Source organism: Zingiber officinale, chromosome 8A (assembly GCF_018446385.1).
Source record: "Zingiber officinale cultivar Zhangliang chromosome 8A, Zo_v1.1, whole genome shotgun sequence".
Classification (NCBI taxonomy): Eukaryota; Viridiplantae; Streptophyta; class Magnoliopsida; order Zingiberales; family Zingiberaceae; genus Zingiber; species Zingiber officinale.
The window spans coordinates 39,645,879-39,717,967 of NC_056000.1; the positions used below are offsets into that span (position 1 = coordinate 39,645,879).

Here is a 72,089-nt window from a genome sequence, read left to right on the forward strand (position 1 = left end):
AGGAGAAGATGTCATCCCTACACATGAAGGTATAATTATTTGAATTAAAAATTAAAATCATATTATATGTTTTAAGTATAGGGAACATGGGCACTACAAGAGCAAGTGTCCTAAATTAGTCAAGAAGAAGGGTCAAGTGGCACCTAAGGGCAAAGAGAAGCTCAAAGAGACCGTCCCCACAACTAAGAAGAGCAAGAAGCACATAGTGTACTTTTTGTGCAATCAAAAAGGACATTATCAGAGTTAATGTCTGAAGGGGAAGAAAGCGGTCAAAGCTAAGGGAGGAAGCACAAGTCAAGGGGGAGCTTCAAAGGTAAAACCCAAGGTATCATTTATTGAGCATATCCCCTTAAATTATGGTAAAAGGCATGCTAGTTCAAGTTTTTATCATTTTAATGTCATTTACCATAAAAATAGGAAGCATGATAGAATTAAGAAAAATTATGTAGCCTATCATGCTAAAACCACTCAACCTAAGGTTAGTAGGGTAGAAAATAATTTAGGCAAAAACTCTAAGGATTCTAGGTATTTGCCTAAGAAAAAGAAAAATCAAGGTGTTAGTGAAAAATCTAAGGTTGAGGTGTTATGGAGAGAAAATCAAGTCTTGAGGTCAAAACTTGATAAATTGGAAAGGACCCTTAGAAGAATCACAAATGAAACGCAAGGGTCCAAGAATCAAAACCTAGGGCTAGGAGTACAAAAGTCATCCAATGGCCGTAAAGGTTTGGGATACAAATCTAAGACCAAGAAGGATGTGCCTTCTTATCATAGGTTCCATATAGCTATGGAACCAACCCTAGGTCTAGAGGTCAAATCAAAGATATAAGGGAAGTTATCCCTAGGAGTATCTTTGCAATGACGAATGTGACTAAGACTTCTAAGAAGTCTAATAAAGTCACCAAGAAGGTCACAAGGGAAGCAATCCCTAGAGTTGACCTAGAGGAAATGACCAAGGCTTCTAAGAAGCCTAACAAGGTCACTAGGAAGGTATCTAGGGAAGTTATCCCTAGTGAGTACCTAGAACATCCAAGGACCACCAATAGGTTTTGGGTTCCTAGGAGCATTTTTTCTACCCCTTAGATGGGTTAGAGAGTGTCAACTCAAATTGGAATGATAGTTAATCTAACATTGATGAAGTTGACACTCGGAGAGCATTTTCAACATTTTTATTAACCTTTGAAAATGAAATGGATTATTTGTTTACTTTTTGGAAGAGTAAAATGTGGCAAAACTTGAGGAATTGGAATTCAATTTAAATTGGCACAATTGGGGAAAACGTAAGAAATACCAAGTTGGGACTTGAGTATTTTCTTAGAAAGTTAAGGGTCAATCAAAGCCTTAATTTAATGTGTTTACTCTTTGTAAGAGTAAAATGTTCCAAAAATTCAAGAAATATGCTTAATTTTAAATTGGCACAATTAATCAAGTACAAAAGAAATGTCAATTTCGATTTTGGCATTTTCTTAAGAAGATATGGGCAAATCTAGGATTACTTTTAAGTTTAGCTAAGGATTTAAGGATACTTAGATAGCTAATCTAGGTACTTCTTTTAAGCTAAATTGCCATGCCTTGTTTGTCCATAATATGTCATGACATCATATTTAGCATTCATGCTTGATTATGAAAAACATAAAAATATCATATCATGTCATACGTACATCATGTAGTTATAGCAAGTTTTCTTTTGAAAATTATTCATTTTGATGTATGTCATAACTCATCATGCATTATTATTAATTCCTTGCAATTAAGGATAAATGACATTTACTAACAAATAACATCCTAGATGGATGTTCATAATTCAAAATGCCTAGATGTAGTTATAGCAAGTTTTCTTTTGAAAATTATTCATTTTGATGTATGTCATAACTCATCATGCATTATTGTTAATTCCTTGCAATTAAGGACAAATGGCATTTACTAATAAATAACATCCTAGATGGATGTTCATAATTTAAAATGCCTAGATAGATATGCATGATCCCTAGTTTAGGGAAAAACCAAACTCTACATCTCACAAAGAACCATAAGGTGAATTGTATGTGTTTTTAGTACACATTAGATACAAGTGATATGTTAGGATGATAAACGAAACTCAAGATGTTGATTTAGTGCATCTTTTGAGTTTTAGGTTCATCAAAACACATAGCTATGTGTTTTCCAATCATTGGAAAAGCTAATGTACAAGTCATGTGCAATTGAGCCCAAAGAACATGGTTGGAAGTTGGTTTTGAAAATACTTTTAAAATGCTTTTGGAAAACCTTGGTGAAGGCTATCTTTTGATAGTAATCATCATTGAATAGTTAGGCACAAACTTGGAAGAAACATTGAAGTTTTTGTAAATTTCTAATTTTGTGTCAATCTTTGAAAATAAGATGTATTTTCTTAGAAAACTATTTTTCCATGATAGTATATGTCCTAAATAGTGTCTACAAGAGTTTTCATGATTTTTAGAATTTTATAGAATTTTTAGGGCATTTCTAAAATTCAACTGAAATTTGATTTCAAAGTTTCAGGAACTCAATCGATCAGCCGATCGATTGAGCTGCATTTCTTCACGAGTAGAGCCTCACTGAGTCGATCAACCGATCGATGCAATCTACCTGGATCGATCAGTGGACCGATTCAGAGGCAATTTCCGCGAACAGAAGATCATCGCGGAATCGATCAGGCGATCGATTGAATTGGTTTCAATCGATTGAGACTCAACCCAATCGATTGGGAATGCTTATTTTGGCTGGAAAAGCTTGATTTTAGCTTTTTTTTTTAAACCAATTTTAGTCTAGGTAACCATTCCTAACCTCTTGAAATACATTTGTATACATTTAGGAAAAGTTTTCATAATGAAAACACAGATGGATTGGTTAAGGGAGACTACGTAGATGTTTAGGTTGAGGTTTGGTTTCACTATTGAAGTTTTGAACCTCAAAACATCTAAATTTGGATTTCCTAACGATTTAGGGATTCCAAGTCATTGTTGGTGCAATACAAGAAGTTACGAGCATGTCTTTAGGGGGAGTCATTCGCTAAGGACATGGAAATTATTTTTCGAAACCATGGAAGGTGGTATATCCTTCTCTTGAAAAATGCTCAAGGATTAGCATTAGATACAATGAAGGGTATGAGATCTTCATTGTGGTTGTGAAGAGATTTACTGCTCAAAGGTGGGCATTAAAGATTAATGAAGGGGATGAGACCTTCATTATTGGATTGGTTAATGCTCAAGGGTGAGCATTAGAGATAATGAAGGGTATGGGATCTTCATTATGGTGTTGTGAACAATTAGTGAAGTTGTGCACAACGGTGAGTAACTCTTCAGACGGAGAGTTCTTTTTTATGTGTGTCAATAGGGGGAGAATGTAGGGTTTAAGTTAGGCTTTCATTACCTAAAAAGGGAATTTGCCCTCTAGGAAAGGAGGAGAATGAAGGAAACCCTCATTCATACTTTGGAAGGAAAGAAAGTTGAGGCTATGGGATTAGCCTAACTTAAAGGTATTGTCAAACATCAAAAAGGGGGAGATTGTTGGTGTAATATTCCCTAGGTCAAGATTGACCTGGTTGACTACGCTTGAGATGACTCAAGCTTGAGTCTTGATGTTTGGGTTTCGATGTTTGACAATACATGGAGATTGCAGGTGCAATTGTTCATTTGGGGAGATTGTTGGTACAATTCTCCTCTGGTCAAGGTTGACCAGTTAGGTGTGAAGAAGAGTCAAGTAGGTCAAGGTTGACCGGATACTTGACTGGGAAGTCCTGGTGAGTGAAGTCAGGCAGATGGGAAGTCATGGTGAGTGAAGTCAGGAAGTTGGGAGATCCTAGTGAGTGAAGTCAGGTGAAAGACCTAATGAGTGAAGCTAGCACTACAACAAAAACCCTCATAGACATCAGTGGAACAACAATGGTTTTAAGCAAAAAATCGATGTCTTTGAGTATTTTACACCGGTTTTTCCAAAAACTGGTGTCTATGAGCGTAGATTTTCGCTAATAGACATCGGTTTTTTTAGCCGATGTCTATGAGCACCCATTTTTCGTTAATAGACACCGATTTTAACAGCGATTTTTAAAACTGGTGTCTATGATAATTTTCTTGTTCTATCTACGAAATCGGATAGTAAAAAATTGTTATTAAAAGTGGTGTTAATGAACCAAAATAAAATAATTTAATTTTCCCACCAAAACTTAGCTAAAATTTTCAACACTTCAACTCTTCCCTCTAACCTAAACCAATATGAGGTCGTCCATGGGAGGCAGAGAGAGAGAGTCGTCTTTGGGCGACTCACCTTCTCCGCCTCTATCTTCTCCTCACCTCCCATCACCGACCCAATCCCGACCTCCTTCGTTCTCCCAAATCGAAGCAGACAGAAACAGAGATCGGAGATCTGTGCTTCCGATTCACCGCTCAATCCGCCAAGATGCAGATAGGTTTCGAGAAGGCGTCATCGCTCGATCTCTTGTCGGTCGTCATCGCCTCCCTCTCCGACGGATATGGGCTCGATTCCGGCACCGAGGATGCGTTCGTGGAGAATCGGCTGTTGTTCGCTGTCCTGAGCATCGTCATCGCCGTGCTCGTCGGTTGCGTGGCAATCTTCTTCGTCTGGCGATCGAGCGAAAGGAAGCCCGCCGAGCTGCCGAAGCCGCTAGTGGTGAAGACCCAGATGGATACAGAGGAGGACCAAGGGAAGAAGAAGGTCACCGTCTTCTTCGGGACGCAGACCAGGACGGCTAAGGGGTTCGCAAAGGTTAGGGTTTTATCCGAGTAGTTCATTTTTTGAATTTTTCTCCCATGATCTTAGATTTTCCCCCCTTCTAGGCGCTGGCTGAGGAGGCAAAAGCACGGTACCCTAATGCCATATTTAAAGTCGTGGATATCGTAAGATCATCTTCCTTCTATTTCAGATAATTGGAAATACTACTGATTAATTGACTGATCTATAGTTAGTTTCCTCAATTATAGGACGAATATGCTACTGAGGATGATGAGTACGAGGAGAACCTGAAAAAGGAGAGCTTGGCTTTGTTCTTCTTGGCTACGTAAGTTGAAAGCCAGGAATTTTTTATTTTTATAAACGATCAGTTTCCTCAAAGTTCAAGTTGATCCCTTTGTTTTCTTTAGGTATGGAGATGGCGAGCCTACTGATAATGCTGCCCGGTTCTACAAATGGTTTACAGAGGTTCTGGAAGCATGCACATTTAGTTAATCTATTCTACCAATAATCCTTTTGCCTTGATCGATTGCTGATTATTAGTTTTTATAGGGGAAAGAGAGAGGAACCTGGTTGGAAAATCTTTAATTTGGTGTGTTTAGTTTGGGCAATCAGCAATATGAACATTTTAATAAGGTTTGGCATGATGAAATTGTCAGTATTCTTTTTATGGGAATTGCTTGGCTGATATATTTATGTATTGTGTCCTTGCAAAGGTTGTTGTGGTGGTCGATGAACTGCTTCATGAGCAAGGTATATAGTCAATTTATTTAGTTTGTGATTTGACTAAGTCACATATGCTCCTAAAGCTGATTTTAAATCCTATCTTCAGTTGCAAGCTCAAAGTTCATGCATTTCATTTTTCTAGAGAATTTAACTTGTTTTGTAGACTAATTGTTACTCTAAAAACTTGTAAAGTCAACATGGTATGAGGAGTTACTAAGAAACAGTTGAGTAGTCATGTTATCTGTGAATTTCATACATACAACTGTAATGTAGTAGTCATGTGCAAGTTTGTAGATGTGTTTAATGAATTTAAGCATCATTCTTACTTGGATATTCTTCTATCTTTTTTTTTCCTCTGCATAGGCGCCAAGCACATTGTCCAAGTGGGGTTGGGAGATGATGATCAGGTATTGAGGATGACTTCTCTGCATGGTATGTAGTATCAGCAAACTTTTATGCATGCCATCCAAATTTCAATGTCGGCTACTGCTATTTTTCAGTTTTCTATTTTTTTTCTCTTTTGCCCATCATTATCTCATTACTCCTTTGTGGAATATGAAATATCAACTGTACTTTCAGGAGAGAGCTTCTTTGGCCGGAGTTGGATAAGTTACTTCAGGATGAAAATGAGACAGGTGCATCTACTCCTTATACAACTGCCATTCCTGAATACCGGGTTGTATTTATCAAGCCTGAAGAAGTTCCATATCTGGACAAAAGTTTGAGTTTTGCAAATGGCCATGCTATTCATGACATACAACATCCATGCAGGTAGAGATGCTCTTTACAAAGACAATTTAAAAACAGTACTGGTTAGGATTTTTCCAATCCATGAAAAGCATATCTAACACAACTTGTGTATCTTCAAGGGCTAATGTGGTTGTAAGATGAGAGCTTCATACTTCAGCTTCGGACCGGTCCTGCATCCATTTGGAGTTTGACATAGATGGCACTGGAGAACATTATATATCACTCTCACTTGCATATTTTGAGAACATGCAGGATGCATACACTAATTATATTTCTTTGTGTAGTTTTCACTGGATTTTGACTATCATCAATGTTGAGATGGTGATTATATTTCTTTGTGTAGTTATCACTGGATTTTGACTATCATCAAAATTGCATCTTTACCATTTCCAACTTTCAAAATTGCATCTTTACTAATATATTATTTATGTGTTTTTACAGTTTACAAATCTCAAGTACTCCAGAGTTGAAATTGATGAAGTGCGGTTCGAGTGGGCTAAATGCATGCTAGATTACATTTGAAGTGCGGTTCTACCTTGATGTGTTGTTAAAAGAATGTTCTACCTTGATTCTGATATCTATTAGCTTTTGATATAAAAAGAATGTTTGTGTATTTTATGGATACTGTTGTAAGAAGATTATTTATGTAATTTGTGAATATTTGTGTATTTTATGGATACTGTTGAATGAAGAATATTTGTGTAATTTGTGAATATTTGTATTTTTTTTTTTTGTTACTGTCGGTTTTTCATTATTTCAGAAATCAAATTTGTGTTGTTAAAAAATACAGATATTACATCGGTTTTCCACCGCTGCAAAATCGATGTTATTAACTAATATTACATCGGTCATATACCGCTGCCAAAACTGGTGTTATTAACATATAATATTACATCAGTTTTACACCGTTGATGAAACGGTGTCGTTAAGTGATACTACACCAGTTTTAACCCGATGTCTAAAATGGCAGACCTTTTACATCGGCTTCATAGACATCGATCGAAAATGTAATAGACACCAGTGGAAAACCGATGTCTATAAGGGTTTTTGTTGTAGTGTAGGTAAAGGAGAAGACCTAGTGAGTGAAGCTAGGCAAAAGAGAAGTCCTGGTGAGTGAAGTCAGACAGAAGGAAAATCCTGGTGAGTGAAGCTAGGCAGTATGAAAATCCTAGTGAGTGAAGCTAGGTAAAGGCCCTGGTGAGTGAAGCTGGGCGGATTGAAGGACCTGATGAGTGAAGCCAGGTACGTGGAAATCCAGATGGATCAAGGGTGATTGGACATCTGGTGGAAGGAAGTCCAAGTGAGTCATGAAGGACCGGACACTTGGCACGAGACAGTATATCTATGTGGGTCAAGGAGAATCATACTTAGTGATCAGAAGTCCAACGAGAAGTTGGCAAAGAGAAAGTCTAGATAAGTCAAAAGTTGACCAAACTCTTAGCGATCGTAAGTCCAATAGGGAGTTGGCATGGAACTAGGAAGTTCGAATATAGTAAACTTCCAAAGGCCATAACTTTTGACTAGGATATCGGAATGAGGTGATCTCGGATGCAAAATGAAGCTAATTTCAAGCTCTACACAGTTTTCTGCTTGCCAATCATTTGGGGGGTTCAATTAATTGGTTGACATGATTTTATGCAGAAAAGGTCTAGATCGATTAGGTAATCGATCAAAACTTCCCCAATTGATTGGTCAATCAATTGAGAGAGTTTCTGAGTGAACAGTGAGCTTCTAAATCGATCAGTTAATCGATTGAAACCTCCAATCGATCGGTCAATCGATTGGGAGGCTGGAAAATCGCATGATAGTCCTGGAAATCGCGTGAGACATGTTGAATCGATTGGGCAATCGATTCAAGCAATTTCCAAGAGCACAGAGGCGCTCTGGATCAATCAACCAATCGATCCAAAGCCTCCCCAATTGATTGAGAGCAATTCAATCAATTGGGATCCGAGTGTTTTCTTCAGCACCACTTCACCCAATCCTTCTCGACACTTCATTGCGACATTTCCAGAGCTCACCGCCAGTTCTTGAAGCTTCTTGGAGCAAGGTGGTTTTGCACTTCCAAGGTCAAGAGGCATTCCAAACAAGAAGAAGAAGCTAGCTAGGGTTCATTGTATAAAATCTTGTAAGATTTATTTGTATTTGCTTCTTCTTTTCTTCTTGTTGTTGTGTGAGTTTGTACAAGGCTTCTTTGCCTTTGGTAGTTACCGTAAAAGGAGTGTTTTTACTAGTGGAGTGTGTGTCGTGTGTGGATCCTTGGATTAGTCACCTTTTCTTGAGGTGGATACCAAGTAAATCCTAGTGTTAGCATTGTATTTGTGTTTCTTGTTCTTTCCGCTGTGTATCATCACCAAGAAGCAAGCAACGATGAGCGCGACGAGCTATTCAACCCCCGCCCCTCTAGTTACATATCAACCCTAACAGTTTCAAATCCACGATAATGGTGGATCGAAACTAGTGTCATCAGATATATTTCGTGTAACAAGGATCTATTCTATAACTTCAAAGAAGTTAAAGATGGAGAAAAACTATTCATAAAGAACTCATCAACCTCAAACATTATGTGCCAAGAAAAAGTGGTGTTGAAGATGACCTCGGGGAAGGAGTTGACTCTCAACAATGTGTTGTATGTTCTAGAGATTTGTAAGAATCAAATATCTTGATTACTTTTAAGCAAGCATAGCTTCCATAGTATTTTTGAGTTGGATAGAGTTGTTTTATCCAAAAATAGAATGTTTTTTAGGAAAAGGTTATGTAACCAAAGGGCTATTCAAACTCATTGTAATGACAATTATACCTAAGGTTAATAAAACTGTAAACTCATCCATTTATATATTTGAGTCTTCGTGTTTGTGGCATGGTAGACTAGGATATGTTAACTATGATATATTGCGTAGATTAATTAATACGCAAAGTATACCAACATTCCAATTGACCCGAAACATAAGTGTGGAATTTATGTTAAAGCAAAAATGACAATGTTATCCTTTCAACATATTGAAAGAAGTGGTAAATCACTCTGCCTAATTCGCACTGACGTGTGCTACCTAAAAGGTACACCGACATATGGTGGAAATAAATACTTCATCATTTTTGTAAATAATAATACAAAATATTGTTATGTTTATCTTCTTTAAAGTAAAGATGAAACTATAAATAAATTTATTCTTTATAAAAAGGAGGTTAAAAACCAAGTTAATAAAAAGATTAAGGTGGTTTAAGGTAACCGAGACAGTGAATATGTATCATTATTCACTTAGTTGTGTGTTGAACATGGAATCAGACATGAATCAATAGCTCCTTATACTCCTTAGTAAAATAGAGTTGCTGAGCTAAAGAATCGCACTCTAAAAGGGATGATGGATGTTGTTCTATTGAACTCTAAACTACCATAGTTCATGTGGGGGAAGCTATGCTAATAGCTAATTACTTTTTAAATAAGGTGACTTGAAAGAAAATAGATAAAAGTTCTTATGAGTTATGGAATAGAAGATAACTATCCTATGAATATAGGAGGTGTCTTGCCAAAGTTTTAGTGTCTGATTTTGAAAATAATTAAGATTGGACCAAAAACTATTGATTTCATATTTATTGAATATACACATAACAACATTGTATATCGATTTTTAGTGCATGAGTTATAAATACTGGATATACACAAGAACTCAATAATAGAGTCAAGTAATATATCATTTTTCGAGTATGTGTTTTCGTATAAGACCTAAGAGAAAGTAAGTTCTTCAAAATGAGCATTAGAAATACAAGAGGAAGAAGAAGATAATGGACCAATTGAAGTTGAGCTCAGACGAAGTAAAAGAGCTCAGGTGGAAAAATCCTATGGAACAAATTTTATCACTTTCATATTGGTAAATGAGTCCCAAAGCTACTCAGAAGTAGTAAGCTCTTCTGATGGACCTCACTGATAAGAGATAATTTCATCTAAGATAGATTCTATCTTGCAAAATCACACTTAAGAACTAGTGGATCTTTTTCCAGAAAGTAAATTATTAGGTTGCAAGTGGACATTTAGGAAGAAAATAAAATCAGATGACATAATTGACAAATACAAAGTTAGACTAATAATTAAAGGTTTCCAACAACGAGAAGACCTTGAATAATTTGATATGTATTAGAGAATAACTTCCATTAGAGTAGTATTTGCTATTACCGTCTTATGGAATCTAAAATACATTAGATAGATGTAAAGACAATCTTTTTAAATGGGGATTTAGAAGAAAAAATCTACATAAAACAACTTGAAGGGTTTTATGTACTAGGACAAAAAATAAGGTTTGTAGATTGATGAAGTCATTACACGGCTTGAAACAAGTACCAAAGCAATGACATGAAAATTTTGATAATGTCATGGATTCAAAATCAATGAATATGATAAATGTGTCTACATGGGAGACACAAAGAATGACTATGTCATCTTGTACCTATATGTAGATGACATACTTATTATTGAGAGTAATAATAAGATTATCAAATCCAGTAAATATATGTTGAACTTAAGATTTAACATAAAAGACATGGGTCTAACTAATGTGATTCTAGGAATCAAACTTCTTAGATCAACAGAACTCAAGATTTAACATGAAAGACAGGAGTCTATTTTATATTATTATGTTTTCTATGTTAATTTTGTGATGCAGAAGTCAAAAAGTCTGGAAAAGCTGATCTAGGTGTCTGGAAGGGATCTAGGGGCCCTAAGCTGATATAGGCGCCTAGAAGGGATCTAGGTGCCCTGATCACTTCAGATCATGGCAGGATGAGGTGACAACCTCTGATTAGTCGACCCATGTTAGCATCCAAGCACTTGGAAGGGATCTAGGCTCATAGGATAAACTTGACTAGGATAGAGCTTCGCCTAGAAGTTGCCACAGCAGCGAACGAGGTGCCTAGAAGGGATACAAGTGCCTGGAAATGGATAAACTGTGATGATAGAGGATCGGATAGGTTTTGATTGAAGCGCCTGGAAGGGATCCAAGAACCTAGATAAGGTTATAAAAGGTCTCAATTAGCAGCTCGACATCAACTTTTCACACATCCAAATGGCTCTTGTGCTGTCCGAAATTATGCTACAATGCCAAAACGATACTCCGACAACAACCTCCAAATTTATACTCTTTCCGGGTTGTTAGTATAATTGTTCATTTTTTAAGCCTCATTTCCTTATTTATAATCAAATTTCTTGAACTTATCGAACTCTTGAAAAAGTTGAATAACTACGGAGATGTTCCTGGATGACCAAAATCAGTGCTGATAATTTGCATATATTTTGATAGTTAATCAGCAATTGGTCGGGCACAAAATCATCTATATAATGGTAAGTATAGATATATATTTCGTAGATATAATACCATTAGATAACTACTCTCAATCGGAGTTATCACTGTTGACTATGTGAAGTCAAAGGATAACCTAGTGGATCCGTTAACCAAAGGGTTAAACAGAGAGTTAGTTGTAAGTTTATCGTGAGGGATGGACTTGATGCCAATGAGAAATATTAGTGCAAAGGAAGCCCAACCAATGTATACTATAGATACCAAAAATTAGGTTCAAAGGGGCAACCTAATTGCACCGATAAAGTTATTCATTATAGGGGATAACCCAATAGATCAATGAAGAATGAAGGCTAAGCATACAACTTTAATGATCTAATGGAGTAATGTTGAATACTCTTGTGAGATCACCTATATGAGAATGAAGTAAGGCCGCTTCGAAAAGAATTAGAAGCACAATTCTTAAAATTTCTCACAGAACCAGACATATCTATGACCAAGAACAAATACACTCATGAGAACTGAATTATATTAGTAAGAGTCTTGTGTGAGGTATGTCAATGCTTACATAGACGGCAAAACAATTTAAGGGCATCATGTCTACTTCAACCAATAAGCAAACAAATCTTCACAATGAAAAGTTCAAAGGGTAAAACTTATATGTTCTATACTAGACTCAACCGCTGAATGTTATTACATATTCTATTTCCATTCATGTGGAGGTTTGTTCTAAATGTGAATGAAAAACAAGAGGTGGACAAAGGAGACTTCATTGTGAATGAGTTTTTAGTCCCACATTGGAAGTTTAATGACCTTAGTGTTGATTTATATTGTTGCACATGCATATATGATTTGAACAAATGCATGAGAAGATACTCTCTTTCACTAATGGGTGTGTAGGAGGGGTGCAAATCCAAGGTCTAAATTACACTGAACTAAATTGACTCGTGTGTGAGTACGACCTGCGCACGTCGAATGTAGAATCGGTTGGGGTAAAATTTGTTTAAGTAGAACAACTAATATTTTACCATATAGATTCTTTTTGCATGCTACTCAAGAGTGTAACAGAAGCATTAAATGTTGTTAATGGTTATTTCGTAGCCTCCTAGATAGTAATGGTCGACCTTTGATGGCCAACGACTATCATTAACCCTTGGGCATTGAATGACCTTTACTCAACGTTCAATGCAGATATGGGATGGTGCTCCTATATAAGGTGACCATGGTCTTGAGCAGAGGAGAGACGTAAAAAAAACAAGAAAATTCATCCACTTCGTTCCCCATTCTTCCTCTCTGCCATGCACTCGCTCGGCAGATTTGCTCATGATAGTAGTCAGGTACAATCTCAATTCGTTGTAATCCACCAATGCTTGGTGGCGATCATGGTCTGTTGTTATATCCTGGGAAACGTACGACCCTTAGAAAATCTCGAAGCACAGCCGAATGTGAGGCGAATCTGTTTCAAGAAAACTACATTGAGCATAGGTCTCAGCGACTCTTCCTTTCCCGACTTGGCGACTCTTCCTTTCTAGACTCAGTGACTCTTCCTTTCTAGATTCGACTTGATGACTCTTCCTTTCCAAACTTGACTTGGTGACTCTTCCTTTTTAAACTCGGCAACTCTTCCTTTCTTGACTCGGCGAGTCTGCTTCCTCACTAAGAGGAGCATTCAACTTCTTCCCACCCGACTGAAGAAACCATTCGATGGCTTCCTTTCCTGACTCAGCTGCACTCTGCATCCACTCGAACGACTTGCATCTCAACTTGATTTGCCACTCGGACTCAGTTGGAACTCGAACTCAACGACACAAAACAACTATCTTCTAGACAACCTAACAGTTCAGCCTAGTTTTCAAGACCGACAACCTGAGATTATCTGTTTAGTTTATCTCGATAGATAAATTGAAATTAATTTTATGTAATTTTAATTCAATTAAAATTTTTCAATCTCACAGATTGTCCAATCTCATCACATAAAGCCTAGCTTGGCTAAATCTCATCACATAAAGCCTAGTTGAGAATTTTGTTAAACCCTAAACCACGATAGATATATAATGTCGTAATTTTTGTGTTTTTGATATGTGCCTGAACTTATCGGAGAGGATTTGGACTCGACCTCACAATATGAGACGCTAAGAGCACTGTCATGTGTGTCTTTTTTTGAAGGGGCTTTCAACAAATATGACCCAACATATCATATCATGCACATTAATCCTTATCAAGGATAATAGAGTGTCGATTATTTTTCTTATCGTCCAAAACATATATCAAAATAATGTCTCATCCTAAATTTAATATCTAAATTATCTTTTTCTATTCAACTAATCAATTATTATTATTATTATTATTATTATTATTATTATAATAGTAGCTTTGGAACTACAGCAATTTAAACGATAATTATTATAACAGTGCTCATCAATTATAGCAAATTTAGCTAAATTAAATTGGAATAATTTTTATTAATTTTGAATTACTTTTAATTAATATTAATATAATTTCAACTAATGAAAACTAATTTAAATTAAAATTATTTTATATTATTTTGATCAAAAATTACTTATATATAGTGCCAAAAGATGACTGTGTTTGTCCCTACGTCCCCACTAACTTATTCCAGGTGGGTCAATATGGAGATGATAAATTATGAATTATTATTAATTTTTAAAATAATAATTTATGTATAAAAAATATTTAATTCAAATTCTAAATTTCATGATAATAATATTTTATGTGTTAATTATTAGACTCATCCAAAGGACTATAAAGATAATGATATAAGTCAACTTCACCTTATTAGTATACCGTCGGAGGCAATCATTTAAATCAGACACGACTCAACTCACAAATCGGCTCCAACTCGCTGGCCACTAATCGCGATGGAAATTCGTGGCTTTAGCCGTGCCAACGTGTTTTAATTGGAAGTTGGCACTTGACAATATTGTATTTTTTTTCTATTTTAGAATAAATCTCAGCATTACTTTTGTATAAAAAATTGCCGAAATTGGGCACATGAAAAATATTCACCATTAAATTGCTCGCCAAAAATGCTGATGAAATAATATTTTACTAAAATTATGCCAAAATTAACACCCTTTTATCAAATTAAAACACAATTAGTTAAATAAAAAAGGAAGAGTATATTTTGTACCGCGGTACTCAAAGCGGGGCCCACTCGATTCAACGGTTTCGATCGGATCTTGATAACATTGATCGATCCTGTCCGTTGATGGGGTCTTCCGCGGTGAACTTAGCGAAGAAGTTAACCCCGCTGGGCGGACTATAAAATTCTGCCTCCCTCGCCTGGCTTCTCCATCGGTCTCCGTTCCCTCTTCTTTTTCTTCTCCTCTCAGTTCAGGTTTCAGGCCCGAGGCGACTCCGATCTCCGAGCGAGGGATGGCGAACTCACCGGTGGAAGTCGCCGTGAAGCCGATCGGCAACGGAGCCGGGCCGAGGAAGACGCGCATGCACCGCCTCATCGAGGAGGAGGGCATTGTGCTGATGCCGGGGATCTACGACGCGCTCTCCGCGGCCGTCCTCCAGAGCCTGGGATACAAGGCCGGATTCGTCTCCGGATACGCCGTCTCCGCCTCCCGCCTCGGCATGCCCGACATCGGCCTACTCACGTATGCATCCATCGCCAGCTCCACTACTATTTCCCCCAAATCCACTCTTCTTCCACTTTTTTTCGTCGATTCGTTGTTGTCTGAGACTTTATTGGATTTTAGGCCGCCGGAGATGGCAAATGCAGCTCGAGCGATCTGCGCGGCAGCGCCTAATGTCGCATTTATCGTTGACGCTGGTAATGAATTTTTCGCCCCATGCGGATATTAGTTCTTCTCATGACGGAATTTCTTCAATTTTCTTCCGATTTATGGTCATCCGTCCTAGTTGAAGTAAATAAATTTGAACTTGTAGCTCAATTTGAACGACTTTTTTGCCGAGTGACTACAGCTACAATTTTCCGCGCTATTTAATGCCAGAGTCCAGTGTCGATGCTAGTTGTAGACAGAGTAACGTACTTAAGTTGGCAAATATTCAACAATATGAACGCCTTGAATAAGTTCAAATCTTAACTGTAATCATCCTTAACTTCAAAATTATATGCGTATTTTTGTTTTTGACCGATCAACCTTATCGTGGGTGTTCCAAAAATTTTGGTCTTGTGCAATTTTCCAATTTTTTGTTCTTTAAGTTGATATATCTTAAATGTCTTACTAGCCAAATAACTACTTGGTCAATGCAAATAGGGCCTGTAAAAAAATTCTACCGTGTTCCAACACGTAGGTAGGCGATTCATTTCTTGAGGTTTCTGTCCACCACTAATTTGTTCCCATTCCTAGAATTCCTAAATGAATTGTTGCTGTAGAAGCAGATAGATCCACTGATTTCTTAATTTCATTTTTGAAGTTTAGTTTTAATAAAAATAAATAAATAAACTGTGTAGAGTTTTACTGGAGGGACATCATCATTGACTTCTGATCTAGTTGAATATTCCACTTACTGATGTCCGCCACCAATTTGTTCTCATTCCTAAAATTCCGTAATGAATTGTTATTGTAGATGCAGAGATAGATCCACTGATTTCTTAATTTCATTTTTGAAGTTTAGTTTTAATCAAAAATAAATAAACTGAGTAGAGTTTTACTTGAGTGACATGATCATTTACTTCTGATCTAGTTTAATATCCCATTTGCTGCTGAATAACTTGAAGGATTCTCAATGAGATGTTCATTTCTTTACAATATGGCAACTCGAAGAAAGTTGTAAGGCATGTGCTTCACATTACACCCATTATTGTAGCAAAACGGTGATTGCGCTCACCTATTATGAAGCATGTCATGTTGCATGATGATTAATTTGGTCCGCATGAATATATTTTATTTTATTTTTCATTTTCCTAGATAAATTATTTGAACATGCTCTGGTCTTTTTAATTGACAGATTCTAGTTTAAAGCTTGTTCTCCTTGGCCATATTTCTATCCAAGCATTACTGAAAAATGATAACATGTTAGATATTTATTTTATAAAAGATTGCTAGTTATGTTCCGCTTGCAAAATTCACTTGTTTTTTTATAAAATTTTAATTTCGTCTCGACATTCTAGATACTGGAGGTGGCAATGCTCTTAATGTCCAAAGGACTGTGAGGGATATAATTAACACTGGCGCTGCTGGTTTATTCCTAGAGGTATATTTTGGGCAATGCAATGTACAATTGCTTGTTCCCTTCACTGCTTGTCTTCTAATATTTAGAATTAATTTTTTTTTCTTCTTCTCACATTGACTCCAGGATCAAGTATGGCCCAAGAAGTGTGGTAAGAAAAATAACAAATTTTGATCTTTTAACATTTTTTCATAAAAGAATTATTTGATGGTTCTTTTCCACTCTCTATCCACAAGGCCATATGCAGGGCAAACAGGTAGCATAAATTGGCTGTGGCACTGTTCTGGTTTTGAAACATGAACCAGTTGCACTAAACTTGGCTTTGTTTGACTCCTTTAGGTGATACCTGCTGAGGAACATGCTGCTAAAATCGCTGCTGCAAGAGAAGCCATTGGTGATTCTGACTTTTTTCTCATTGCTCGTACTGATGCTCGTGGAACTGCAGGTGGCCTAGCCGAAGCAATTGCACGCGCTAATCTCTACATGGAGGTATTAGATTCTCATCAATGCTCATGTGAATTCATGTAAAGATCACTAAATAGGAACCAATTTGCAGGCAGGAGCTGATGCCTGCTTTGTTGAGGCACCAAGGAGTGACGACGAGATGAGAGAAGTGTGCAAGAAAACCAGCGGTTTCAGAGCTGCCAACATGCTTGAAGGTGGATACACACCCTTGCACACACCCCAGGAGCTCAAGGAAATGGGTTTCCACCTCATTGTGCACTCCACCACGGCTGTCTATGCTTCTGCCCGCGCACTTATTGACGTCCTGAAAGCACTCAAGGATGAAGGATCAAGCAGAGGTCATTTCCACAAGCTCACCACATTCGAGGAGTTCAACGGTTTGATTGGTCTCAAAGAACTCAATGAGATTGGCGCTCGCTTTGAGAAGTTCACAGTGCCCAAAAACTAAGAGCGCTCGATGCTGTGTATGTCCTGAGCATCTAGATCTTAAACTGCTGTTGAGGTCAAGTATTGTGTTGAGCTTCTCATGTTAGGGTGTGCACTTGTTTACTTATCTTGTGGCTGTGTTCATTCTATTTTGTAATAAGGATGATTGCATAATATCGAGTATAGCTTAATCTATTTCCATAAGATTACTGTCTTATTCACTTGAATGATTATAAGAACTCAGGCCATGTGTAAAATAGATACTAAGGCACTACCCAAGGAGAATAAAGGGGCATTACAACCTAAAAATACAAAGAAAACATGGAGAAATGCAACTGTTTGAGAACAAAGAAAGAGAGAGACATGAATCTGGAAAGGGAGTGTGCGCACTTTGCAATATCATTCTGAATTAGCATTGAGAAACAACAAACTATGTGAATGAAGGGTGATCTGGTTGAGATCAAGCCATAGGCCCATGAAGGGCGGAGAGCTCGGACAAATCATCAACACTTATGGAACTACGAATCGACGACGAGGAAGAGGTTGACTAACGGACTAGAATTAGGATGACCTCTCAAAAGATGAGTTAGAAGGAGGCTGAGATAATTTCAACGAGACCCTCTGACCTCTGACACTTAAGTCAGACTTTAAAGACTTAGAGGATGGAGTAGCAAATAGATGAGATAGCAAAAAATCATGTCCCGTATGTTGGAGTGTATACTAAAATTCTAGATTTTGTAAATTTTTTTTTTAAATAAAAGAATCACATTGATAAATATGAGCATTTATTTGTTAAATGTAATTGTTCAATTAATTTATATAGTAGATAACATGGAGTGTGGTGTCACACTCAGAAGATCATGTTGTCAGTTCTCTATAAATTATAAACAGTTGCTCACGACTAAGATGGAAAGGAACAAACCATCAGAATAGTTATAGTGTAATTGAATATTAGTTTATCTTGACTAATAAATTATACTGATACACTTTAAGTGTATTGAGTAGGACCATTTAGGTAAGTTCTTTTTATACTACTTAGTAAAAGAACTAGACCTTAGTTATTATAGAAGTGTGTGCTCTTAATCCTAATATAATAACAAACACATATATTTAATGTTTATTTCTTTAACTTATCAAAGGGTGAGGTTTAGCTCGATAAATCAATATGCCCAATAAGTTGGGAAATGATATTACTTATAGTGTGTATTGTTGATTATAGAAGGAATCTGTGTCCTAGTTATCTAGATTGAGAATGTCCCCAAGAGGAGCTCATACGGATTGTCATGTTAAACCCTGCAGGTGGATTTAGTCCGACATGACAATAAAGTTGAGTGGTACTACTCTTGGAGCTAGATATTAATTAAGTGAGTTGTCAGTAACTTACTTAATTAGTGGACATTTGTAATCTTAAACACAGGGAGACTAACACACTCATGATAAGAAGGAGCCCATAATGTAATTTGGGATTGGTGCGGTAGTACGATAATAACTCTCTAGTGGAATGAGTTATTATCGATGAACTTGAGTTGTGTGTTCGGGGCGAACACGGGATACTCAAGCTCATCGGACGGTCAAAACCAATTTCTCCTCTAGGTCTCTGTCGTTGCCTCATTAGAGTCTCAAGTCCATCCAAAGAAAGGCTCATCTTGGTGTCCAAGAAGGGGGCTGGTCCATTGCTTGGTGACCAAGCAATGGCCGGCCACATCTCCTCTTAAAGGGCCGGCCCTATTGCTTGGTGACCAAGCTAGTAGGGGTCGACCACAATATTCAAACAAGGAAGGTTGTTTTTGAATTTTTAAAATCTTCTCTTTGTAAAAAACTATAAGTTTTAAAAAAGATATTTTAATTTTAAAAACTTTCCTTATTTAAATTTAGCCACATGTTTTAATAGAGAGTTTTAAAAGTTTTAAAACTTTCCTTTTTTAACCATCCTCATGGTTTTAAAAAAAAAGGAAGATAAGTTTTAAAATTAAAATTTTCTATCATCATGTTAAAAAAGGAAATTTTATAAGAGAAGTTTTAAATTTTAAAACAAGGTTTTAATTTTTAAAACTTTCCTTTTTTTAACTCGTACTTTAGGAAAGAGAGCTTGTAAAATTTTACAAGAGTTTTTCTTATAAAATTTTATAAAAAATATATTTCCTTTATCCCCTTGATGAGGTGGCCGACTACCTTGCTTGGTGCCCAAGCAAGTGGCCGGCCATATTAAAAATAATAAAATCATCACAAATTCAAAATTGGTGATTGATTCAATTAAGAGGAAAGAAAAGAAAAAATTAAAAGGGAAAAGGAAAAACTCTTGGATGATTTTATTTTTTGTAAAAAGTTTTTCCTTATTTGCCTTGGGCAAGTAATATAAAAGAAGGGGTGAGGGGGTTTCATGAGACACAACTCTTATTCTTTTGCTTGGTGATCTCTTGGTGGTCAACCCCTCTCTCCCTTCTCTTTTCCCTCTTTCTCTCTTCTCCTTGGTGGTGGTGGTGGCCGGATTTTAGAAGAAGAAGAGGAAGCTTTTGGGTGGTGTTCATCTTGGAGGATCGTCGTCCACACGACGTCCAAGGCGAGGCGAGGAATACGGCAGAAGATCTTGAGGTCATTAGCTTACAAAGAGAAGGTATAACTAGTATTTTTCTTCCGCATCATACTATAGTTATTTTTCTTTGTATGAATTCTAAATACAAGAGGCAATTAGATCTAGTTTATCGAATTTATTTTTCGAGTTTGTGTTTTCTTCTTTTTTGAATTTGTGATTCGATTGTTATTTTTGGTTAACCTAGAGTTATTTAAGGAAATTAAATATTAACTTTCCTTAAAAGGTTTTGACTAGGCGGTAGTGGTTGCTCCCATATCCAAGAAGGTCATGTGCCTCGTTATGCAGTCCTGGAAGTCAATTTTGAAAATTAATATTTAATGGAATTAATAACTTAGGTAGATTTAAATCAATAGTGTTAAGTTCCGCTTGCGATTCAAATCTAAACCATTAAGAACAGATAAGTTAAATTTGGAATCAATGATGTTAAGTTCCGTCGATTCCTAATTTAACTTCTAAAAAACACAATAGGTTATTTAAGGAAAGGTTCGCTACTTTTACAAAAAATTTTGTACAGTGAAACCAATACGTTTTCCTAGGACTAACCAACACCATATTGAAATGGGGAGGGAGAGTGGTGAAAAATTAGCCGTTATGCTTACTTCAATCCTTGTTTGTTGTGTACTTGAGTTTGGGCTCTTAAAGTTTCCGACTCCCTGGTGTATTTGGGCTCGAGCTCCCGAATACTCAACTTCTAGGCACTTGGGCGATTTAGCATTGAGGCTCGGGTTCCTGAGTGTTGGGCCCTCAAGCAATTACAGCGCTCGAGCATTCGGGAGTTCGACGCTCAAGTGCTAAGGTGCTTGAGCAATCAACGCTCGGACGCTCAAACAATTTACACTCAGGTCCTTGGCACTCGAGCACTTGGGAGCACAACCCACTCGGGCACTTGGCCAATCAGGGGCTCAAGTGCTTGGCAACTCGGGTGTTGGGAGCGCAACCCACTTTAACACATAGCCACTCAGCACTTCAACCCCTTTGCCAATTCGATAGCTCGGTTGAGCATGATGACGATGTTAGCTCGGGATTAGACAACTCAAGTACATTCTGCTGCCCTGGTACATATGACTGTATCAAAGGGGAGACCAAATATTTATGTTATGAATGGGTGCACAATCGTGAGAATTTAGCTCATTAATGCAAATAAATAAATAAAAAGTAATGAAAAAAAAAAGTAAAGTTGCATAAATAAATTTAAAATTTTCAAAATCGACACAGTCATGATTAAAGGAAAATTTATTTGAGATCTTGAGATAGGTTGATCTACAATAAATTTTAAATTTGATTTTATTGTTTAATTAATAATTTAAAATTAGTCAGTACTTTTATTTTGATAATTAATTAGGTAATAAATATAATCTCAACTAGAGTCTAGCATATTTTCTTAAATAATTTAGAGCTAGTTGGTATTTTTTTTATTTTGATAATTAATTAGGAAATAAATGTAATCGGAATTAGATTCATATTTTGATAAATTAGACTATTTCTCATTCATTTTGGAGTAGATCTATAAAATAGTCCGTGTCTTATAATTTATTATTTTTAAGTTAACATAATTTTTAAATTTCTCTCTTAGTTTATGTGATAGTTCTCCTTTTGGATGAAGTAATTATCTTCTCGTTCATTAACTTCATTCTATAATCACCTTTAATTATTTTTAGAGTCTAAGCTATAAAGTATTCTAGAATACTTTTTGTTTGAACAATCTAGGTATATTAAGTTTTGATATTTGAGAAAAATTTAAGTTAAGTTTATTATTTTATTTGATATATATTTTGAATGTGCAGGATATAAGTACAATAAGAAGAGTTTAAATGTGTCCCCAGGGCGTAACACAGTTGGGGGCGTATGGTTTCGTGACCGAGAGGTCCAGAAGATATTTTGTAACACAGTTGAGGGCGTAACACAGTTGGGGACGTTCGATCCTCAGGGTATCATTACTTGGGGTTAGCGTAAGATATTTTGTACCGGTTAGAAATTGACCGTAAGATATATTGGGCCAAACACTTACGTCAACCTATGATGTGGCAAAAAAAAAGACTTTTCGACGTTTTCACTCCGAGCGTTCCCGTCAATTCGTTCCTAGGCCAACATAAAAGAGATAATTCATAGATGATTATTAATCATTAGTGAATATGGTCAAGACATAAGGAAAAACATGCTAAACACATCCAAATAATGTAAAGGATATAGAAGAAGGATCCAATCTAATAACATAGAAGAATTCGTATAGTCACCGTCACTTAACTACTTAACTAGGACAAAAGCTCGATTATTACTGTTATTGTGTCATGGTCGGAATTTTTCTTTACCTCCGACACTCTTCTAAGAATTGCTGCTTCAAGACACTTGGCGACATTCTCCTTTTCTTCATCAGAATCAAGGATCTTCCCATCCTTGTGCTGATGTATAGCGCCTGCCAATACATTTAAATTTTACAATCATATTTTGTTGAAAAATAAACTTAATTATAGATAAAATAAAATAAATAAAGTCATAGTGGATAGAGATAGAATGGATGAGATGATAATCATGATAGGAACAAGAGTTTCATGGAAATAAAATAATAATAAAAAAGTCATGATTGTCTGAGATTGATGTTTATCCAATAAACATATAAATATGTATTTTTTTTCATAAAGGAAGTAAGTTGAGTTTTTTATTTTATTCTCCTCCTCTTCCACGTAGAAAAGATTCTCCTCCTCTTCCATATTTTTTCTTCTATAATCCTTTTATTTCTTCTCCCATAATTCCTTTTTCCAACACATTTCAGCAGCCACTCTTTAAGCAACTAAATAAATAATTCAATCCTTCTCCTTCACCGACAGTGTGCTTGTAAGCCATAGCTGTTGTTCGACGAGACTGAGGCATGAGACACGATGAACTACATATCTGTCAACGTGCACACAATGTCAAACAGCAACTTGGTCCGATCTTTGCATTTGACGTTCACAACTAAGTACCCTTTGACCTCGCAGCGGCCAATACTGATGACTGGCTTCATGTTGATAAATGATTCAAAACTAACAATTGAGTTAGTGGTGGCAATGAGTGGTAGTAGTGGGGTAGAGTAGTTGAGTTAGTCGGGTGAATTATGGAGTTAGTGGGTTGTAATGAGTTATGTAGGTAGCTTATAAATAGGCTACATGTTTTATGATTTAATTGAAGTGTGAGAGATTATTGTGTTCCACTTGTCTATCTATGTCCTCTTATCCTCCTCCCAATTTTCTTTAACAGTGGTATCAGAGTGTCGAGTTTGATGTGTCCTAGTTTGCTCGCAATGACAATCAACGGAGTTTCTCAACCCCTCATCCCTATTTTCAAAGGAGAGTGCTACGAATTTTGGAGTATAAAAATGAAGTCTCTATTTAGATCTCAAGATCATTGGGATTTAATAGAGAAAGGCTTTGACAACGAAGATGTTGTTGAAGGTCGATTGAAGGAGAACAGAAAGAAAAATTCAAAGGCACTATTTATCGTTCAACAAGCAGTACATGAGACGATTTTCTCAAGAATTGCAACTACCTCATTTTCCAAAAAAGCATGGGAAATATTGCAGAAAGAATTCTAAGGCTCCTCCAAGGTGATAGCAGTGAAACTCCAAACTCTCAAAAGTGAGTTTGAGGCCTTGCTTATGAAGGGTAATGCAACTTTATAAGACTTTTTATCTAGAGTAATTTCGATTATCAGTCAAATAAAATCTTATGGAGAAAAGATCACTGATGTAATTATTGTTTCGAAAGTTTTGCGAAGTTTGACTCCTAAATATGATTACATAGTAATTATGATCGAGGAGGCAAAGGATCTCTCGATTTTATCTTTTGATGAACTAATGAGTTCTTTGCAAGCTCATGAGGCAAGGCGAAATAGATCCGCTGAGAAAAATGAAGAAAAGGCATTTCAAGCTTCTCAAGTGAAGGGGGAGATAGAAAAAAAAAAAGGAAGACTTCACTGCCAGAGGTCGTGAAAGAGGAGGTTTTCATGGTAGAGGGTGTGGTAGAGGAAGAACCCATTTTAATGGACAAGAGAAGCAATTTAACAAGGATCAAAAATGGAATAAAAATTTCATTCAGTGTTATGGTAGTAAAAGATTTGGGCATATAAAGGCAAATTGCAGAAATGGCTCATAAGCAAACTATGTGAAAAAAGAAAACGAGAAAAGTAAGTTATTTATGATTCATTCTCATTCTAGCGAAGTTCAAACCGATATTTGGTTTTTGGATAGTGGATGTTCAAATCACATGACTGGAAATAAGTCATTATTTAAAGAGATTGATGAATCACATAAGACGCTAGTAAGACTTGGAGATAACTAGCAAATACAAGTCGAAGGCAAAGACACAATTGTCGTGGAGACTAGCGTTGGTAAAGTAAAATTTCTTTATAATGTCTATTTCGTTCCTAGTTTGGCACATAATTTGTTAAGTATTGGACAATTAATGATGGGTGGATATACTATTATATTTGATAACGGAGCTTGTGTTATTTCTAATAAAGATTCTGGAAAGTCTATTGTTAGCATGTAAATGACAGAAAATAAGATGTTTCCACTAAAGATCTCTAATGTGGGAAACCAAGCTTTTATTGCTAGCGAAGATAATGAATCCAAGATGTGGCACTTGATATATGGGCATCTCAACATCAAAGGCATGCAACTTTTAAATCAGAAATGTATGGTTTTTGGATTACCTCAAATTAGTTCTCTTGGTTTATATGAAGGATGTATTTATGGAAAACAAACAAGGAAGTCTTTTCCAAGTGGGCAATCATGGAGAGCTTCAGAATGCCTTGAGCTAATTCACGCTGATTTATGTGGTCCTATGAGAACTACATCGTTTGGCGGGAGTAAATACTTTTTAATGTTTACTGATGATTTTAGTCGGATGAGTTGGGTATATTTTCTAGCAGACAAGTCAGAGACTTTTGAAAATTTCAGAAAATTCAAGGTGCTTGTGGAAAAGCAGAATGGTATTTTAATAAAGACTCTTTGTACAGATCGAGGAGGTGAGTTCTTATCTAAAGATTTTAGTAAATTTTGTGAATAACATGGTATTCACAGGGAATTAACAACGTTTTATACACCGGAGCAAAATGGTGTTGCCGAACGGAAAAATCGAACCGTTGTAGAAATGGCTAGAAGTTTGTTGAATATCAGAGGACTTCCAAATATTTTCTGGGCTGAAGCAGTGGCCACATCAGTTTACTTGCTGAATATTTCTCCAACAAGGGTCGCTTTAAATCAAACACCATATGACGCATGGCGAGGTAGAAAACCATCGGTAAATCACTTAAGAATTTTTGGTTGTATTGCATATGCTTTGATTAACTCTCAATTTCATCATAAACTTGAGAAGAAATCTGAAAAATGCATATTTGTTGGATATTGCAATCAATCAAAAGCATATCGGTTGTATAATTCTCTTACTGGCAAATTAATTATAAGGAGAGATGTAAATTTTGATGAAAACTCAAAGTGGAATTGGAATACACAAGCCGAAGAGACTCAAATTCACATCCCAAAGGAGGATAGAACTCCAACAACAGAAGGTGTTGAATCATCTCCTTTGGAATCACCAGCTCCATCACCATCAAATTGAAGAAGTAGCAGTTCATCCTCCTTACAAGAATCTTCTGATGAACCACCTCCAACAAAGGTTAGATCTTTAAAAGAAATATATGAATCAAGTCAATTTGCTCTTTTGGTTACAGATCCTACAACCTTTGAAGAAGTAGTAACAAAAGAGGAATGGAGGAATGCAATGAAAGAAGAGTTAATTGCAATCCATAAAAATGAAACATAGGAGATGGTAGATCCACCCGAAGGCAAGAATGTGATTGGTCTCAAGTGACTGTTTAAAACAAAATATCATGCCGATGGAACCATTCGAAAACATAAAGCTCGAGTTATTGCAAAAGGGTATTCCCAACAATAAGTATTGATTTCGAAGAAACCTTTTCTCCAGTTGCTAGATTTGAAACTGTGAGAATTATCCTAGCATTAGCTGCATAAAATGCATTGGCATGTTTATCAATTTGATGTTAAATTTACATTTCTGAATGACAATTTGCAAGAAGAAGTTTATGTAGATCAGCCAGAAAGTTTTATAATTGAAGGCAAAGAGACGAAGGTGTATAAATTGAGAAAGACACTTTATGGATTAAAACAAGTCTCACGGGCATGGTATAGCAAGATTGATGGTTATTTTCGATAACATGGTTTCACAAGAAGTGAAAATCAAGTCACTCTCTATGTGAAAAAATAAGGTAGAGATGATTATATTATTGTGTGTCTTTATGTCGATGATATAATTTATATGAGTTCTTTTGATTTTCTATTGACTGATTTTAAATCTAATATGATGAAGAGGTTTTATATGTCAAATATGAGAATATTACATTATTTTCTTGGTCTTAAAGTAAAGCAAGGAGTTGATGGGATTTTTATCTCACAAAGAAAATATGTGACAGATCTTCTGAAAAGGTTCAGCTTATTCAATTGCAATCCAGCTACTACACCTATGAATATAAATGAGAAATTACAACTGGAAGATGATTCAGAAAAAGCTAATGCAAGAAATTTCAGAAGTTTGGTTGGATGTTTAATTTATCTAACTCGTACTAGACCAGATATTGCTTTTTCTGTTGGTGTAATCTCCATGTTTATGTAAAATCCTACGAAGCATCATCTTGGAGCAGCTAAAAGGATTTTACGCTATATTACTGGAACCATGGATTATGAAATTTATTATACTAAAGTTTTAAAATTTGATCTTTACAGGTTCACTGATAGTGATTGGGCAAATTCAGTGGATGATCGAAGGAGCACCTTAACTAGTGTTTTTAATATTGGATCAGGAGTAATTTCATGGAGTTCAAAGAAACAAGCTACTACAGTCTTATCGTCTTCAGAACCAGACTATGTAGCAGCAACTTCAGCAGCATGTCAAGCAATTTGGGTTAGAAGATTACTTGTAGATCTTCACCACCAACAAAATAATGCAACTACTATTTTTTGTGATAATAAGGTGACAATTGCAATGATAAAAAATTCAGCTTTTCATGCGAGGACTAAACATATTGATATTCATCTACATTTCATGCGAGACTTAGTTGCAAATAAAGAAATTATGTTGGAGTACTGCAGCACGCATGAATAAGTGGTGGATATCTTGACAAAGTCACTTCCAAGAGAGAAGTTTATTTATTTTAGATCGTGTCTTGGTGTTTGTAATTTTGAATCAAGGAGAAGTGTTGATAAATGACTCAAAATTAACAATTGAGTTAGTGGTAGCAATGAGTGGTAGTAGTGGTAGTAGTGGGGTAGAGTAGTTGAGTTAGTGGGACGAATTATGGAGTTAGTGGGTTGTAATGAGTTATGTAGATAACTTATAAATAAACTACATGTTTTATGATTTAATTGAAGTGTGAGAGATTATTGTGTTCCACTTGCCCATCTATGTCTTCTTATCCTCCTCCCAATTTTCACTAACACTTCAAAGGCACGGCATCATCGCCGTCATCGTCCTCATCGTCATCTTCGTAGCCCTTATCGGCGAGCATTAGCTGATGGAGGCGGCGATTGACATGGGTTGAGCCCCTAGAGAAGCTAGTCCGAGAGCCTTTCAGACCATCACCCCCTAGCAGAACATTCCGGAGGCGGAGCTGCTCCTCCATGGCCGGCAAGCGAGATGAGACGTCGGCGTTTATGTAGATAACACAGGCAACCCACGTCTTATGTGTCCACACCTCGGCGGCTACTACGTTGCAGTACTGATTTGCGAGCACTGCAAAGATCTCAGACAGGAGGCCTGGTAGATCGATGAGCTCTATGGCAATGTGATCGCCAAACGAGTGCACTCCCACTGATCTTCCCAGTGACGATTTTGCCTTGGTTCCTTCCGGACCGAGAGCCTGCAAAAAAAATTAAACCACCAAGCTAAGCTATAAAGGAATTGAAGTCGACAAGGAAAGTGTCAGCACCTTTTCAATATACTCGGTTGTCTTCTCGTCAGTAACCTTTCTCCCTTGCTGATCAGTGACATGGAACACTAACATTGCATTAAGAGACGCAAATTTCAGTGCATTTTCAAAATCCTATTCCAATCCAAGTAATGTCGGTTAAACTGAAATAACCTATCGAACTGACTGAATTAGCTAGAAAGATCAATTTGGGTAATTCAAAATTTTGACTTTTTTTAATTAAGTCTTGGCTATTTTAATTTATTACATTCTATCTCTATTTTAAAATTTTAAATTTTTGAATACCGGACTAACTTGACTGTCAAATATCAATTGAATGAAATATTGAATTAGTTCGATGTGGATTCAGTCAGTTCAGCTTTTAACCGAATTAATGTTCATCCCCCAGTACTCCAAGAGCATGTAAATTGCATACCGTCCATGAACCAGGTGCCATCGGAAGTGATGTAAGCTTTGGAAATGGCGAGGTCCAGATCACTCAGAACCTGCATGCACGACCTCTAAGAGAAATAGAATCCCAGGCTTGTTGATCACACTAGTCCACCTATGCCATAAGGAAGAACAAAATTACGAACAATACAAATTAATCAGATGGTTAGCTAATTCAACTTTCCTTCAAGTTACCTTCAAGGCCTAACCATGCATAATATATAGAGAAATCCATGTAGGTACAGAGACAGGAAAGCTCATTTGTTTCAACAAGCAGCAAATTAACGCGAAGATATATAGAGTGTACAATCACTGCAAGTGGTGTTGTCTATGCACACCCTGAAATTAGACAACCAAAACAAACTCATCCAAAGATTACATAACGAAAAGAGCATAAACATGCATGTGTAGTTCATCAGGATCTAAGAGACAGTACAGTACCTTGGAGGATTGATCCATTGCCCATTGGTTGGAATTGCCGTAATCAGGATCGAAGTATGTGACATTGTTGTGTTAAAGTGTTAGGGCTAAACAACACCTAAGAGCATACAATTACTAAATTAAATGTTTTCTATAAATATATTCCCCCCTCTTTTTTACTTGTATGATTGTTTCATGAGAATAAATATTTGTACAAGGCTTACTCTACCTTTGGTAAAGAAGATATTCATAATTAATGAATTTGTGGGAGTGATTAACCTAATGGATTAATAAGTCGTGAAGTGGGAGTTAGCTTTATTTAAACTACATAAAATCTTTCTTTTTAGCATTACCTTTGTTTATGTTGTGAAAAAACAAAGATCATTATCTATTCATCCCTCCCTTCTCGTCTATTTTATACATCACCACAACTATTCTACATCTTATAATAAATTTATCTTGTCCAAGGGTCACATAAATCGACTCAACTAATATTATAATAGACTCAATTCAAATAGAGAGAGCAAGTCTTTGCTAAGTAGAAGATTCTAGTCGACCAAGATAATAAGTTCCCGCAATCTCTGATTTTGATTAACATACACTTCATGAAGCCCTCATAATCCTTCATGACCAAAAACTCATATTTTCTAGTTGAAAGCTCTCAATGATTACTGTTTAACTTGGAACCATGAATATAATCATTATAAGTCACATAATCTCTCAGAATTCACTGCCTTTCAGTGGTTGAATCTCTACATCATCCAAGACTCCACCTTTCGTTAGATTTTCAATCCTTTGGATTCATCAAGAAGCCAGTACGTCAATTCTCGTGGATCATATTCACCGACTTTAAGACTATTTTATTAATCATTAAAAGTAATATGCTAATTCAATTTAATAAATTATAAAATAACCTTCAAACAAAACATCCACGTCAGTATTGTCATATTAATTTGGACAAAAATTAAAAAATTATTTTAAAAAAAAATGATATTTTTATATAAATAAAAAAATATTTTTTAAAAAATAAAATTCAATGAAATATAGGAAATGACGAGATGATAACCATGATTATAGGAAGTGAACTCAGATTTCTTGTATGACATGCTTGATGAATTTATCTAATTCAGAATGAGTTCAGTCCATCTCTAATTCCTGGATTCATCATTGAAATTATGGAAAAAAAAAAAAAACACTACATTCGATGATTCCGTGCTCATTTGTTTTTTGCCCTATTAAATTTGTCGGCGTTTTTAGAAAAAAGTTCCTTCGTATTAATATCAATTTCTGTCACATCCAATCCAAGCCACTCCGATCAGATCTGCTCTCTGTCCCAGTCTCCTAGACTTCGGTGCCTCGCGGTCGCTAGATCGGTCGATCTATTGGTCCTGAAGCGAAAAGCAGTTGCGATACATGGAAATCGCCGGAGGACTGAACGGTATGCTTCCTTATCTTCGCCTTTTCTATTTTCATGTTCTTCATAAAGCATGCCTGTTGAGACTGGATTGCTCATGTCATTTTGGTGGTCTCCCTATGCTATAAGCTACTAATTTGTTGGTCCTGGACTGGATCTTTATCCTTGTCAAGCTGATAAGTTGGCTAGTCGAAGTATTTAGCTTGTCCCTAACTTGTCACGGTTGGGAAAGCTGATTTCCCTAAAAAAAAGTAATTATTTGATTTGAATTAGAATTTCTCCAAAACTGCAGATAAGGATTTTAGTTTTTCCATCTCATAATAGCTTTAAAGAAAACCAGAAGGTTGTTGCTACATGGGAACATTACAGAAAGTTGAAAGGGAACTGAATGTGATGGGAACGTAGTCATTTTGAGAACGAGTATTCATGTGGTATTATTTGGATGATGAGTCATATGATATGCACAAGGCAAGAGGTAGCACCTTCTTCAAAGGTTTCAAAGGATGTGAGAAACAAGTTCAAACAGATTTACATGACATGAGAAAGGATGGTAGATTTTCTCAAGAAAATGCTAAGATTGCAAGTGTAGTAAAGATAAAATGAAGTGACCAAAAGAAATCAAACAAACAACAATTGGTCAAATTGTCAAAAAACAAACAAACAAGCAAACAACAAGCAAAAAAGAGACACAGGTACTCGAATTGTGAAGAAAAGAAACACTGTTACTCAAAATATTTGTAGATGCATCTCCGGTGATGCCTTGCCATTCAATTTAGTAAAGAACCCTTTATTTATATAAATACTGAAGTCTGCTGGAGAGCAAATAATATTTGAAACCTCAAGAGTGGCATATTTTAAGTAGATTTGATCATTGAAAATTTTCTAAGTATAGAGTTGAGTGGAGGAAGATAGGGTGCACTAATACATTTGGTGGATAGACTAATAGTAGGAGATGTTCTCTCACTAATTTCCTTGTTAATACGCCACATGACACACTATGTCTTAGCTCTATTAACACTTCATAGGCAATTAAAGATGTGAATAAAATATTTGAGTTACTTGATAGCATCATGGATAAAATAGGTGAAGAACATGTTATCCAAGTTGTGATGGATGGTGCATCTAACTACGTGGCAGCTAGATGATTATTAGGAGCAAAAAAGACAATTGTTTTGATCACCTTGTGTTGCCAACTGTTTAGATTTGCTAAGGGAGGAGAATAAAGCCTGCCATCTCTAGATTTTCTACAACATACTTGACACTGAAAACAATGCAGAGAAGAAAATTGCAATTAAACACTTGTTTGCTTTTGAATCTTGGGCTACATGTTCTTTTGTAAGTCGATTAAAAGGAAGAAAGTACAAGACGTACCATGTGATTCAATGAAGTTTTGTTTCAAATGTATGACCACTTGTGAAAGTGCTCCTTCTTGTGGATGGTGATGTGAAGCCAACTATGAGCTCCTATATTTATATAGCAATGGTAGAGCCAAGGAGCAAATTGCAAATAAATTCAATGACATTGAGGACTAATATGGATGCATTTGGGAGATTATTAACACAAGATGAGATTTACAGCTTCATAGATCTTTAGATCCAACAGTTTCTACTTTAATCCAAGGTATTAATTTCAATTGAATACTTTTTTTATAGTGTCATCATAAAATTTGCTACATAATATGTAAATATATATTATAAGGACATTTTTGGGTCAAAGACCAAACTAGCTTAGAAGCTTAGAGTAGGTTGTTTCCTTGTTAGTAGTTGAAGTTAATATGCAGGGGAAGTTAAGATAAGATGTAGGTTTCCTAATAGGGAATAGTTAGATGTGTTGCTGCTTGGGAGCAAACGTGGATGCCATCTCAGTGTTTTTTGTTTTTCTCCTCCTTAAAGACACATTGTAGGATAGAAGGCCCACTAGAAATTTGAAGAGGGTGGGAGCGTCTATGTATAGACTTAAGACTCCTCTCAGGATACCTCGACTTTGGACAATAGAGGCGACGAGCTTAAAAAACTTACTTGATGCATCAAACGAGACATCAAAAGTTGTTGGTATAACATCTCTTTGAAAAAAGCGATTAGCCCTCCCCTGGGTTCGATGCAGTGGTAATGTGTTTGGTGGATTCACAGAGTACCACAGTTCGAAATCAGCTGGGGCAAGGGAAGAATTTACTGTAAATTTTTGGTGCTGGAGGTCGGCTGTTGAGAGAATTGCCGTGAGCGCTTTTGGATTTATCTAGCGGGCGTACCAAGGGGAAGCCTGCTCACCTCAAGGACTAGTGTAAGGGACTGGATACCTGAATTAACCAAAAAAAAAAAGGAGACCAAGGTTCAAAAAACATTTTAAAACATGAGTCAACATCTTGAACAAGACAAATGGTTATCTATACACTTCCATGTAAGGATAAATGGTTGATGCCATAACATCGGCATGTGATGTAGTGCTTCGATGCCAGGAAATGAAGCCAGCGAGTCGATGTTTGAAGAAGTGTCAGGGATAGGATTCTTGTTTTCCACTGTCACAAAAGTGTGGAGAGTATTCAACCCAAAGGAAATATTGTCAGAGCATAAGGGTAACAAACAATGACCTTGCTAGGAGAAGAGGATGCATAGGGTTGAAGTGAATTGAGCCCTGCTGTCATAGAGGAAGAATGACAAAGAGGAGCACTGCATTGGTAGCTAGGCAAAAAGTCTCCACTTTAAAAAGTGATCGTGGACATGGAAATCAATGGAGCTCAGGATCCCACTCAAAGAGGAACACTACATTGGATTTCAGAGGGCTAGATGGATCTTAGGCTGATTTGTATTGTCTCAACTGAGTGATCTCCAAGAACTGTCCATCATCTTCAAAAATAGATAGATACCTAGGTGAATTCAACTCAAACTATACAATTGAGTTTGGAATTAAAGAGAACCAATGACCACAGTACCATTTTGAATGTGGCATTGCGAAGAAGACGAAGACAATCTGTCAAAACCTCACAGGATTTGTGGGAACATTACACCATCAAACAAGAGGGATGGATGGAGTAACCTTCCTGGAGTGTTGTGGGAGGCCATCCCATACAGTGTGACGAAGGAAACTAGAAAGCTCACTTCCAAGCAAAGGTGACCTAGTACATCCATGAAAAATGTATACACAAGCATCAACAAAAACCTTCAGTAGGAAGAAATGTGGCCTGACGAAATGGAGTTCGCTGTAATCATGCAAGTATTAGCTTAATGTCCCAAATTGAGGCAGTAAACATAGTTGACTGGCATACTGCAAGATTGAGCAATGTGTAGCCAACATAAACTATAGGTCCAAGTAGAGGCCTGTCAAGAATGATGATAGCTCAAGGTGCGTGGATGAGGAGCCCTCACAAGGTAAATCATGGATGACGAGCGATCAGTGTTTTCTAAGTAGGATAGACGTACTTCTTGCTCTCCACAATCTCCTCATTGGATACATCATTACATATGAAGATATTTCTTCCGATTAGACAAGTTGAGACCTGTGAGTACATGAAACAGGAGGTAAAAAAAATCCAGGGTCAATAAGGCCCAGCCTTTATAATGGCTACATTCCTTCCTCATAGTTGACACTCAAGTCCCGTCTCTAGTATCAGGTTCAAATCATGTTAACATAATGAACTCCTACAGCAAAACCATGGATCTGCCATTCCTAGGTCTCAATTCCCTCAAAGCAGCAGCAGCGGTTACCCCACCACCACAACAAAGAAGAAACTTCAGGACCAGATATTAGAATCCGTAGTAGCGGGATCCACCTCAAATCTGGAAAAAAAAAAAGTCAAAAGGCAGTAGCAGCACTAGGCAAGTTCAGATTCAGGATGGGGAGAGGAAGAAGGAAGCAGAGTGTGTTTGTTGCCTCCCCCATGGCTGCCCTTCCCATGACAAGGCACTGTTTAGTCACCACTTCCTAATCTTCCTATTGTCTTCCTTTGCTCCTTTTTCAAGGTCTTCACCACACTCATCTCTCTCATCCATGGCATTATTCCATTCTACAAGCCCTCTCATTTTGATTAGAGTTATCCTTCTTTCCCCCCAAAAGATTCTAGTGTGCAAAGAAATTTTTATTTTAACTTGCATATTGGGATTCAAATCTGAATATTCTTCCAAATATACCTGTCCACCTGAGTTAGCATGGCAGTAAACATCAACATGTTTTGTTTCTAACCTTGAAAGTTAATGCTCCAATATTAAGGGTCATTTGTTGCATTGAAGTTAGATTACTTAGTACATCAGTTAGTTTTCTATGCGGATGCAAATGGAATTGCAAAATCATGTCATCTTGCCAGAATATGTTAGGTGCTGAGAAATGATCAATCATGCCATACCTAGGAAAAGACGAGAGATGTTTTAAATTGGTTTTGGTTAATATGATTTTTGCTTAGCATATGACCTAAATATGTCAGTGTTTTATGAACTGCAGTTAGAGGCTAAAATGTGATAGTGCTCCTGGGGCATTATTGATTTCACTGAGATTTCTAGTTTATATGAGTAAGACACGGTTAGCATCCATATCAAGATTCAAAATTCATAGCAATGTTCAACATACACTGAGGTGCTCTAGAAATGTGTTTCCCTAGTTTGCCACTTTGCTCTAACAATGAATTTAGGGCACTAGAGAGACATTGATTATGCCATACAATCAAAACATCTAAAGGATATGCTACAACTTATAAGCAACAAATTTGTTTGAAAAATAAGTGGGTAATGATCAAAGAATATGGATAATTTATTTCCTGTTTCTCTAATTGACACAATCTGGGAGGACCTATGATACTCTTAACTTGCATGTGATCCAAGAAAGTTCTGTTGTTCAACTTTGAGGTTTCTTTGGCTTTGTTAATTTAAGGAAATTTTTTTCTCAATTTTCTATTGCCTTTGTTATTCAGTAAGCAATTTGAATATGGTGGTTGAAATTGCTATCATTTAACTTTGGTAACCAGATGGCACTGGAGAGATGAATGAAAGCAAAGTAGAGAAGAGTGCAGGCCAAGATATCAAAATCAAGGTCCTTTTCTTTGCCAGAGCTCGGGATCTTACAGGAGTATCTGAGACGAGCCTTGAAATGCCAGATGGTAGCACTGCTGGGGACTGTATGCGTAATCTCTTGGTCAAATTTCCAAGTCTTCAAGAAATCTACAATTCCATGGTTTTGGCAATCAACGAGGAGTATGCTGCAGAATCTACACTGTTGACAAGCAAAGATGAATTAGCAATCATTCCCCCAATCAGTGGTGGCTGAGTGAATTGGGGAATCAGCAGCCAATTTTATTTGTTCAAGTACCAACTTATTTTACCCCGTGGGTATTTATACTTTCTGAATATCATAACAATCTTCTGTACCTGCAATAAACTAATATTGCATTGTATATTGTGTTGTGTGTTTATCTTGCATATCATTTGAAGTTATTGGTTCATTTTACTTCCATGTCTTTCTATCTACAACCAATAACCATTTTGTAGAAGAGTGGAGTATAGGATTGTACAATAATAATAATAATCAAGTCTTATCTCATTAGATGATGTCGATTATATAGATCTTTTTATGCTATTAGATTATATCCTGTATTATATAATTATTTATATTTAAATAAATTTTATTTTGTATTATTATTGCTAATTAAGTAATAAAATAAGATAAAATTTATTTAAATATAAATAATGATATAGTAGAAGATAGAGCTCAATGGCGTAAAAGAATTCATATAGTCGATTTCATCTAGTGGGATAAGGCTTGATTGTTATTGTTGTATTATTATTGCTAATCAAGTTTTTTTTATCTTCCTTGTTTGATGTGTGTATTTATCATGATTTTACATCGCATAATCGGAGCATTTATTGTCATTTAAATACATGTCTGTATTATCTTAAACGTGTCACTTAAAGTTTTTTCTCAATAAATATAACTTCGACCTTCTCTCTAATGCTCTCATTTCTTATTTTGTTCATTTGCGTATGTTTGCATATTTACCTTAACATCCTCATTTCTACAATTCTCATCTTTTGATCACTTAAGTCATAACCTAACATTCAACATCATATAACATTACAAGTCTAACTGTCATTTTATAAAACTTCCTTTTAACTTTTAGAGGTACTTTACAATCATATAAAACACTTGACACTCTCTTCCATTTCAATATCCTGCTTATATTTTATGTAAGACATTTCTCTCAATTCTTTAATCAGTTTATAAAAACATTCCTACCTACTTAAAGTTTTTAGTTTCCAACAACACGTCATTTTCTATTTTAACAATTGTCTCATTATATCTAATATTGCTAAATTTAAATTTCATATATTCTGTCTTTACTCTATTAAACCTAAAATATTTCACTTCTAGTGTTACTCGTCAAGATTCTAGTTTAGCATTTACTCTTTTACATGTCTCATCTACAAAAATAATATTATCTACAAACAACATGTACCATGTTACTGTGCCTTGAATATGAGTGAGTTCATCCATGATTAATGTAAAAAGATAGACTTACATTTGATCTTTGATGTAACCCTGTTTTATTAAAAATGCTTTAGTTAATCCGTCTGAATTCTTCACTCTGGTCGTTACATCCTCATACATATCCTTAATTAGTTCAATATATGCTATGCTAATACCTATCTTTTCTAAAATTTTTCATATAATTTCTCTTTGAGACTTTATCATAAACTTTTTCTAAATCAATAAATATCATATATAGATCTTGCTTTTGCTCCCGATAATTTTAAATTAATTGCCTAAGAAAATGTATAACTTCTATTATTGACCTTCCAGGGATGACCTTCCAAGCATGAACCCAAATTGATTTTCGGTTACCGTGGTCTTCTTTCTTAATATTTTTTCTATTACTCTTTTTCAAATTCTTATAATATAACTCATTAGTTTAATACCCCTATAGTTTATACAATTTTATACTTTGCCCTTGTTCTTTGAAAAGAACTAGCGTACTTACCTTCCGTTGATTAGACATTTTTTTTATTTTCAATATCATGTTATATAATTTTGTAAGTTATTCAATACATTTTTCCCAAGGCACTTACCTCTATCGAAATATCATTGGTCTAACGGTTTTCCATTTTGCATTCTATTTAAATCTTGTTTTACTTCTAAAGTTTAAATTATACGATAAAAATATAATTTCTATACTAATCTGCTTAAATTATCTAAGTTAATTTGGTCACCAAAGTCTTATTAAAAAGTTGATAAAAATACATCTTCCATCTCTCTTTTATTTATCGATCATTTACTAGTACCATATTATATTTATTTTTAATACATCTTATTTGATAAGATATCATGTTTTCCTCTCTTTCATTTTAACTATTCTATAAATACCCTTTTCATTTTTTAATCCAATTTTTGATATAATCGTTCAAAAGTTTAATTTTTTACTTCATTCATTATTTTTTTAGCGTCTTTCTTAGTTATTGTATATTATTTTAAGTTTTTTCTCATTCTTACAAATATATAATTTTTTATAGACAGTTCATTTTTCCTTCACTTTCTCTTGTACTTTCTCATTCTACCATTAAGATTCCTTATTTGGTAGTGCATGCCCCTTTAATTCACCGAGTATATTATTGGCTACTATTTTCAACTTTGGAACAGAGAACTCCTTGACCCCTTGTTCTAGTCCTCTCCTAGTTCACTCCGCAATTAACACATCAAATCACAGCTAGAATCCGGTTGCAATAGGCAGCGATCTATCCTAGGTTTACCTTCCCACCTAGGTTGTAGTTTGGGACAGGGTCGGCGGTCGGAGACTGCCGGCGATGGGCAAACTGTCGGGCGCTGAGCAAAGGGAGTGACCTGTCCTCCGTCAGCAGCCTTCGGTCGTTGGCCCCGACCCAAACTATAACCTGAGTACGAAGGTGAACCGAGGATAGATCACAGCCTATTGCAGCCAGATTCCAGTCGTGATTCGATGTGCCAATTGCAGAGTGGACTAGGAGGGGACCAGGACAAGGGGTCCAGGAGATCCCTTCTGTCAACTTTGATATCATTTTAGCTAATGTCATTTTTGTAAGTATTCAAAGATAGTTTTGATATGATCAACTGAGTTAAGTTACACTCTATATTTGATGTATTGTGTCTGAGTGTGTAAGGACTTAAGACCTAGCAGATATCACAACCAATTGTCGCCGGATTCCAACCACGATCCAATGTGTCAATTGCGGAGTGGACCAGGACAAGGGGTCCAAGAGATCCCTTCTGTCAACTTTGATATCATTTTATCTTATGTAATTTTTGTAAGTATTCCAAGATAGTTTTGATGTGATCAACTGAGTCAAGTTATACTCTATATTTGATATCTTGTGTCTGAGTATGCAGGGACTTAGGAACACAAGAAGTCAACCGGAAGACGCAATGAGCAAGAAAGATAACACGGGAAGCGAGTCGATGGATTCGGTACATCCGAGGGATGAGGAGCTACGGAAGAGTACACCGGTGGAGTGAGAAGGGCACGTGCGACGCTTCCTCAGGGAAGAAATTTGCATGAGGGGAAGGCCAATCTAGTAACCTTCTCTCTAGCAACTTATCAGTAGAGCTGTCAATTTAAATTGGTCCACCCCGTTAAACAATTTAAGCAGATTGAGTTAGAATTTTATCAAATCCAAGCTCATCATGGGCTGACATGCCTAGGCCCGCGACCCATACGGACCGGCCTGCGATGGACTTGAGTTGGCTTATGGGTTGAGAAACACATGTAAGTCAAGTTTTATGTTAATTTATTATCTTTCTTTATTATAATTTTAAAATAAAAATAGTATGTTTCATCAAACATAAGTATTCGTTTATGTATATTTACATTTAAAATATATATTTTTAAAATGCATTTGATTGATAAAACCTTTCTGAATTAAAACGTTGAAAATATGAAAAAAAAAAATTAAATTTTTTTATTAGGCTTGTGGGATGACCTGTCTAACACACAACCCGCCTTGAATTGGGTTGGGTTGGGGATTCTCCAATCCGCCAACATGACGGGTCGGCCAGCCCCGCCCCACCCCGTCATGGATTAACCCATCTGACAACTCTACTTATCAATAAAATTATTAAAACATATCTATAAACTATCAGAAGAAATAAAATTTAAATGAAAAATACTCATTACGAAGATGTTCTTGAATTCACAAAATAATTCCTAAAACAAAAGAAACTAGTTATTGTAGTCTTGAACTAACTAGTCAACAAGACCAAATATTAGTGCAACAGAATAATGCTATACTATTTTACACTATTGTCTTATGATCCTAGAAAAGCAATTAGTAACAATAGAAAGACGTCTTTATAAAAATACTCAGACAATTTTAGATCCCTTGGGAAATCTAAATAAAGATCTTTATAAACTTTTTCTTAGAAAAATAGTCCCAAGACAATTTCCTAGTACTTATAAGTTTCTAACCTATACCAAAGAACAAGCTAATAAATCCACCAATGAATCCATACACGAGAACTCAAACTAAACCTTTTGAAGGAACATCACACACATTACGAGGACAACTAGAAAGAACCCTTTGGAATACTTCTCTCACCAAAAAACAAAATACTTTAACTACTTATCAATTAGACAAACTCATCGATATTGAACAAACTCTAGTGACATTTTCTAATGAATAATCAAATTCACTTAATCAAGGTGTTTATATAATCAAAGACTTTTATCCTTTTCAATAGTACTACATAGATATCACAAAACACAGTCTCTTCATCTATCTGATGGAGAAGAAGAAAGATTCACTCTCATGACTATAGAATTAGCAAGAACATTCTTACAACACAAACATAATTATATCCATTTAGGATTAATTGTATTTGACCTTTGTAGACTCACAAGAAAAAGTATAAGAAAAAGTATAGGCAGCACCGTCTTAAAAGAGGCTCAAAGATTTTTTTCCCGACTCCTTAATCGAAAGCCATTCGCCTTACGACAGGCTCAAAGACTCCTAGCCCCGTGCTAGCGATTCACCTTACGATAAGCCCAAAGATTCTATCCCCGACTTCTCAGTCGAAAGTCATTCGTCCTAGAACAAGCTTGGTGACTCTTTCAACCATCTTGCCACAATACAATAGTCTAGTTAGTTTGACTCACGTCTCCTTCAACTAAACTGAAGGAGGAGATTTGTGATGTGGGGAGTAAGGAAATGAGTCACAAGGGGTATTTTTGGCTTTTCCCTCTACTATCCCTATTTCCCCAAGCGAACTTTCCCATTTCTTGGGGCTCAAGACAAAACCCTCGATCTCCTGCATTACTCTTCTTCCCTGCTACCTCCATCCAACACCACCTCTGCCCGGCACCGTCAGCCACGTCCCTTCTCTCATCCCGTGTCACCTCCGATGTCGATCCGATCTTCGATCCTCACTGCCATCCTCCTCTGATGTCGATCCGGTGTTGTCGTCCTCCTTTGATGTTAATCTGGCCTCCAATCCTCATCGTCGTCCTCCTCCGATGTCAATCTGTCCTCCGATCCTTGCCGTTGTCCTCCTCTGACGCTGATCCGGCCTCCAATCCCTGCTGTGCTCTGCCACCATCGTCGATCTGACCTCCAAGTAGCCCTCGCTACCACTCACCCCCGTTGTGCTCCATTTGTACCACCCGATCCAGCTCATCTCCATTCGGCCCCACCAATCGAGCACACAGCTCATCTCCGATCAGCTCTGCCGGTCGACGCTCTGGATCACCTCCACTCTGACTCGACGTAGAGTGTTATGGATTAGCTAACACACACTAACAATTATGTTTCTACTATCATTACTTTGTTGGAATACAAACAATCTGTTGCCGGAGATTTTAAGGAGACTTAGTTGAATTTAAAAATTACACAGAATTTAGATTCAACTTACAGTTGAGCTGACCTGAGCAAATGATCTCAGGCTGTCAGCAAGGATTGGTTTTTATCCAACTGTCAACCTCAAAGTGACTAAGTGAGCAGAGCGTCCGAGCATAGAGGCCGGTCGGACGAGGCAGACAAGCCTAAGAGGAGAGGTCAGTCGAACGAGGCAAACAGGCCAAGCAAGAGAGGCCGGTCGGGTCGAGCAGACAGACCGAGTGGCAGACAGGTCGGGTTGTCACAGAGGTCGGTCGGGTCGAGCAGACAGACCGGTCGAAGCAGACAGGTCGAGCTTCAGAGAGGTCGGCCGGATTGAGCAGACAGGCCGAGTGAAGCAGACGGGTCGGGTTGTCAAAGAGACTGGCCGATAGGGCGAGCTAACAGGTCGGGTGAAGATCCTGAGCGGGCAGAGAAGTCTGTCGGTCTGACAAAGAGACCGACCGGGCGAGCTGACCGAGGCTCGCGAGTCGCAGTTTCCTTGAAACAGATTCGCCCACCTCTGGCTGTGCTTCAAGGCCTACAAGGGTCGTCTATTTCCCAAGATACAACGGCCGACCGTGAATCCGACCAAGCACTGATGGTCACGACGAGCTGAGTATGCACGACAGAGGAGGAGGAAGAAAAATGGAGAGCCTTTGCTTTGCTTGCTGTGTGTTCTCTGTCTATGATCGGAGCCTCCTTATATAGGAGTCGTTTCACTCATTATTACTCGGTCAGTTTTATTCTGCATCCGTTTCACAGCAGCAAAAGATTAGAGGTCGCGCACGCACAAGAGTCAACTTGGTTCAATGCAATTCGGGCTCTGGATTTGCACCCCCCCTGCACACCCACGCGTGAGAGAGAGACTCTCCCCATGCATTTGTTCGCATCTTCAATGTATGTGAATCAATATAAACCAATAAAAATACCTTGAAACTTCTAATATGGGACTAAAGTCTCATTCACAATAAAACTTCTAATGTCGGGCTGTCAGAGAAGTCGACTAGGTTGAGCAGACAGATAGGTCGACAGACAGGTTGGTCGAAGCAGACAAGTCGGGTTGTCAGAGAGGTCGGCCGGGTCGAGCAGACAGACCGAGTGAAACAAATAGGTCAGGTTGTCAAAGAGACTGGCCGACCAAGCGAGCTGACAGGCCGGGCGAAGATCCCAAGTGGGTAGAGAAGTCTGTCGGTCTGACAAAGAGACCGACCGGGAGAAGTGGGGGAGCTGACCGAGGCTTGCGAGTCACAGTTTCCTTGAAACAGATTTGCCCACCTCCGGCTGTGCTTCGAGGCTTACAAGGGTCATCTGTTTCCCAAGATACAACGGTCGACCATGAATCCAACCAAACACTGGTGGTCACGACGAACTGAGTGGTACCCGAATGCTACCACGGGCACTCCGTCAAGCGGAAATGCACGACGGAGGAGGAGGAAGAAAAATGGAGAGCCTTTGCTTTACTTGCTGTGTGTTCTCTGCCTATGATCGGAGCCTCTTTATATAGGAGCTCGGATCAATGGCCAAAGTTAATTATCTTAATGGTCATTATTAGCCGAGCAATGAAACAGCCACCGTTTTACTCATTATTACTCGACCAATTTTATTTTGCATTAATCTTGAATTTAATGCATCTGTTTCACATTAGCAAAAGATCTACGTGGCAAAATGTTGGTTTTTCCACTCGAGCAAGTTTTGCCCCGACCAGTCCAGCGTTCGTGTGTGCAAGTCGTACTCACACACAAGTCAACTCGGTTCAGTGCAATCCGTGCCCTGGATTTGCACCCCACCCCACCCCCCTTCACCCGCGCATGAGAGAGAGCCTCTCCCCATGCATTTGTTCATATCCTCAATGTATGTGAATCAATATAAACCAACAAAAATGCCTTGAAACTTCCAATGTGAAACTAAAGTCTCATTCACAATGGAGGCTCTTTCCTCTTCCATTTCTTCTCCATTCACTTATTCAACAATCCCCCACATGAATGGAGATAGGGTAAGTGATAGCATTCAGCAGTTGAGTCAAGTATAGGATATGTAGGTTTTACCCTTTGAACCTTCCCTTGTGAAGATTTGGTTGCTTACTGGCTGATAGTAGATACGATGTCCTTGAACTATACTGTCTTCTGTGTAAGCAGTGACAAATCTCACCCAAGACTCTCCCTGATAGAACTCAGTTCTCATGAGTGTGTTCGTTCTTGGCCATGAACACGCCTGGTTCTGTGAGAAACTCTAAGAATTATGCCTCCAATTCTCTTCGAAGCGGCCTCACTTCTTTCTCACATAGGTGATCTCTCAAGAGTTGTCATATACTCTTCTTGATCATTAAAAGCTCATCGGCTTACCCTGGTCTAATCACTATTTTATTGGGTTATTCCCCACAGTGTGTCTAGTCAGTGCAGATTAGTTGTCCCTTTGAACCTAGTTCTTGGGATCTCCAGTCAGCATAGGTTGGGTGTTCTCTGCACTGATCGCTGACAACGGCATTAAACCCATTCCTCTTGATAACCTTGTAACTAACTCTTGATTTAACCCTTTGGTTAGTAGATCTGCTAGGTTATCTTTTGACTTCACATAGTCAACAGTGATAACTCTAGTTGAGAGTAGTTGTCTAATGATATTATGTCTATGATGTATATGTCTAGACTTACCATTATAAAGATAGTTGCACCTGGTAGAGTGAAGACATACCCACTCGCAGACTTAGAGTCTTTTATATCAGATATCTAACTTGCATCATTATATCCTTCGATCACAGCAGGATATCTTGTATAGTACAGTCTATATTCACAAGTATACCTCAAGTACCTCAGTACTCTTGTTATCCCTTTCCCGTGCTCAATACCGAGATTACTCGTGTATCTACTCAGTTTGCTTACTGCGTAGGCCAAGTCTGATCGTGTACAACTCATCAAGTACATCAAACTTCCAATCACTTAAGAGTATTCTATCTGTAAGATACTTTCACCTTAATTTTTCAATAGATGCTGACTCATATTTATCGGTGTTCGTGCCAACGCAGTATCACCCTTGGTGAATTTCTCAAAAATCTTGTCCACGTAATGGGACTGACTAAGAACAAGTCCTTCTGCCGTTCTAAAAATTTTAATTCCTAGAATCACATCAGCTAGGCCCATGTCTTTCATGTCAAATCTTGAGTTTAACATATCTTTATTGGATTTGATTATCTTATCATTACTCCCAATGATAAGTATGTCATCTACATAGAGGTACAAGATGACATAGTCACTCTCTGTGGCTCTCATGTAGACACATTTATCATATTAATTAATCTTGAATCCACATTCCTTCATGACATTATCAAATTTCTCATGTCACTGCTTTGGTACTTGTTTCAAGCCATATAATGACTTCACCAATCTACAGATCTTGTTTTTCTATCCTGACACAGAAAATCCCTCAGGTTGATCCATGTAGATTTCCTCTTCTAAATTCCCGTTTAGAAAGGTTATCTTTACATTCATTTGATGTATTTTGAGATTCCATAAAGCAACAATCACTAGCAATACTCTAATGGAAGTTATTCTCGACACCAGAGAGTATGTATGGAAGTAATCAAGGCCTTCTCGTTGTCGGTATCCTTTGATTACCAATCTGGCCTTGTATTTATCGATTGTGTCATCTGATTTCATTTTCTTCTTGAAGATTCACTTGCAACCTAGTAGTTTACTTCCCGGAGGAAGATCCACGAGTTCCCATGTGTAATTTTGCAAGATAGATTCTACCTCAGATGCAATTGCCTCTCTCCAGTGAGATCCATCAGACGAACTTACTACTTTTGAGTAACTACGGGGCTCACTTTCCAGCAAGTGATAAAATCCGATCCGTAGGATTTTTCTACCCGAGCACTTCTACTCCGTCTAAGCTCAACCTCAACTGGTTCAACATCCTCTTCTTCGCCTTGTGTTTCATATGCCCGTTTTGAGGAGCTAGCATCCTCTCGAGTCTTATACGGAAATACATGCTCGAAGAACGAGACATTTCTCGATTCGATTATCGAGTTCTTGTGTATCTCCGGTATGTGTGACTCATACACACAAAATCGATAAGCACTACTGTTATGTGCATATCCAATAAATATGCAATCAGCAATCGTTGGTCCTATCTTAATTCTTTTTGGATCAGACACCAACACTTTGACAAGACACCCTCACATTCGTAAATATTTGTAGGACGGTTGTCTTCCATTCCATAACTCATAAGGGCTCTTATCTATTTTCTTCCAGCACACCTTATTTAAAAGGTAATTAGCTGTTAACACAGCTTCCTCCACATGGAATCTGACAATCCAGAGCTCAATAGAAGAGCATTCATCATCTCCTTTAGAGTTTGATTCTTTCGCTCAACAACTTCATTTTGATAAGGAGTATAAGGAGCTGTTGTTTCATGTCTGATTCCATGTTCAGCATACAACTCAGCGAACAGTGACACATATTCACTGCCTCGGTCACTTCAAATCACCTTAATCTTTCTATTAAGCTGGTTTTCAAGCTCATTCTTATAGAGAGCAAATTTCATTATAGCTTCATCCTTACTTTTGAGAAGATACACATAATAGTATTTTGTGTTATCATCAACAAAAGTGATGAAGTATTTATTACCACCACGTGTTGGCGTACCTTTTAGGTCGCACACATCAGTGTGGATTAAGTCAAATGGTTCATTACTTCTTTCAATATGTTGAAAGGATGACCTTGTCATTTTCGCTTCAACACAAATCTCACACTTGTGTTTTGGGTCAAGGTGGAATATAGGTATGCTTTGCATGTTTATTAATCTATGCAACATATCGTAATTAACATATCCTAGTCTACCATGCCACAAACACGAAGACTCAAGCATATAAGTAGAAAAGCTTTCATTTTTATTTATCTTGGCCCTAATGGCCATTACATTGAGCTTAAATAGCCCATCAGATACATAACCCCTTCCTACAAACATTCCATTCTTTGACAATACAACTCTGTCCGACTCAAAAACAATGCAAAAGTCATGCTTGCTTAACTGTGATCTGAATACTAGATTCTTTCGAATCTCTGGAACATACAGCACATTGTTCAAAGTGAGATCCTTGCCCGAGGTCATCTTCAGCACCACCTTTCCTTGGCCCATGATGTCCGAGGTTGTCGAGTTCCCCATGAACAGTTTGTCTCCAGTGACTTCTTCGAAATTGTGGAGCAGCTTCTTATTGCAGCACACATGTCTGGTCGCTCCAGTATTGATCCACCATTATCGCGGGTTTGAACCAATCAGGTTTAACTCAGATACCACAACACAAAGGTCGTCCATTTCTGGTCCCTTGTTCAGGTTGGCCTCTTGCTTTTTCTACGATTTTCTGCACTCCGAAGATTTGTGACCCACTTTGTCACAGTTGAAGCACTTCCCAGAGAACTTATTCTTGTTGATGCCTCCTCTGGGTCCCATCTTGGAAGATTTGGGGTTCTTCCGTTTCGAGCTTTGACCATGCTCGATGACATTGGCTTTCACAGTAGCCTAAGAGAACAGGTTTCTCTCCGAACTCTTGTTGTCTTCTTCGATGCGAAGCTGAACAATGAGTTCTTCCACATTCATCTCCTTCCGCTTGTGCTTCAGGTAGTTCTTGAAGTCCTTCCAGCCGGGAGGTAGCTTTTCAATGATAGCAGCCACCTGGAAGGTTTCACTCAGAACCATCCCTTCTGAGTGGATCTCGTACAAGATCACCTGAAGCTCCTGGACTTTACTGATCACCATCTTGGAGTCAACCATCTTGTAGTCCAGGAATCGGTCCATGATGAACTTCTTTGCCCCTGCATCCTCCGTCTTGTATTTCTTATCCAGGGACTCCCACAGCTCCTTAGTCGTTCTCTTCATGCTATACACAGCGTACAGCGAGTCGGCAAGACAGTTGAGGATATAGTTTCGGCAAAGAAACTTAGAATGAGTCCATGCCTCCACTGTACTGATGGTTTGCGCATCAGCATCCTCAGCACTCTTGGGAGGGTCCTCGGTCAAGAACCGAGCCAGATTGAGCGTGGTCAGGTAGAAGAGCATCTTCTGCTGCCACCTCTTGAAGTTCAGTCCACTAAACTTCTCGAGCTTTTCCCCATGACTGATTGACATAGTTCCGATCTAGGCGGAGGGGGTCTGCACGTGTTGAGTCTGTTGCACCTCAACATTTCATTTCGTGGTCATCTCAACAGAAGCGACTATTTCAAATTCAAATTCAGCTCAACATTTTTTGTTACTATGATAGAAAGGATGGGATAACTTTGAGTCTTTTACAATCACCATTATAAAATATCAAATTCAGCTCGCTATCTATTCACTAAAATCTAAAGAAGTCATTAAGTAATCCTATGATTCTATCTGAAACTTGAGGATCCTCGTGATGTTTCATCCATTCTATTAATAAAAGTTATATTTTTATAAGTTCTAAATTATTAGTAATGCTATTATTATGTATTTCAAATACATTTCTTTTAATCTATATTTTAAAGTATCATAATATATATTTAACATTTCACGCAAAACATCGAATTTAAGTCTGATATTTAAAATAAATATTAGAAATATGATAAAAAAAATCTCATTTTTCCTTCATTCCCAACATTGTGGGAAGATAAAAATTCATTTATAATATATTTATTTAAAATTAAAACTATGTTACAAAAATTATTACAGCTAAATGAAAAGTAAGATAATAAACACGATATAATTATTTAGTTGCATCATAAATACTTTTACATTTTCATAAATACTACTATATATATTCCATTAATATGAAAATAAATATACATTGATAATATTAATATTTTATGTAAAAAATAAATGTAATAATTTTGTATATTGAAATAAATTTTCTAATAATTTATATGATGAATTTCAACATATTGGTGAAAATTGTTTATGTCTCCTGTTAATTTTATAAAATTTATCCTATTGTTTCAATATATTAGATGTAATAAAAAAGAAATAATAATTTTAATTAATTTAATTTGATTTTTTAAAAGTTTTAATTCGTATCAATATGACATATAGATCAATAATAAAACATGATGAAAGTGATGAAACATCATTTGTAATTCGATGAGAAGTTTGAAATGATAATAATGATGTTGATAGTAGTACAACTACTAGTGGAGGTGATGACAATAGCAATACATCTAATGGTTGTAAAACTTATATTTCCTCTACTCTAGCACAAAATCTTGAACATGCGAGCAAAGTGGCACACATGCAACTCAAGGTGATTATGATGCTTATATTAAGAATTAATATCAAACAAAACCAACTCATAATTATCGAAATATGTGAAAGAGTTTAGTTAAAAATAATTCTAATCAAAATTTATCATGACGTTCTTATCATAGCTCTGATGCATGATTTATTATATGATGATTCATCATATTAGATCTTAGGGACATATGTTTATTTATCTTGTGCTTATACTAATTCTAATTCTACTCGTGTTAATCCAAGTTTAACTCTAGTGGTAAATCAAGATATATTGATGAACATATGAAAAAATCAATATCATATATTTTGGGATATATCTTGAGATAATTATTTAATTTGGGTGTTGAAAATTAACTATAGTAGTTGATCTTACAAGGATGTTGTAAGAGTTAATGTTTCCATCCATAAAGGTGACATGCAATGTACTAAATTTATAATAATTACTTGTACAAATTTTAATTTAAATAAATGATGTATTAATTTTTTTTTGAAAGATAAATATATTTATTTACATTTATATAACAATCTAAGTTGGAAACTTGTAGACAACCAATATAAAATCAAGTATACTAAAGAAATTATTTTTAAAAAAAATATATAGAATAAACACATTCATCTAAGAATTTTTATATATCTATACATAACATACACATTATATCAATAAGTTAAAACTATCATAATATAATCCTTTACTTATACAAAACTCTACATTCTTTAATTAGATTGGCACTTTCAAATATTTTTAAAAAATATAAAAAATATATTAAATTATAAAAAAATTATGGGAATTTAAATTTACTTTACATCTATACAAATGTAATATAAATAATATCAATAATTATCAAACAAACATGCGATAGGTTAGTTGGACAATCTTGTCAAAGATAGAAGAGTAGTCCAAATTAAAATTATAAATTAAGTCAGACCTATTTATTTAGTTCACCTGAGCGAATAATTTCAAGATGTCAAGTAGGGAAGGAAGAGCAAACTAAGCTACCTTCTATGTCAGAGTCCTCTCGATTGGAGAATCCTAACTTTAGACTCCCGAGTGCAAAAAAGAAAATGCTGGGATCATTTATTTATATCATCAGTGCATTTACAATAATATAAATTAACTATAGTACCTTGAAACTCATACTCAAGGAGTCTCCTTTCCCACCCTTTTTCATTCACATTTCTGATCAGGTTGAAGCAAAGACCAATTTTCATGGCATGTAGACTCAATAGCTCTATTATAAAACTTATTAAGACTATTTTATTATTTTCAATAACAATAAAAAATATAATTTTTGAAATTATATTTTTGTTATAGTTGCTATAAAAATTGAATAGACATCAAATATGTATTTTACAAGAACCTAACTGATTATAAAATCAATAATAAACATTTATATCAATCAAATAATAACAAAAATAATTTTTTAAATTATATACAGTAGATTATTTTTAAAAAATACCAAAATAGTATTGTCCTGGTTCGAAATCAACATTTTTTTTTCTGGTTGCAAAACATGAACTATAACTGTTTAGAAGAACATCTACTTGAATTTTTATTATTTGGGAAGATCATCGACTTCAATTTTGTTATCCAATCCTGCAAGAAAATAACCTTGACTGGGCTTGGTTTTTCTATATTTTTTTTATAATAATCGAGATGTTCAGTTCTGAAAATAGACGGTTTCTTTCTTGATTCATCTATAGAATAAATTTATAGAATAATTTATTGACACATGGAGGCCATCTTACTCTGCTCCTAAAGAGGAGTTCAATTCCTCTGACTCCTATCATCTTGTTCATTGGACGGACCAGATTATATCTCAAAGATGTCTTGTACATCACGAGGATATTGCACACATCTTAAGGATACTATGATGTCTTAAGATGTAATCTGATCCGTCCGATCGGCAGGAGACATGGGAATAAAAAAATTTGAGAACTGAAGATTTGAACTGCCTAAAGAGGTCCTTTATAGAATAATTTATAGAACAATTAGATTTTGAATACATTTTTGTCTTACTTTGCACTTCCACAACAGGACCCCACTAAAGAGGTCCTTTCTCCACAAGCTTCTCTTCATTCTCATGGAGGTTAGAAAGCTCACCTTTCCCTTGCAATGGAGGCAGCATTTTACAGCTACAACAATGAAGTAGAAGCAAAGCAATCAAGCACATCATCATCATTATCATCGTCATTCTTGTAAGAACCTTCTTGTATATCTACCTCATTCGTGCACTGCCTTCCTACAACTGTCCTCATTCCATGGCAGACACAATGGAAGTCCATGGCCATGCATCCTCTCTTCCAAAGGTGCAAGGAGAGGTGGAGACCGTTCGCCCCTTCCAATCAGTTAAGGAGGCCATTGCCGTCTTCGGCGAACAACAACAACAACACTTTCTCACTGGCAGTGCTTCTTCTCAGAAGGCCAACAACACTAGGCCCAAAGTGAACTCCATTCTCAGGCCAATTCAATCAAAGCCAATCCACTCCAGTGTTTCCTCCTCCCCGAATTCCTGCCCTTCTTCTTCGGAGACGACTGCCTTCGGCTTTCTGCGAAAATTGGAGGCCGAAGTCGAGGAGATAAAGCGGGAGCTGATTCATATGAAGGAGAGGGAGTCTGAAACAAGCAAAGCAATTGCCACTCTCAGTTGCCAACTACAAAACAGAAGCTCCAAATTAGAAGCAACAGAGAGTTCTCTGTCAGTAGACCAGTGGCAAGAGATTAGAGCAGCAAATTTAGAAGAAAGGTTCGAGTATTTACCGAGTTTGCGCGAAGCATTAAGCATCGCCGAGATGGAAGACCAATTTGGTAGGAGGAGACGGATTAAGGTGCAGAAGAAGAAGAAGAAGAAGCCCATTGTGCCACTGGTAAGTGAAATCTTCCACAGGAAGAAAAGAGACGCCAATGGAGATCTCACCAGCTCTTTCTACAGTACTCGTTCCTCCATTTACAGCTTCACTTAGTGTTTGCTCTACATCGATTTTGTTGGTTTATGCAAACTTCTGGTTTGGATCATCTCTTGTTCTTTCTATTTGATGAATAAATTTTTCTTCTCTTTTTTTTTTTTTACAAGATTTGGAAGATACAAATCCCTGAAAAAATACTTTGGACTGTTATATTCAGGTTTGTTTTTGGTATCACCCTATGTAGAGCGACACAAAGATGGCATGGACAACAAAGAGATTATTGGTTTCTCATTATACTTAGTGATAATCATGATGTTTTAATATTTAATTAACTAGTTTAAAGTAGTAATAATGATTCGGTAAGAATTAAAAGAATGCCCCTTTATATAAAATCATCAAAGGGGTATACTTCACTCCCGAACTAATTGACGATCGGTTATAAATTGATCACGTGATTTACTTCTTTTCACATAATCTGGAGACGAACTATGATGAACATAAGTATAATCATCTTTTACTGTATTTTTTACTACAATCAAAGGGTATACTTTTCAATGGGACACCCCAAATAATTTTCTTTCCTTCCCTAAATGCTCTTTTAAAGTTGTCCAAAAAAAAGTCGACCTAAAGCCAAATCAACTGATCAATTTTGGACCCTAATCACATTTTGAAAATTAATTCCACTTACAGTAATGTATTTCTATTGCCCCGTTAAGATTTATTCTTTAATGGATCATGTATTCTTGACAGGTGTAAATACAGGTTATCTCATGTCTCTTATCTAGGAAGATCACTCTGGTTTAAATTGAATAGACCTTTATGATTTATTCCCTTTCAAAATATATGGGGTCGTCCCTGGAAGGACCGTTAAATTGACAACATCTCCTATTGCAATAGATTTTGGATCATTTAATATATTTTGTCAAAACTACTGCATAGAACACCACTTCTCTTGATTCACAGACAAGCACTTCTATGCATTTCATATACCCTCTAGATTAATAGCATGCCTTTATGTTCAATACTAGATCACTTCGAGTTCTTTGCAGTTAACGAGGAATAATCTGTTTGCTTATAGCAGAAGCATTGCTCTTATACTTTTTCTTTTTAATTCAAGTAGCTAGCTCTTGCAATCCAATTAATCTTAAAGGTAGATGACTCGGCCATACAAACTAACTACCAAGTAAATCCGATAAGCATAGGTGAGTTGGAGAGAGGCCCTATCGGATAAATCCGAAAGTACAAATGACTTCTCGCCCAACAATCAACGTCCTAAATTTTTCATTCCACTTAAAAAAAAAATATCTTATAATATGCTATAATTAAGATTTGAATCATAGATGTTTGATTAATCTATTAAACATCTTATCATTGTATTCAATTTTTTTTAGTTGACATCAAATATAATTATACAAAGAGAATGCAATTGAAAAGTAATCTCTCTCAATTTAGGTCATTCATCACAAGTGTTAGACTCATCAAAGTCACATCAAACTTAATTTTCATGCGGTTTCAACGTCTTAGAGAATCCTAATGTCAGAGACCTTGTTTGACTAGTTTTACCAGAAAAGACGTTGCATTCTAGGATTACTACGAGGAAGATGCTATAATAATAGCAACAAAACACACGAGGAAGATGCTATAATTGGGAGGATTATGGTATGCAACATACAAATCATTATACAAGTTCTGTTCCTAAATTACTAACATTATCACTCATAGATGTGTAGAGGAGTTTGATAATTGAAGTAGATATAATTGGGAGGAGACTTCGTTCGACTTGATGACACCTAGGTGGTGTTTGATTTTCTCCTAGGAATCAGAATGAGAATGGGTATCATAGTATTGTGGAATGGAAATATGTATGAGCTTGGGTATCATTCTTAAAAATAATGTTTGGTTAGTTGAATATTTTCAATCGGAATGAACCTAAATTTCTTTTTTTACCCTTAGAGGAAAATAAGAGAAAAAATTATATGGAAAAGAAAGTTGAATGTGAGAGAAACATATGATGAGAGAGAATGATGAAAGAGAAAGTGTGATGGGAAAAAATGAAGAGAGGGAAAGTGTGATGAGAGAAAATGAGGAGAGAGTGTGTGATAGGAGAGATTGAGAAGAGAAAAAGGATGATGAGAGAGAAAGTGTGTTGAGAGAGAAAGAGTGATGGAAAAAATGAAGAGAGAGAAAGTATGATGAGAAAAAATGAGAGATTGAGAAGAGAAAGTATGATGAGCAAATGTGATGAGAGAGAAAGTGTGATGGGAAAAAATGAAGAGAGAGAAAGTATGATTAGAGAAAATGAGGAGAGAGAATGTGATGGAAAAGAATGAAAAGAGAGAAAGTGTGATGAGAGAAAATATGTAGAGAGAGTATGGTAAGAGAGATTGAGGAGTGAGAAAGTATGATGAAAAAATGAGGAGAGAATGAAGAAAGAGAAAATAATAAAAGAGTGTGATGAGAGAGAATACAGAAAGAAAATGATAGAGAATGTGTGATGAGAGAGAATGAGGAGTGAGAAAGTATGATGAAAAAATGAGGAGAGAATGAAGAAAGAGAAAATAATAAAAGAGAGTGTGTGATGAGAGAGAATACAGAAAGAAAATGATAGAGAATGTGTGATGAGAGAGAATGAGGAGAGAGAGTATGATGGAAGAGAATGAAGAGAGAGAAAGTATGATGAGATAAAATATGGAGAGAGAGTATGGTAAGAGAGATTGAGGAAACAGAAAGAATAATGAGAAAGAAAGTATGATGAAAAAATGAGGAGAGAATAAAGAGAAAAAAAATAATGAAAGAGAGTGTATGATGAGAGAGAATATAGAGAGAAAATGGTAGAAAATGTGTGATGAGAAAGAATGAGGAGATAGAAAGTATGTTGAGAGAGAAAATGCGATGATAGAATGAAGAGAGAGAAAGTATGACGAGAGGGAACAAGGAGACAGTGAAATGAAAGAAAAAATTAAACAAATATAAGGGTATTTTCATCGAAAACTTAATTCTTATTCTCATTCCATCAAAACTCAAGAGAGGGGATGAGTTTCATCCATACCCAAGTTTTTTTATTTTATTCCAAAATCTTGATTCCATTCCCATCAACCAAACATAAAATTTGAGAATGAATCAATTCCCTCATTCCCAAACCTCTAAACTAAACGTCACCCTAATTTAATGGAGGCAATTGGTGTTATTCTTGTAAGAAAACCTAAGCCAGAGGGCCATGATGCAACACGGAAGCCAACACATGTGATACAAGGTTAACAACCAACAGTTTTGCTTGTAGAAATCTAGAGATTAACTTTTAGAACTTGACCAATAGTATGATTAACTATAAGCTTGACTTACGGGTGTCCCTGAGTCATGTTTATGTTGACGGCTAAGGTCCTAAACTTTAGGTCGACTCACGAGGCTCATTAGTTAACTAAGGGGGGCCTTCTAAACATTTTCGTTAACTGGATATGAGTTAGTCACCTGAACAAAGCGAGTTGACTTGTCTAGGCATAGAAAGGTTTTGTTCAAGCTCATTATCCTAGACTGCATGTAGTAAAAAAAAAAAATTGCTCACTCCAACGTCCCTACCACCTCCTAAGACTAACATGGAGTCCCTATCAACTCCTAAAACTAACACATAAGAGTTTAATCACGGATAACTACTAATTATTAGTGCAAGTAGTTAAGACATGGAAGAAAGACATGCTCCAACATATTAAATTTCGACTTCAAAATTTCATATAGTAAAATTTCATGTCTCAACCATCAACTATCACATCGTCCTGAGAGAATCCAATTATCCTAAATTGCATGAGTTAATCAACCTTTGTTCAATCAATTGGAAGATCCTATTTTAATCGACTGATCTTAAATCATTGAGCAATGTCCGATTTTTGTACGGTCAATTGATTGAAGCTATTTTGGTCAACTAAAGATGTCATTTTCTGCGAATGAGGTTCATGTTGGACCATGACATTTAAGCTCCTTTGGGTGGTTCTTGAGTACCAATACACTTGAAAATTTTGATTCTCTGTGCTCTCATGAGCCCAAATATCTTCAAGAGTTTGGCGTCATCAAGGTTTCAGAATCTCTCAAGTTTCCAGGATTTGTAACAATTCTAGTTTCTCCATTGTGCCTACCATATCCTTTAGTAAGATGCGTAAATTGTTTTGCCCTCTACTATCGTCGTTCTTATATTTAGAGAGTTTGTTCCTAGGGTTCTGAGAAGGATTTCTTAAATAATAAAAAAACAAATTTGCTCGTCCTCTCTTGAAAAAAATCCCTCCCCGCAGTACCAAGAAGCTTAGGTTTGATCACCTTAATGCTTGCGCTAGCATTATATTTATGCTATCACACTTAATATATGGGCATAGATACTCAAACTAGTTATTGATCTATTTACCTTCCCCTCTTGTCATTCCAATCCAACATAGGCCAAGCAAGGCGCAACATTGGGTTGCCATCCCCATTATTTGAGCTCCTATGCAAGGCAATAGGCATACAACATGCGCTCCTATATAATTTGCGTACTATACTTCTCAAAAATGCACAATCCCAGCTTCTAAGCCCCCTTGTACAAGTGAATTAAATCAAATATCGAAAGCCAAACACACCAGTTTACCTTCTCGCTTCCCTATTCTTCCATCTGCCTGCCTCCAACCTTTGCAAACAAGTGAAGAGACCTAAAAATGAGCATATAATCGGAAGTAAATTGCAATGTATAAATGAAAGCAACAGATCTGCCAACATGAAAGGGAAAACTCCACAATGATGTTAACCATTGATCCTACGAGTAGCGAAACTCAATTCTTCCAGCTGATGCCTGAAAGCATAAATTGTTCAGCACTTTTGATTTGTTTAAGCAAACCAAAAGAAGGATTGAAGGGAAAATTAATTAGACGCAAATTTGCTTGTAAAAGAATAAGAGATACACAGAAGCGCTTCAACTGCTGCTTCTATCTTTTTCTTCTTTTCTGTTTTTTTCCTCTCTTTTACTGTTCTCAATTAAATGAGGTCATCAATTATGCCTAGCTGTCGACGAACATTTAGAGATAACATTGCCATTTCTTACACTTGGAGCACAGGAATCACCAACAATGTCCCTCAGATTTTCCTACGCCTACACTTTCATCTGCCTTTTTGAGCCTTGGAGTTCACACAATCTTCCTGAGGGAAGGGAGGCCAGTATTTCCTCTCATCCCTGAAGGTCTTGCCACTATCTCTACATCTTGAATTACTAGCAAGTCCAGAAGCATTGCCTTCTTGTGACCAGGGAGCGCACCGCCGAAATTTTTGGTTGTTCCTTCTCTCCGGCTGAAAGAACCTCCTGCCACGGCCATTGTTACTCCAATTCATTCTTTCCCGTATCTGAGGGTTCCTTGGCCAAGCTTTCGATTTATCTGCTGCCATTCCTGCTGATACAGATTGAACAGGAGCATCTGCTGAATGATAATCCTGGACACCTGGTTTGCATAAGTGTGTTGCACTTGAGGCATGGGCTGAGCTGATACTCAAAGATCCCGTTCCAAGATTTTGGTGATTTGGTTGTCCTCGAGGATATGAAGGAAGGGGAGGAAATGGGTGGAAAGGAATGCTTGGTGCAATTTTCCAAGGATTGTGGTCCTCAGAGTCTACTTCACAACCAGGGGTTCCCAGTTTCTGAACGAGGGTCACCGGAATTCCATATGACACAGTCATGTGGGAGAGATACCTATCCTGACGATGACCTACAACCACTTCGCCTCTAGGATTAATTAGCTCATGAGAAACATGATTCTTCAGTGGTGAACCAAACCCAGGAGGTACCTCATCTGTGCTACGCCGGACCAAAGTTTTCCCACTTGAAGCTCCACAATCCTCCTTAGTCTGGCTCTCATAACTGTGTCTCAGAACTTCAGCTGTAGAACTAAACTCAACATTTGAAAAAGCAGTTTTCTTAAGTTTCAAACATGGTTCTGTTGTTTGCTCTTCTCTTGACCAGATGTTTTGTTGAATTGAAACTTTGTCATCAGATGGCTGATCCCATCTACTCTTCCGTTTGCGAGTCCTTGTCCCAGAATTTGAATTATTATCAGTCAAATTTGCAAATGTTTCCCCATGTTGATCGAGTAAAGTCGGAATAATTGGTTGCTCCATCGGTTCACTAACACACACAATGGCATCACTGTCTCTTGAGCCTAGATCAAGGTGGCATTGAAAGAGTGGTAAATGAGACCGAGCAGTGTAGGATCGCTGTGAATCTGGTACCACATCTCGGTCTGATGGTTCAATTCGTTTAATTGTACGAGGAATCCACTTGTCTCTGAAGTTACGAGCAATTTGTTGAACCTACATACAGACATTAGGCTAATCAATAATCAATGGAACAAAAGTCCATAAAGAGAGTACAAAAGTCCATAAACAGGACGTCGATCTTTTCACCCATCTCTTGGGTACAAATATGTCAATGTAAAGCAACAACTAGCAAGCACCAGCATCAAAAATAAAAATGAAATGGCTATCACTTGGAGAACTGTACGGATGGTTATAGAAATTGAATTGAACTCGAAAGAGATCCAACATACACAATCATTAACAATATAATCTGAAAAGGTTACTCATTAACAGTACTATATTTTAACAGAAAAGAAATCAAAAGCATTAAAATTGAAGTGAAATAAATAACAACATAATTTTCATAGAAAATCTCACTATGATCCAACATACACAACATTGTAGAAGGCCATGGAAAGATTATTAGGCTTTATTATTCATTAATATAAAATTACACTTTCAAACATTGTATTACATGATATATATAATTAGGTTCCTAAGATTTCCACTTAAGTTGGCTCAAGTTACTAAGAAAATTCAATTGGTTTGTTATAGATATATGCAATCTCGAGATCTACTAAGGACTTGGTTAGTAAATTTGCAAATTGATCATTGGAGCTAGCAAAATATGTTAGAGCTTAATAGATTACACCGTCTCACTGGAGAAGTGACCATAAATCTCTATGTATATCTCTCTATAGAACACTAAAGGTGCATTTGGTTGGGGGTTATCCTTGATAACCTTGGTTATCCATCCAAAGTTATCATCGAAAACTCAGTTTGATTTAGGTAATCGATGATTAATATTCCATGCCCGACACGTCCGCAAAAGGGGCATGCAACCCGGAATCAGAAAACTGAGATTTTTCTTGATTCTGGGGTTAACAAAAAAATTTTACCCAAAATACCCTCGAATAAGAGAAAAATGTAAAAAAAAACATTAAAAATTTTAAAAAATAGAAAAAAAATGTAAAAAAAATAATAATAAATAAAAAAATGGGGAAAAATAAAATAACATAAAAAAAAGCATTAAAAAAAATTTAAAAAACATAAAAAATAATAAAAAAGTAAAAAAAATTAAAAAATATATTAAAAAAATAAAAAATAGAAAAAAAACATAAAAAACGTATAAAAAATAAAAAAACTTTAAAAAATAAAAAAACTTTAAAAAAATTTTAAAAAATAAAAAACTGAACAGAAATAAAAAATAAAAAACACAAAAATAAAGAAAAACGTGAAAAAGAAAAAATAAAAAAACGTATTAAATTAGATTATTCATTAAAACCTTCAAACAAACAAGTTTTTGTTGCATTACCTAGATTGAATCAAACAACATTTGGTTATGTTTTATTCCCCACAACCTTGGTTATGTGATTACTTGGTAATCACATAACCAAGGTTATACATGCTAACTTGAACAAAACACACCCTAAGAGATGAAATGCATGATAGCTTGGTTCCATAGTACATCTTCATGAATGTTCAAGTCCGAGTTCTGATTCATTCATGGGCTGTTTAACTTAAAATAAGCTGCCACGTAGCTAGTGTTATAGCACTATACTTTGCCTATACACTCAATCTAGTTATGGAAAACTACCTCTTGCTCTTCCAAAAAATCAGATTGTCTACCAGGAGGTACTTATAGCTCGATATAGATCTTCTATTTCACTATCTGGGGACAAACATACACAACCAACATCAGTGGAGCCCATGATTTAAAGAAGATATTCATCTTGATATAAAAAACCTTTCCTTGGCGCATTTTCAAAGTCTAAAATTTTTGACACCGCCATGCATTTTCCAAATCTATAGAATTGTTGATGCCACTTGCCACCTTCGATGATCATAATATAGAACTTGAAAAAACTAGCTGATCACACTCACTAAAAACAATATCTGATCTTGTAATTATAAAGTAGTTTAGTATCCTAACCAGTATTCTACTTTCTCAAATTTATTAATGGTTCCTCTCCTCCGGTATCAATTCAACATTCGAATCTGCATACGCTTTAATTGGCTACATTGAGTGTACTGATTTCCTATAGCATATCAAGCAGATATTTCTATTCAAAGATATACATCTGTCCCCTATGTGAACACCTCTATATTAAATATCTTATTTCACGCAAATCTAAAAGTGCGAATAAAGGTTGATGGAGATTAATTTTCAACCCTGTGATCTTTACAGTGTTTCATCAATTATGATGATATCTTCCATAGAGATAATAAAGAGAATATATGAAAAATAAAATGTCGAGTGATTTGAGACACTTCTAATGGAAGGAAATGTGAAGGAAGCAAGAACATGAAGGGTATCACATGCGAGTAGCATAGTGTAGGAAGCAACAGAAAATGTCACACAGATGAAGAATGTTGTTCGTGGAGGATGGGTCTCATAATAGATCTTACATACCACAAGAATGTCACATAAAGATTCCCACATTGTGAAAGGAGCAAGCAGCATCGAATTTTATCTGATTACTTCAGTTTGGTTTGAATCAAATGATTTAGCAACCACGTCATAATTTTTTATACTTTCTCATATCAAATTGTGTATTTCTAACATAAAACTTTATGAATGTTGAATTACTTAAAATACATATCAATGACAAATATTTTCTAATATCCAGAAAAAAAAATTGTGGTTTGGTTTCTTTTATGGTTAATCAAACCAAAATGTTGTCATGTTTTGATTAACCCAAATTAAACGAAGCCAATAGTAAAAAAGAAAAGAAATTTTTTATTCATTTTGGTTTAGGTTTTCAAATTTGAACAAAATAATGGACAGCCTCTAATCTTAATGGATTCCCCTCATTTTAATTTCTCAATCTTAAGTACTCTTAAGTCTGCAATCTGAATTTATTCAACTTACCAAAATATAGAATCTAAGGTCACCATTAATAATACTACCTTATTCTATATTCTCTTTTTTTATGAAGCAGTATTACACTTTTCTACTTCTCTCCTAGTCAAACATCAATCTTAATATTTTATTGCGAATGCATAATTTTTATATGCATTGGTTATTATTTTATTGTGCAACACTCAAAACCCAAAGCTCGGCAGATTGTACAAGGGACCAGAGTCCTTTGAATTTTATTTTTACTAACAAGTACCAGAAGATAACACATGCCCTTAGAAGCTCCTCTCCAATTTTCCACTTAATCTCCATTCATATAAAATTCACCAATATTTTCTGTTGAGTAACCAAACAATAACTCAAGGATTTCCTTTCCATCCATTTTATTATTGCTAAAACTTCTATTTCAACCTAAAACCATTAATTTCTAGAGCTCAACTTGATTGCAAGTTTTAATTTATTTAAAGTACGTTATTAACAATTACCAAAATATAATGACTTGTGGCTGATTAAATACACCATTTAGGTACCAAACCTAATAATTTGTCAAATACAGTTTAAATAAGAAAGAATGATACAAACCTACAACTACAAGAACATATCATTATTTGTGGCAGTTTCAATGGTAATAAGATTAGTACAAACATTAAAGTACACTATCCTATTGATATATGATTGCCAAATACTTCTTATGCTTCCAAGTTCCACCACAATTATTTAAAAGCTTTATTATATACTTTTATGCCCTTTCGCCTAAAGATTTTAGGAAAGACAGTTAGCAAAGATATTTACAAAGCTCCAAATGATGGGACTAACATGGATTCATGATAATGCGATGATGGTTTTGAAATGCAATCAGAAGAAATTAGGATGCAGTTATAGTTCAATAGATGAATGGGGGAAAAAGCAACAAGAACAACTCAACTCTGGTAGACAAATTTGGTCAATGTGATCAGAACAAAACATGATGGTCGAAAGAACAAATCATGAGAAAAAATATTAGTCAATCTAGATCAGAAACACTAGTACGACAGAAAAAATATAATCAATCTAGATCAGAAATACTACAAGGTTTACCTGGTTGTCATTATGCCTGGTTAAACTCAGCATTGATTCTTTGAAGCTGTACAGAGAAATGTCATTAATCCCCTTGATATACAAGGACAATGTTGAAATACAATATGAGGAAAGATTAAATAAAGATTGGATTGGAAATGTTGATCAGCACATCATTAAAAACCTGATACAAATGAGTAACGCAAACTAAGGTAACACATCCAAAATTCATTTACCGAAAATGGTACATATATGAAACCGTAGTGCACAACAATGACAAGTTATTGTTTGGTTGTGTATGTTTGCCTCATCCATCAGTAAGCCGGTCAAAATCTGCCTTGGTAAGAGACAAAGAAATTTACAAAAGAAACTATAAACTTTTAAGTTCTTATCAATGATAAACTTGATTACTTTAATATGGAGCATGCACAATCAAATGTATTGACAAGAAACACATCAGTCATTCTAAAACCAACCAATATCCAAGTCCTATCCACACACACACACACACACACACACACAAGAGGTTGACAGGATAATAGCAGGCTGTGTAAGTTTAGAACCCAAACAAAAACAATTGGACCAATGAAAAGGCAACTATTATACTCTAATATCCACCATCCTAAGACTACTTGACGTCCTATACTTATAAAGTGTCACTTGTAAATGGCATATTGAATTATTACCGACTAAATTCAAATCATACTTGAATGGTTTGCTCAGTCCCATTGGATATTTTGGTAATATTTCGTAATATATCAAATATACATAAAATGCAAATCAAACACATGGAAGATTAAAATCAAGGTTAACTAATGTGGTAAAAGGTAATTCGCTAGCCCCCCGCCAACCCATCCATGGGCCAACACGAAGAAAGTAAATCACGGATGGCTACTAGCCATTAGTGCAGATGGCCAAGGCATGAGGGAAAGCATGCTCGGACGCACCAAGTTTCACCCCCAAGACCTCATGTGGCAACACCCTATGTCTTAACCACCGCACCACCCCGAGGGGACAAGGTTAACTAAGCATCATATACAAGTTTCATTATTTGAACTAAATAAACACAAATGCAATGCAATTGTATGATGCATACAGCTAATAATACAACAAAAAATATTCTAATAATTTGCTTCTAACCTCTCCATTCCGCTACATGGAGGACCTTTATTAATGTGCTCTGGGGTAAGAATTTCTTTTAATGCAAGAAACTCCAGCACCTGCATGAATATAGTTATTTAACGAAGGCAACTATATGTTATTTTAGCATAAACTAATAACTCAATTGCACAACAAATATATGTTCCTATATATTAAAGACATCATAAGTTCCACGAGTGAAGGGTGCAAACAAAAGTGTACTATAGATTGGGTTGACTTTAAACCCAGGCAATATCTAAAAAGAACATGATACTAAAATGAATAAATTTGCTAACCTTGAGAAGCTTTCGAATTATAGGAATTCTACTAAATATACTTCGGTTCTGCTTCATTATATTGTGCAACATCTGCAAACCTAAAAAAGAGAAAGCAAAAAGAAGAAAAAAGCTTATTATGTTTCAAACATTAAGTTTCATTTGCACTGTAAAAATGTTAGACGATGCAAAGCATTAGAATATAACATACCATTCTTGTTGGTTATATCCATCAATACTGTCCGAGATTTTGTTTTGAGGAGTGCATCAAGAATCAAGGAAAGGTCCCGTATACTAAATACCATGGAAAGTTAGATACTCACCACATAATAACCAACTGTATAAACAGCATAAAAGCTAACTTTTAAAATTGTTAGATATTTATCCAATAAACAATAGACCAATCACATAAGGGGCATAACAACTACCTTTGAGAAGCGCCTCCAACATTATCTCCTGCTGCTGCAGTCAAAAACAGAAGCTTTAAATAGCCTCTAGTAGCATCCTGTTCACAAATAAAGAAATAAAACATTGAGGATAAAACATGATAATAATGGTAAAATGAAAACGTTAGCATAGATAAGATTGTAATTAAGCAAATAAAATTTAGAAAACAATTCATATAACTTCAAGACATTATAGTGAATGGCAAGATGAAGCAGGTCTAAACAACATATACTCAGGCTAGCAAGTAACCACACAATGCTTATCAACTAGTAGCTTCATGGGGTTTAAGAGTATCCCACAAAACACTACACCATTATTTTGCAAATCATCCACATAAACTGTTTATGTTACTACTGTATTCTGATTTTTTTTCTCATTTTCATCTTCTATTTCTTTTTCTCTAATGTTGGGAATCATATAGTAGGGGATAGAGCCCAATGGCGTAGAAAGATCCACATAGCCAACCCCACCTAGTGGGATAAGGCTTGGTTGTTGTTGTTGTTGTTATTGTAGGGAACCATGTTTAGGGATTGAACCTATGTTGGTTGGATTCATTTGAGCATCACTTTAGGGATTATATTGGGGTCTTGAGTTGGAGTGAAGTTGGAGCTAATTTTATCATGTTAGGGTGTACCTAAAGTTAATGTTGGGATTAAATTGGGTCTCTGATTAGGTGAATTGAGGAGTGGTGTAGTCTTCTTAGTGGTAGTGAGATTTGATGAGTGATTTAGCTTGGGCTCGTGATGGGTTTAATTTAAACTTCAAACGCTTGCTTAATGGTTGATCCAAATATTGAAGTGGACCAGTTCTACAGAGAATTCTAGTTTAGTCATTAGTGGTTTATCTAGGGTTTCTTTCCTAGAATATATTCATTACCCCTACCTCTTTACCTTGCACGTTCCAACTCCCCCCACCCACCCACCACCACTTATCTTGTGTCCCGAAAATCCCTCAGGAGCAAAAACCCCAAACCAAGGTCTATGATGCCTGTCAGTGATGCCAACAAACTCCTATAAGCCCTGTTGTGTTTTCATCTACCGAGAGACAAACGGCCTTGACTCTTTCTTTTGAGTGGTCACCGATAAGCACAGATGGAGTTTTCCCTTCCCTCTCCTCTGTGGTGCTTCAACTAGAGTTAGACAGCATTGATGTTTCCTCGATTGTTTTTTTACAGCTTGAGCAGTCAAAGCCAGTATTGTCCCTTGGTCACAAACTGATTGTTGAAGCACCTTCTTTGTTGGTGAGATTTCCCTTCATCTGTGTTTTCTTTTTTGATTTATTGCTGTGACATTTTGATCACTATGAATCGGGTGGCACCTCTTAATCCATCTTTTACCAATTCCTTGTTGAAATATCCATGGTGTTGAAATCTCTATGATCAGCAGTTGGATTAATAGTCAGTATATGCTCCTGCAATTGTGTTCCAATTCAATTCCTTTGGTTATGAGTGAGCATCCTTCTTCCATTTCTGTTCCTTAATCACAGGTTATTAGATGGCATGGTTGTGATTCCAACCTTTGATCTCTTCACCAAGATAATTTCATAGGTTTGTAGCCTCTGCCAAGTAAGTGGAGGATTTATTTTTCTTTCTTTTTGTTGGTCAATTTCTTGAGATCTAATGTTCGGATTCTGTGATGGTTTGGAGCTGACCTATGACAAAGTTATCTTTCTTTTGTGAAAAGTGCATTGGTTGTTAAGGAATCCTTTTATCAAGGTTGGATCTCACCGTTAATCCCTTTGGTAAATTTTGAATTATTCATCATAATTATTTTGATTTTAGAGGCAGAAGTTGTGGAAAATTTCTTGTAGCTCACTTCCAGACATGGATACCTTACCCTTGCTTGGTTAGTATCATTATTAGTGTCATTATTCAACTGTGCTGCCCGACACGACACGACACGACACGACACGACACCATATTTTAACCACTTTAGCCGAATATACATCTAGACAAATAAGAAGCATACATTAAGTATTACGTATAAATTTTCTTTTATATGAATTATGTTAATTAACTCTACCCATGACTAACTATCTCATCATGGCCGGTCCAAAGTCCGGATAAAGGAGGGTTGCGTTAGATTGTCAACCAGCATCAAACTATGGCAAATGTTCAATGAATAGCCCACCCCACCTAGTGGGATAAGACTTGGTTGTTGTTATCGATGAATTATGTTAATTGGTTTAACTTGCATTATACATTACACATTATTATAATTTACATGTTCTTTATTTTATACACCTTTTATTCATATTCACTTGTACAAAATAATAAATTGCTTAGAATAATTAATTTAATTATCAAATGTTAAATGCAAATTTGTTTATCTTGGTTGTTTAGGTTGATTAATTTGTTGTATCATTTAATAGACAACCCAAACTTTTAAGTAATAGATAACTCATATTTTTTAATCATATGAAGCTATACATCATTGTCACAATAATTAATGCTCTTATTTAAAAAAAAAAAAAAATACCATCCATGCCTTCACATACCACAAATGTGTTATGTGATTACTCAACCCACATTTCCTGCATATGCATTTTAAATATTGTCTTTACTAAGAAATTTATATTAGCCTATACAAAATATTGCTCAGTAACCTACACCAAATGTTTGACCTCATAACTAGTAGAACCACTACCTTACAATGAATCAAGAACAAGATTGAATAGCATCAATATAATCTACCTTCCATTTAAAAAACAGATGATGAGTGAAGCATATCAAAATAGTCCAAAAAGAAAGTAAAACTAATGTTTATCTATGTTACAGAATAACATAATGAATATAATCCTAAAGAAGCACAATATTAAATGGAGTAGAACTAACCTTCCGCTTGCTAATGCCCCCATTTGCATCCAACAACTCATTCAGTTCTTTTTCAACTGCAGAATTAGGGAGGCCAATTAAAATTTTGGTGTTCATGACATAAAACAACCAATACCATGAGTATTAAGGCCGTTACCTCTCTCAAACCCAGCATTGCTAGATTGTACTGATGATCTTTTAGATTTTGGTGGCACTACAGCTTTTACACATGGCTTGATTTTTTTTACCATTTGACTTGACTGAGATGACTTTGGAATGTTAGTTTTTACCATATTTAGTTGCTCATTACTAGTATCAGATGTTGAGGCAATGTTTACAGAATCAGTAATGACGTCAGCAATCAACGGAGAAGCTTTAGAAGGAGAATTAATTTGCTGAACATCTATCAAGGGAGAGCAAAGGATCTCTTCCTTTTGATTATCCAATGTGTTTGATCTGTCTTCAGGTAATTTGACCTCATTCATGCGTCTAGAAACAGAATTCCGGGCCTTTAAATTGCCAAGACCAGTGAATACGGTGTCATTATGGCTAGATGCACATAAGGTATCTTTCAATTGTTGACAATTATCTGTCACTGAGACTGGAGAACACTCATCTAATAATTTCTTTTTTTCAATAGAAACGTATGTATCTTTCACAAGGAAATCATGCGCATCAGAGTTTGACATATCAATATATGATGCCTTTGCACTAGCTTTGTGGACCATAATGGGTTCAGGATATTCATCATCAGTATCGTCTTGAACAATTACCTCGGTGCTCAATGGATCAGCACCAATATAACCTCGACAAACAGAAGAACCACAAACACATTTTTTGGCAGCAGCACCAAATATTCGTACATAGTTGTAATCAAAGGTGAGTTCTTCGCCCTGGGAAAGACCATGCATAAACAAGAAATAGCAGAAGAATCCTAGATACTAGATATCATAAGCAAGATATGTCAAAATCTATTCTCAAAAAAAGAGAATGCAAATACAAGTGCAACTAAAGTAGGAAACCATTGATGATATTTAAATGAATTAAATCACTTATTATTATATTAACTAAACTTTCATCATTCTCCCTCTATCCCTTATAGCTTCAATTCTAACAAATTCCTACTTAATCAAGCATTTAAGATTGAAATTCTATAGTTCCATTAGAGATACTGAAGGAATTTGAATTGACAAGGAACAAGCATGCATGATCTTGACATTCCAGTAGTTTCACCAATTATTGACGATTTATACTTCCCAATACTTAGGATCTTCATTATAATCGACATCGCATTGCTACTATAAGTTGTTTCATGGTACTTTAACTTGGTGACCCCATGAATTTGATATTCTAAGGGTGTTAATTTTCATTTAACCTTTTTGGCCTGCTTAGGGAATTGTTAGTCAAATTTATTATAAAAGAACCACAAACCAATGTTCTGCACCTAAGCAATTTTCTGACACTTTAATGATAAACTGTGCATATGATTGTGAAATTCCCTATTAGAAGAGTTTTAAAGACTTCACGTAGCATTCTGCTCCAAGATGTGCTTTTCTTCCACATGAGCAAAAGTGATATCATACAGATGTACTACAGTCACTATTCAATCTGCCAACATAACTATGTAGGAAAGCAAAAGGAACTATATAAGACAAGGTTACTTTGTGCTGGTTTTCAACATCTGCTGCTAAGCAAAATTTTAAAAGGACAGATTTTGTAGCACCTTAATGGCTAAAATGAAATTTTGATGGTTAGCATATTTTCCTCAGTGGCATCAAGCCAAAGTAATACACGGACTTGATGTGTTGAAGCAGTCCAACAATGGTCCATGTAATGAATTTGTTAAGGTTGACTCAGCAGTTATCTCAAAAGCTTGCCTTGACTTGTTAGGCGAGGACCAAGACCACCACACTTGTCCATGCGGAATAATGAACATGGAGCATCCTTTCTTCAACATGCTCCCTCATGCTCATTATGACCTAGAGGTACGAGCCTTTTTTTTATTTTGACATGCACAGGATTCGAACTTTAATGCTCTTATTCCCATGTCATATTGTTAACCACTTATCTCAAACACTTGAGCTGTGACAAGAATAATTTTATATAATTGAACACTAGTCTATGTGGGCAGGGAACATCAACAAGATTGATTGAAGAAACCCACCATATGAATGGTAGAAGAAAAAAGCTTTAGTTCCTGAAGAACTTGGACATTCTCTTTGGTTAGCCAAGAAAGTATGGTGTAACTAAGCTACTGCTCTTCCAGCTATTCCTGGAGAAATCCACATGATCTACTACTTCAGACTCTGAACTGTGTTATATAAAGTTTTTTCCACAATATTTCTGAAGAAATAAGATGGTTGGAGTCGTCTTGTTAAGCAATAAGTTAGAAGATGAGCCCAGGATCCTGGCTGCTGAATGATCCTTGTCGTTTACCTAATGATGGTTCTGGTCATTGGGAGCTATGATTGACTCAGGAGTGGGTGACTACTCATGATCTCATTAAGGAGTGGCATTGACGGAAGTTAACCCAGCAAAGAACTCCGATTGTCCATCCCATCTCTCTGATTGAAATGGTACTTACTGATTATTTTTAGATGAAGGGTCGATATAGTTCTCTTATGTATCAGAAAGTTTGTCCCTTGTTTGGTAATGTTTGAGGAGACATATATGTGAGGATTCTAAAAAGTGGATTTCTTCATTTGGAAAAAAAGTGGTGGGATGATTGGGTGCATGCTCTTAATGTGTCACTTAAATTCTACTTAAAGTCTGCTCAAACTCCAGAAATTGGCCTTTGTGTGACTGAATTGTTTCTTCAATGTTTAATTTTTATAATCTAAATACAATTCAAATAATTTTTTTTGTTCCATTCATTCAGTGCAATTCCTCAAAACATAAAAAAGACTGTCTTCTTACATTTTTCCCTTAAAAATGCTTTTCTATGTCAATTATATGTTCACACTAGAGTAATATATATTAGTATTTGCCACACAAAAAATGGAAAATTGCATGCCTATTATGAAAGCTACATCTGTTGCTATTAACAGATAAAAATTTGAAGAATAAGGTAGGCAGTCCTAAAACATCAAACATATAACCTCAGTTCAACTGATATAAAGAAAAGAATTTAAAATAAAGAAATGTTACCTTTTTTATATCCCTTATTGCAAATAGTCCAATGCAAACTTCTCCATTTACCATCCACTGCTTGTCAAGAAAATATATAACCAAATTATATAAATATATTAACAAGTTATATACTAAGGAAAATGAAGATAAACAAAGGATATTTGTTTTTAAATTAAAACATATTCAACAATTTATCCAGATAACAAAAGAAATTGGATGTAAAAAGAAATAGAACATGGCAGCCAGTGTAGTAACCAAGCAGATCTCTCCTCTATACATGTCCTCTCTCACCCCATACCACACATTCCCAGCCTCTTCTCTTCCTAACTCAAGATATCTTCCCTCTCCAGTGCTTTCTCTCCCTATCTCTGTCACCACTTTATTTCTCTTCTTACAGGCTTGATTTGCAGAAGTTCTCAATGTGAAATTTTCTTTGCTTATTTTACTCTAGTTCACCTCTTTATGTTTGCTTTCATTCTAAAATAATTAAGCTTCACCCATGCCAATCGAAGATTTAAACATCCATAAGCATTCATTAATGCAAACACAGGCAGCATGACCTAACAGTATGCTCTTACAAACTGATATCAGTAGAGAGGATCCTACTCTACCTTAAATTATTTTTGATATATTAGTTATATTATTGACGTCCAATATACATTAAACATGAAATAAAATATAAAAATAAAAAATTTGTTTTCTTATAGGTAATTAGAACATATGGGATTAAGCTGAATAGTTTCTCTACTCCCAGATGAAGTCAAGACAGACCAGCCTGCAACAACCATATGGTCGACATAGGTTGGCAACAGCCATATATTGACATTAGACAGCATAGAGAAATTGAAACTAGCAAAGACTGACTGGTGTCAGTAGAGAGTCTCACATTGAATAGGAGGATATATAAAATAAATTGTTGTTGATGTGTTAGTTATATTAATCTGTGTTTCATCGAAGTGTCACATACATTAATAAAAATAATATGTTACAGTAAATAGAGCTTACACAACTCCATAAGACAGTATTGCTTTAAAAAATAAAACAAGAAGTTAACAATGTGCATCAGCTTATTTTACAGTAAAATTACTTGCAGAATCTTAACTAACAACACAGTTGTTTTCTTGGTTATTATGCTCCTGATAAAAAATAAAAGACACAGCTTCTTTGAACATAAAGTCCCTTCGCAAATCTTAAAATGAAGTGATCCAAGTTAAGCATTACAGTTGAAAATTCCATTTTTAGTTAAAATAGTGAATGCTCTATGAAACAAATTACACCTTCCTGGATAAACACTTGAACACTGAAGGTTCTCCGAAATATGCATTACATGCTTAATAACATGTAGTAAAAGCTGAAATAGAGTAAAAAAAATAACCTTCTCAGTCCGACAATTAGGCTCACAACTATGATTGATAAAACGTCCCAAATTTCCTTTTGCACATGCATCTATTACCTGAATCAAGTAGAAAAAGAAGCCTAGTTATCTGAAGAAAATTAACAAACTAACATGCATAAGATCCACTTGATTGACTATTATGTAGTTAATATTTTCTGTTAATTTTCTCCTACTTGATAAAAGATAGTGATACATCAATAATTGGGAAATGTAAAAAATTTGCAATCATGATTTTGAAAAAGCAATCTGTGAATCTTTCCATTACAGATATTATTCGTCTGTAAACACAAAATATTTTTTTAAAAAAAAACCCCTCAACCATCTAACATTTTCTGTAACATATAACAGTAACAGTGTTGTAAAGACATCCACATTGAAAATTATTGGCAAGCATCAATCGATGCAAGGGTACGACAAAACCACAACTTGCACTCATGATTTTAGAAAAGAAATCATCAATGATTCCTGCCCCCACTATGACTCAGATCTTTATTCGTCTTTAAGCACAATGTGGAAAAAAAAGAACTCAATCATCTAATGTTTTCCGTAAAGTATAGTGAAGAAAATCCAAAAGTCTTTTTTACATATTGCAAGCCAAGATATGTTGCAACTAGCATTGAAATGCTATGAGAGCAATGGTGTTTAAAAGATAGGGTAAGATGAATAGGCCAAACCTCACCACCATTCAAGGTCATGAAGTAGAAATGCCTCTGACCTCGGGAACCGTAATCTCTTTGACGGGCTTCATATGTAGCAAAATCAAGAACCTAGAAAATTAGCTGAGAACTCAGTGAAGTTAATTATTAAAAAGAAAGATCAAGATGATCATTCAACTTTGTCGGTATGTTGAATTGTCATTATTGTCAATTGATGAGGCAGGCAAATAAATTAATGAAAAATTGAAACTTTTGTTAGAAGAACAATAAATCACATTCATGCACCATATACACACATCTATCCCATTGTAAAAAGAATAAGTAAGAAGACCAGAAAAGGAATTTTAATTCTACCTCTCCTACATACTCAATGAGAAACTGTCCACGGGAAACATTATGAAGCGACTGGAGCCCGAATCCTTTTTTCCCACAAGGAATAGACTTGAGTCTGGAATATTTGCGTTTCTGGAACTGCTTCCAAAAAATTTACTATGAAACACAGTCCATATGTTCAACCAATAAGTAGTAGATGCAGACCTGTTGATTTGAGCAAAGCTCCCCACATGGGCAGGTTCCTTTGACACACTCTATGTTGAGCATCCGGTTCAAACATTGATCTCTACAACCCAAACTGCCATCTGAAGGAGGCTTACAGTGACAAACCATGATCTGCTTTTTATAAAAACAAACAAAGGGAAAATGTTGA

The 72,089-nt window shown here is 36.1% G+C and overlaps 4 protein-coding genes, 1 long non-coding RNA gene and 1 pseudogene across 5 annotated transcripts in view; 4 read left to right on the top strand and 2 right to left on the bottom strand.

The window, feature by feature from the left end:
* The first annotated feature begins 4,809 nt into the window (after positions 1 to 4,809).
* On the top strand, positions 4,810 to 5,297 carry LOC122008310. The gene is made up of 4 exons (XR_006119261.1): positions 4,810 to 4,871; positions 4,956 to 5,032; positions 5,115 to 5,172; positions 5,257 to 5,297. It is a non-coding gene; the product is annotated as an uncharacterized LOC122008310 (long non-coding RNA).
* A 9,489-nt stretch (positions 5,298 to 14,786) lies between these two features.
* Positions 14,787 to 17,729, top strand: LOC122008569 (carboxyvinyl-carboxyphosphonate phosphorylmutase, chloroplastic-like). Its single transcript, XM_042564337.1, has 7 exons — positions 14,787 to 15,094; positions 15,197 to 15,270; positions 16,576 to 16,658; positions 16,761 to 16,785; positions 16,871 to 16,890; positions 16,974 to 17,123; positions 17,191 to 17,729. The coding sequence occupies exons 1-7, from the start codon at positions 14,865 to 14,867 to the stop codon at positions 17,545 to 17,547; spliced, it is 939 nt and encodes a 312-aa protein (XP_042420271.1). The 5' UTR covers positions 14,787 to 14,864; the 3' UTR covers positions 17,548 to 17,729.
* Positions 17,730 to 22,370: 4,641 nt separating this feature from the next.
* Positions 22,371 to 29,037, bottom strand: LOC122010710 (annotated as a pseudogene).
* A 982-nt stretch (positions 29,038 to 30,019) lies between these two features.
* Positions 30,020 to 35,788, top strand: LOC122008571 (molybdopterin synthase sulfur carrier subunit-like). Its single transcript, XM_042564338.1, has 2 exons — positions 30,020 to 30,382; positions 35,310 to 35,788. The coding sequence occupies exons 1-2, from the start codon at positions 30,358 to 30,360 to the stop codon at positions 35,606 to 35,608; spliced, it is 324 nt and encodes a 107-aa protein (XP_042420272.1). The 5' UTR covers positions 30,020 to 30,357; the 3' UTR covers positions 35,609 to 35,788.
* Positions 35,789 to 50,667: 14,879 nt separating this feature from the next.
* Positions 50,668 to 51,369, top strand: LOC122010711. Its single transcript, XM_042567206.1, has one exon. It carries the CDS (start codon positions 50,668 to 50,670, stop codon positions 51,367 to 51,369), a length of 702 nt encoding a protein of 233 aa, XP_042423140.1.
* A 4,803-nt stretch (positions 51,370 to 56,172) lies between these two features.
* Positions 56,173 to 72,089, bottom strand: part of LOC122008572 — a 24,136-nt gene continuing 8,219 nt past the window's right edge. The window contains exons 6-18 of the mRNA XM_042564339.1: positions 71,921 to 72,052; positions 71,738 to 71,854; positions 71,402 to 71,494; positions 70,707 to 70,784; positions 69,350 to 69,406; positions 66,360 to 67,095; positions 66,224 to 66,279; positions 63,372 to 63,448; positions 63,155 to 63,237; positions 62,965 to 63,044; positions 62,669 to 62,748; positions 61,550 to 61,595; positions 56,173 to 57,627 (exon numbers count right to left, since the gene is read on the bottom strand). Coding sequence (XP_042420273.1) covers positions 56,428 to 57,627; positions 61,550 to 61,595; positions 62,669 to 62,748; positions 62,965 to 63,044; positions 63,155 to 63,237; positions 63,372 to 63,448; positions 66,224 to 66,279; positions 66,360 to 67,095; positions 69,350 to 69,406; positions 70,707 to 70,784; positions 71,402 to 71,494; positions 71,738 to 71,854; positions 71,921 to 72,052 — 2,835 coding nt within the window. The 3' untranslated portion in view covers positions 56,173 to 56,427. The remainder of the gene's footprint in view (positions 57,628 to 61,549; positions 61,596 to 62,668; positions 62,749 to 62,964; positions 63,045 to 63,154; positions 63,238 to 63,371; positions 63,449 to 66,223; positions 66,280 to 66,359; positions 67,096 to 69,349; positions 69,407 to 70,706; positions 70,785 to 71,401; positions 71,495 to 71,737; positions 71,855 to 71,920; positions 72,053 to 72,089) is intronic.

Coding starts and splice junctions, on each gene's coding strand:
- LOC122008571 (XM_042564338.1), top strand. CDS start 30,358: ATGGAAATCGCCGGAGGACTGAACG. Junction 30,383..35,309: donor AATCGCCGGAGGACTGAACG/GTATGCTTCCTT, acceptor TTTGGTAACCAG/ATGGCACTGGAGAGATGAAT.
- LOC122008569 (XM_042564337.1), top strand. CDS start 14,865: ATGGCGAACTCACCGGTGGAAGTCGCCGTGAAGCCGATCGGCAACGGA. Junction 16,786..16,870: donor AGTATGGCCCAAGAAGTGTG/GTAAGAAAAATA, acceptor TCTATCCACAAG/GCCATATGCAGGGCAAACAG. Junction 16,891..16,973: donor GCCATATGCAGGGCAAACAG/GTAGCATAAATT, acceptor TGACTCCTTTAG/GTGATACCTGCTGAGGAACA.
- LOC122010711 (XM_042567206.1), top strand. CDS start 50,668: ATGGCAGACACAATGGAAGTCCATGGCCATGCATCCTCTCTTCCAAAG.